The sequence below is a fragment of the Teleopsis dalmanni genome, chromosome 1 (genome assembly GCF_002237135.1).
Source record: "Teleopsis dalmanni isolate 2A chromosome 1, ASM223713v2, whole genome shotgun sequence".
Lineage (NCBI taxonomy): Eukaryota > Metazoa > Arthropoda > Insecta > Diptera > Diopsidae > Teleopsis > Teleopsis dalmanni.
In genome coordinates this window covers 75165417-75237505 of record NC_051846.1, presented here as the reverse complement: position 1 = coordinate 75237505, position 72089 = coordinate 75165417, and the positions used below count along the sequence as shown (strand labels likewise).

Genomic DNA, 72089 nt, shown 5'->3' with positions numbered 1-72089 from the left:
TTATAATACAAATTTCCAGAAGACTATAATATTCAAATCAAAAGATTAAAGTTTAAGGATTGTTGAAAGGTCGATATATGTATACTATTTATCATGAATTACTTAGAATACTTTAATAAAAAATATTAGAATATAGCACATTCTCCATAATATTCTAATAAACTATATAACAGTAAAATTGTTATTGAAAAAAATATGCGCGTATTATATCTTTAAATAAAATTATTTAATTAAACCCCCACTAAAAAAACTGGGGTTCGTTTTGATCTACCACAATTTTTACAGCAGAAATGAGTATCAAAAATTATATTAATTTTTAATTAAAATAAAAATTATATTAAATTATTTTAATTAATTAATTTTTATTTAATATAATTTTTAATTAAAATTTTTTTTTTTATATTAAATTAAATGATTACTTTGTTGTTAAAGGTTATACATAAAGTACACAATATTTAAATTAAATGTGAATTATAATTCTGTATGCTATGTAAGTGTACATATGTATGTTTTACGCACATTTATATTCTACATTCCATAAAAAATTATAATTCTCATGGAGTTTAGTAAGCCCACCCAATAGATATTACTTAATATAGCATAAACTAGTCAAATAGTTTAATGAAAGCTATTTAAATAATGAAAATTATACAGACTGCCTGAATGCGCTTTTTGTTTGGAATGAAATTTTAGTAATCGGGTTGAACTCCAGAAAACATGTGCGAACATAAAAGTCAAGTACGGCTTTTGGTCAGTTGGTTAAAGTATGTTGGCTCCAAGTTTTAAATTTGACAGGACACGAGTTCGATTTCTGATACTTACGGTCACGGTTGCTACTTGAAAATTGTCTCAAATAATTAAATACAAAGAATTATTACCAATACTACTGCTAGTGGGTATTTGGCAATACTCGAAACAGTTGTGTGGTCAGCCAAAAATTCAATTAAATAAAAATAATATTTGTTGTTGTAGTTCAGTACTGTTCAAAAAACCTCTTTGTAAATGGAACAATATAAACCTAAGTCAAAAATCGCCAAACAGCTTAAAAATAATCAAATTTAAATAACAAAGATAAAGAAACATATGAAGCGAAATATAATCGGGTCTAAGAGTAATATATTTTTTATACATACATATTTAGTATAGTATATTTTGCAGAAGACCATAAAATTTATACGATATAAATTGAAGGCAAAAAACAATTTTTTGCTAAATTTAATACTTTATTGATTTAGCATAGAAAAAATATACATCTTAAAAATTTGTCATGCGGTTATTTAATCCTTGAAGTGACACGGAAAGTACAGAATACACATCAATCTTCATGCTTTGTCAAATGCTTTTTATTCACTTCGTTATATCCTTTCTTGGCTTCCATTTTTTGCGGAGTAGCTCGTCGAATGACATTTGATCAATATTTAAACAGAAATTAATTGATTCTCTAGTGTTGTCCAAAACATTCGCCAAAATAACTAAATCCTTTGTGCTTCATTTAAGCTATTTCAAAAGCAGAAGACAAAAAGAAAATTTAATTTATTAACTTTATTATAATAAAATTACTACTATTTAGCGTTGTGTATACCTTGTCTATGGTCATTGCTTAGTAGCTATTATCTTCCGGAATTTTATTTTGTGAGCAGATACTATACAATAAATAGCAAAAGTAAACACATAAAGTTTTATGGTTCGCTGCAATTGTTACACTTAGTTCGTATTTATGTCAAAGGACATAAATAAAAACAATAAAAGGAAACTGCAAAAACCATAAAAACGTTAACAAAGCCATTTAAGGACTTAACAAGCTTATACGTAGCGCGAAAAAGTATCTAACTGACACTTTTGCTTAAATGATTTCATTAAAATGTAATAAAAGGTATTTAGAAATGTACCAAAAACCAAAGCATCAGATAAATTTTCGACCACTCTAAATTTTAACAGAATGTGCAATAAATAAATACTGAGTATAATTATTTAAAAAATTGTGTAAGTGTGATATGTTTTGTGGCCATAAAAACGTAATGCAGCTCACTTACGTTATATAAAATTTATAATGTTTTTTGGAAAGTGTTCATCTATAAATTTTTTGAATAGAGGCCAAAGTAATAAGTTACAATTTGTAAGTTGCGCCAAATTTACATCTTCAATAAATAATCCCAACTTATAGCTTAGTTTTTTTTGAAACAATTTATATATAAAGACATAATGTTTTTAATCTAAATATTTTAATGTTTCCGAAGAACATATATATAAAATAAGTTGAAATTTTTAATATGTAATATACAAAAGCTGTTAATAAGCTGTTTTCTTACACAAATAAATCATACAAAAAAAATCGATCTATAAGTCACTTTTAAAGTAGGTACCATCGAGTGCCATAAAGCTATGCCAGCGCTGGACCTAAGTCTCCATATGTTTCGTAAACAGATTTAGGTATGGTATTAAGGGAGTTACTTAGCGAATTTTGTTTTCTGGTGGTTTTAAGTTCCGAAACAGACCACAACCCTTCAGACAAGGTGCTAAAAACTATGGCAACCGTGATATTTTTTAAGCACGTTTTTTAAATAATAAATTCCATTTTCTGATCTTGCTCAATAATGTAACACATGGTAAGATGATTTTTGGTTTGATATGGTAAAATGTAAGACTTTCAGTATAAAATTATGATTGCTAAACTAATATCAGTTTCTTAGCGATCACTTTAAGCACTAAGATACACTAGCAAAATTAGGTACTCTACATGAAACCTTGTTGTTTTGTTTGGAACCACTTCTATAAAACTTCTTTTGATTGTAAAGGTCAGAAGAGTTATTTTACCACTCTCCGACATAGAGTGTTTGAATAGTTTTATCACAATAAGTTGAAGTTAACTTTAAACAATATGTTATTATGAGAAAGGCTGTATTTTAGATACGATCCAAGTACAAAACCATATTCTTAATTTCTAATAACGGGCGCCATATGACTACACCATAAAATAAAACTGGTTTGCCAATCAAGTTGTATACATAAACGAGTCTTTTAGATTTATACTACTATTTTGAGCCTAATGATTGTATACAGATATCTTTTTCACATATTTCAGCAAGATTATAATTACAACTGTGTTTCTCGCGGTTTATTTTACACCAAATAGGATTGTATATGTTCAGGTTAGATAATTATGTAAGACAGCTCCTGAATTTATATTGTCGAGAGTTTTTCAATATCTGTGAAAGCAGCAAGGTACTCGTCTTTACTTTTAAGGGATTTATGCGTGTGAGGTTTGGGTGAATTGTAGATCGTGCTTTATGTGAATTTCAAAAATTCGTTCACGCAATGCATGCACAATATATGCTTTTTTTTAAACTTTTGCATCTTATTTTTATTTTATTGATTCAGAAATGCATCATAAGAGTATTATTATTATTATTTTTTTTTTTGATATGTTTTTTTTATCATTGCATCTTTAAAACCAAACACGACAGTCGTACTAAGTAATAGAACTGTCACTACCTTCTTGAGCACGTTCATCAAGCAAAACTCACTGCTTCGACTGTAGCTTTGTTTTGAAATTTAATATTGTCCTTGCAATATGTTTTTTTAAATTATATTGAGAATTATAATACACGAACTTAGATTATTCCCATATTTTTCCATAGAAAGGTATTGCTTATCAAAGTCATTTCTACTATAGTTTCAAAAATTATTTTTTTTCGTTACCAACCTTCTTTTTTTATTAGAAAAAAAAAATTTTTATATGAAAACATAAAAAATTAAACATAAAGAAACAACATACACGAATGTTAAAAAATCGTTATTTGAAGGAAGTAACAAAAATGTTTCATTTTTTATGTACACGGACATCCTTTTTGGCAGCATTTAAAGACGCAGCGGCAATTAAAATTTATCTTTGAAATGCTGCATATCCCACTTTGTTGTAACTTAAATGCATAAATGGAAAATCTTTGATGCAGTTGCATTTTATTTTCAATTTATTTCAGCTGTGGTGCCAAGCAGTGATTTTAAACGATAAAAATTGGAATTTAACGCAGTTTCGTTCATTAATAAAAAAAATGAAATTTTAAACAATGTATAAAATATATATGTTATATATTTAAAAATTAGGTACCCCAACCAACTAAATTAGGTATTACGATCATTAAATTTTTTTTTCTGAAATACTTGAAACCGATAGAGCTCAGTAGAGAAAGCAGATACTTTATTCATAGAATTCCACAATCATAAAAAATTTAGTACTCTTTCTTCAAGCTCTTAAAGTCATAAGCTGAAATAATTGAAAGTGTATGATTTAGGATAAATCTTAAAAAAATTATGATAAATCTCACTTATGCGTTGATATCTACTTAGAAATATATTGTATCAGTAGGAATTCTCCTGATGAACGCAAAAGCGAATTTGCAGAAATACGTATAGCGATATACAAAATACAACGTACGAAATAAAAGTTAAAATCCTTTTTTTTTGTTTTTTATTATTTGTAACACAATATGTACAATAATATAAATACATGTTTCATTTGACTACGACTAGTTCATACAAAGAAATGTAACAAAGTTTTTTTACATTTCAGAATACTTATTAGAATTGTCAAGTTTTCAAAGACTTAGTGTTGATAGTAGTAATCTAAATTATTATTAAACTACTAATTCGGGAGTAGATCTGAAGGCTGCGTTCGTTTAAGTCTCCTCAGCAGGCCAGATGTATAAGTCAGATGGTTGACTGTCTCGTTTGGATACAGTTGTAATCGTTTTTGGTGCTTTACCGCGAATTTTGAATTACTGCAGCCACAGATTCGAACTTCAAGTCACGATGGAGGCCCGATGAACCACGGAACGTTGATTAAATTTCTTAAAACTTTGTTTTGGAAGTTTTAGATGATTTAAATAGAGAATTTTGGTGCACATCCCCATAACTGGATTCCATGTCTCGTTTGGATGCTGTTGTAATCGTTTTTGGTGCTTTACCGCGAACTTTTGAATTACTGTAGCCACAGATTCGAACTTCAAGTCACGATGGAGGCCCGATGAACCACGGATCGTTGATTCAAGTTCTTAAAACTTTGTTTTGGAAGTTTTCACAATATAAATCATTTGCCATGGACAGGTACAAATTTAGTGTTCTTGCTATTAGGTAGATGCATAAAAACTTTCCAACCAAGCTCCCAGAGCTTTTAGCGTTTCATTATAGATGTCTGTGGCCTGTCGTTATCCTGATGAAACACAATTCCTCTCTTATTGACCAAACCTTGCCATTTGTGAGTGATTGCTTCTTTAGACGGTCCGGTGCAAATGTTGTATTGTTAACAGTACAGTTCCGAGTTAAGAGCTTACCATATGGGAGCAGCTCATAGTAGATGATTCCCTACTAATCCCATCAAACACACAGCTAAAACTTTCTGGTCGTCAACCCTGGTTTGGCAATCGTTTTAGCCGGCTCTCCACAATTCGATTACGACTGTATTTGTTTGATGTTTTTTATTTACAAAACGAATGTTAAAAATTCGTTTCAAACACCATTTTTTTCTGGGAAATTTTAAAAGTTAATTATTATTACTACAAAAGATGGCATTCAGAAGTTTTATTAGCTTAAGTGGATTTCAGGTACGTGAGTTATTATTCTTCACCCCATTTTAAATTAATAATAATTACATTTCCTTCTTTATATTCAAAGTTAAAAATGTGCATTACCTACAGCTCAAAAAGTACCCGGATTTTGTAAATAAAACACACAAATTTAAATTTTATTCCAAATTTATATTATCTCCTTCAAAATATGCTCCTTCTGAAGCGATACACATATGCCAACGCTTAACCCAATCTTCCATACACTTTTCATAGGCCTGTTCAGTTATGGCTTTTAGTTCCTTCGGCGAATTTTTATTTACCGATTCAATTGACTCAAAACGCTTACCACGAAGGAGCAAATTTAAGTTTCGGGAACCGGAAAAAGTCGAACGGATCCAGATATGGCGAATATGGTGCCTGAGCGATGACAGTGGTGTCGTGTTTGGTCAAAAAATCGCGTAGAACAAGATTTTCCATAGTAAAATGCACAAAATGCACTTGAGGTAGTCTCACATTAACAGCTGCTGTAAACAAACTAATTGACAGATGGCGCTCAAATTTGTACCATATGTCAAGAAAGGGTGTACCAACATAACAAAAAAAGGTGTATTACTTTTAAAAAAGGTGTATTACTTAAGGAGTAGTTAACAAACAACAAAATTTTCCGGTTCTATTGAAGTTAACTGTCGTTGACATTTATTTGAAAAAAAAGTGCACTTTTTCATGATCTTAACTTTATCTCTTGCCTAAAATTTAACTTACGCAAAGTTGCATTTGAAATGTCCCTTAATTTCAGCCTTTGTTTTAACGAAATTAAGGCCATTTTCCTTAATTTCGTTCTGAATTGAAAATTAATTTTAAGATATTCTTTAAATTATTTTTATTTGTAAGCGGTTATTAAATTTTAATAAGTTCATTACTCTAGTAACGCTACAAATTCATGAATATCTTATTGTTAAACTTAATACATATACTTTACAAACTCATTAAACTAATTTCATTATAAATTTAATTTTATTTCACTTTAACAGTTAAAAAAATTTCTTTGTTTACAAAACATTAAATAGGAATAGTTTCATTATACAAAAAAAAAATCAAAATAACAATTTGTTTCAAGAAGCATATTACTTGCAACAAGATACGTCTTGAAATACAGCAAAATTACTTGAAAGCTGGCAAAACAACGGCGTAAGAGTAAAAATCGAGGATAAAGTGTCGACGCCCACTTGGAAATGCAGCTGTTGCACTTTGTTGTATTGCAAATGAAAGCATAGCAAATCGCTAACATTTATCAAATGTGAAAAAAATTGAAAATAAATCGTACGGTTTGTTGCATTACTCTGCCGAGAAGAGCTTAAGACCATACATTTTTTCAGAGTCTGGCAAATTTTAGAGATTTTAGCCTTAATGCTACGAGAATGAGAACTGTTTGCATTCCACTAAGTGAATGCACCGTGCAGTTGAATTATAAATGAAGAAAAAATTGCTCTAATTTTAAGTTTAATAGCAAAAAAGTTTAAAGTTATTGTAGTTTTGTATCTTATGCTGCAATGTGTTTTGATTTATTTAATGTAATGCAATTGTTTCTGTATCTTGTCAGTTTGTTTTCTAACAATTCACAACACATCAGATAACGCAACCAATATACAAACTGTCTCTGGTAACTGACAACGTTAGAATTGTTATACCCTCCCCTCTTAAAGCCGCCACAACAGTGTTGTGGGTTTTGGGTAGGTACATCGTACATAGAAACTTTAGAGAAATGTATCTGCAATAACATATGCGTATGTGTATGAATAGACTAAAGCTTATTTGATGGTAAAACTCTTGATTAAATTTCGGCATAAAGTCTTAAGCCTTGTAGTGATTGCCACCGCATGAACAAATCCGCACAAGGGCGGCATATCAAAATTGCGGTTATCGCCGTTGTCTGTGTTTATTGGAGTAAATACATATACTATATTTATTACATATTCACTTTCCATATATTCTCAAGAGTACTCGTGGTATGGTTTAGCTTTATATGTTAATTAGTTTATTTTGTAAGACAATGATTTATTTGACACATTGTAACCTCATGAACAATATTTGACTTAAGGCTTACTTGACTTCAAATGGTGCTCATTACAATCCAAATTCACTAAAAATATTTGCTTAAATAGACGATAGTACTTATGTACTCCTATTTATCTGTGATGCGTAAATAATTTAGTTATTATACATGTGTACACAAGAACTAATTTTAATGGATTTGTGGTATTTTCAGTGTTTTCCTATAATACATTATCACTTCTAAACAAAACATTTATGTTAAAATGATATATCAACTTAACTTTATTGCATACATTGTAGAGTAGTTAAAATCAAATTATATAGCAGTGTATACGAAATACTTGAATATGAAGTTTGGTCAATTTATATTACTGATTATTTAATCATAATTTTGCCTATTATTTTGAGGCACTTTTTTATAACGAAGATTTTATATACTTAAAAGTGAAATATAGCTAAGCACCATGTGTTAACTGTTCTTAAAGTGAAATATAGTTAAATACCATGTTGATTGTCCTTAAAGTGAAATATAGTTAAATACTGATGACTGTGACTGTCCTTATAGCGCATTGGTACACATTGTCTGGGTTTAAGTACCAGGGACCGTAACAGTTAAAAAAAAAAATAAAATCACCTTATAACTCTTATCTTATCATTCGCATTTTAAAATAAAAGTCAAAAAATAAAAAATAAAATTTTTTTTATATTATATTTATCAAAAATAATTATTATCATGTGCCTTCTATTTTTTTAAAGCAGAAATAACTCTTACACTCTGCTTTTTATTTTAAAACGCACAAATAACTGTTATTTCTACCTTATAAATATCAAAAATATTTCTTATTTTGTATGAAATTACAAAATAAAAGTCAAAAAAAAAAATTAAATATGCTTTATATTACATATATCAAAAATAATTATCATCATGAGCCTTTTGTTTTTTCACGCAGATATAACTATTACACTCTTCTTTTAAAACGCACAAATAACTGTTATTTTTACCTTACAAATATAAAAATCAAGAATAACTCTTATTTTTGAAAATAAAATATAACTAACTAATATGTCAAATATAACATTTATTTGTGCGAAACATTTGTTCTTTTCGGTCCCTGTTAAGTATCATTAAGGTATGATTTAAAAAATATTTAAAAGAAAGTTTGGTGGTTTTGTTTCAGGAATAGAGCTTTATACACTATCTGATACGATTTAAGTAAATCTAGTAATGTTAGCGAGCAACAAGTCTCTATGCGTGACATAAAATTAGCAAGATTAATTAAACTTAGAGAGAATGCCGGAAGATAGACCAGAAAAGGGAATACTCCATTTCACGCCGTACAACGACTGTAGCAGAGGTAGATCACGTATTAGATGGCTCAACAACGTGATCGACGGCATCAGAAACATGGGTATCCAAAATTGAAAGTTCAAAATAACAATAAAGGAAGGTGACTGATGCAGCTAAAGCTCACCCCGAGCTGTAACGCTGATGACGATGATGAATTAAACTTAACTTTTATACTAGGGGTATTCAGGCAACTGATTCGTTGCTTAGTTGATTCAAAAACTTCATTTAAAAAAAATTTAGCATTTTGATGTTAATCAGTTGCTTGAACGACCCAAAATGCGTAATCTGATTAGTTTGTTGTGTGAAAATGCCTTGGCAGCACTCGCATCAACAGCAAAAGTGAAACATACTTGTGTTTGCAAAATTTTTTACATACAATTCAAACAACTGAGAGAGATAGCAAACAAATTTCTATACAAAAGTTCATTTTAAGTTAGTATTACGACACTTGGAACTGGCAGCACTATTAATCAAATTTGTACTAATCTGAGAATCACCGAAATAGTTGATTCTCTGCTTAGTTTCATTTTCGTGTGCAAATTTTTGTTGTAATCAACTACTAAGCAACTAATCAGTTGCCTGAATACCCCTACTATGTATTGTAAATATAATTTTTTCATGTAAATGCAAGAATACTATATTTTTATATGAAACACAAATAATGAAAATAGTATGTAGTTGTTTAAATCCTAGTCCAATGAGTATCTCTAACGTAATTACTACTGGTCCACAAAGTAATCTCAAAATATATAAATTAATGATTACATTTTTATAGTTGTGTTATTAAACCACACGGTCCAAAAGTCCACTACTGCAGTATATGGAGCTAATTAATGAAGAAGTTTTTATATTTTTGACTAATGCCTAATGAACACAATCGCAGATAAAAATGTATTATTGTGATTGCTCGATTTTTGACATTTTTAATTTTTCTTTCATGTCTATTTAATTTTAGTCCTTATATAAAGTCATTTCCTTGCAAAATGCAGTATCATGTTATTTTTATAAATGTATGTATTTGGTAAAATGAAATCTTTTAAAGTGCAAAAATATTAACATTATTAAGTACGAGAATTACAAAAAGCAAACTACAGATCCAATAAATCCACTGATTCTGGTTAAAGCATATATAATTTGATGTTCAATTTAAAATTGGGAATTTTACGCTCGTTTGAAAACGTATTAGTTCAAGGATCCAAAGAGGAAAACTCTTTTATTAGCTGATGCCAGTGTACACAGAAAAGACATAGTAAGCACACTTGCAATATTTGAATGCGAATAAAATTTTTCAGTAACAACCATTTTCAACTATTTTCCACATTTTCGTTTGTAACTTGAGATGGAAGGGCTCGTACAGCATAGAAATAAATGTGCTAGTGCACAACAATTTTCGCTCGCAACCAAGAGGACTCAATCTTCTACTTCATTCGATTATCGTTAGAAAATCCATAAGCTGCGATGTATTTTGTAAGATGCAAATGTACAAATGTACAAATGCAAAGGCAAACAAACGTCAAACTCTAAACTTAAAAAATTTCAAAGCAATTTTTGCTAAATTTAACAAATCCTTTTGCAAATATTCGTATAAAATTTATTATTCGATTAATAGTTTTTAAGAAAAATTTGTCAATACTGCTAAGTTGTTTTTTAAGTGGGTGGCATTTTTTTTATTTAAATATTAAAAAAATAAGTAGATGGATTGTTATATTGTGTTATAAGGGTACACGTTTAATTTCTAAGTGGAAAATTTTTTATATTTGAAGTTATTTTCAATTGCTTTTATAAGTATATACATACAAGACTTTTATTGTATATATATATTGATATATTTATAAATAAACTTTTATTTATTAAAACACTTAACATGTTTACTTTCAATATACTTCAGATTCACCCTCAAGAAAACTAAAAATATGCAAGGGTTCGAAAACGGCCTTTTCAAAAATCTTACAATGGGCGGCAGTTTTTATTGTGGACCCTTACATTTGGTGTTAAATTTATTATTCCAGACATGAAATTCAACAAATTTCAGTAGTGTGGTAATCACTGGAATGAGTATTTCGCTCTCTAGCACCTCTGACTTTAATAAGGATGCTTTAACCAAGTGCGCTGAATTGAATATACCATTCTGTTAAAACTAATTGAATATTAAATATGAAGAAAGCATCAAATACCATATAAAGTATATATGATCAGTTGGAGAAAACAAATTGATTCAGCAATGTCCACCTGTCTTTCTGCGTTTCAGCAATAATTTACAACTGTTTAAGGTTAACTAGTTTCCAATTGGAAAACTAATGTGTTGTGCTACTTCAATTCGTTTTTCAGACTAAAGTCACATTCATCACCACTACTGAAGGCTTGCTTCCTTTTGATGTAATTTAATTGATTATAAAGTTGAAAATTGTAAATCTGTAGATTCGAATTTACGGAAAAAATATTTGCTTACAACAAAAAATTGGTGATAATTACAAGGATTTTTTGGCATCTCACATAAGTCACACAAGGTATTAAATAAAACTATCAAATTAATAGGAAATATAAGCACAGTAGTATTTGACTAAAAAGTATTGAATACTGTTAATATTACTTAAAAATTGCTAACTTTGCATTGAAAAAATGTATACAATACAAAAAAAATATTCAATTTAAGCACAAAGTTACCATTATTTAGATACATTACCAATGAAATTGATTTAACACTCACAAGAGTAAAAAAGGGAGGATGACCGCTGATTATCAATATAACTTTTAAAATCGAGTTTAATAATTTTTTAGTATTATTTAAATACGTTTTTGTAGCATAAAACAACTATACTGAAAAATTGTTGAATCAAGCTTTTAAATACATTTAAATTGTTATTCATTATTATTTAATAATATAAAAACTTTTATGATGTCTTTTCTTTTAAACCAACTTCAATCTCAGTAATTTAGGGTGAAGAAATGGTTGTTAAAATTGCAAATTAAAATTAACGAACTAAAATGAAGACAAGTTATTTTTACCTTAAATCGGAGTACATCTCCAACAATTTTACTAAATGACATTCCCATGCCACAGGCAGATAACGTACTTAAGTATTCGTGCTAACTTGGCGCAAGCATATTGAAGTCAAAAAAAATTCAGATGATGCTCTAAGCCTCTAAGTTGCATAGGCTCATTAATAACAGATCTTCCTTGTGCCTAGAGTATAAAGTGCTCTTGTGTAACAGCATCATAAACTCAATATGGGCTTATGGTATCCAGCTATTTGGTAATGCTAGTGCTTCAAATATTCAAATTGTCCAAAGAGCTCAGTTAAAAATGTTGAGAATAATCTCTGGGTCGACATGGTGTATTAGTAATGAAAGTATACACTGAGTTCTATAAGTTTCTTTAGTTAAAGCTGAATTTGACAATAAACGAAAAAAATACAATAAAAGACTGATAGAACATGTTAATCCCTTAGCAAGGAATCTTGCACTTCTATCCATTATTTACCGCCTAAAAAGAGTTGACCATCCAGCTTTTAATAAATATTCATTAGCTTGAAGTAATAACCGCACCTTTCTATTAAGTAATCTGATAAAGCTGAAGTGGTTTCTTAATAAACCAGCAAATATACACTTCAATGAAATTTAATCCATTGATTTAAGTGAGGTTATATCAGGTTTATTTATTTCATTTTATTTTTTTTTTATTTTATTTTATTTTCTTTTATTTTATTTTATTTTATTTTATTTTTTTTTATTTTATTTTATTTTATTTTATTTTATTTTATTTTAATCAATGTATAGTCAAAATAAAAATTGTAATTTTTAATTGTTAATTTTTTCTTGCCGAGCGTAACGCGTCTTTATGATGAAAAGAAACTATTTAAAACTTAGACGGATTTGAATAGTAAAGAAAAGACATGCACAAAAATTTGTTTAATTTATTGAAATCTGGCTGACCATACAACGCTGTTTCAAGTATTGCCAAGTACTCTAAGTTGTGTTCTAAGTTGTGCCGATAATGTAATGATGTGTCGATACGTGTTGATAAATGGCTAAATGTGTGCAGTGCAAAAAATCCCAAAAAATCTTCCATTTGGTTTAGTATCAACTTAACCTAACTCGCACACGTCCTAACTATACTAATTTTTGTTCCTGTCTTTTATTTGTTATTCGAATCCGTCTAAAAACTGTAATATTATGTAATTAGTGATAAGATTTTAAAACTTATTGTTAGTCTCATTGTAACAGAAGAATAAATAAATAAATAAATGTATAAGTATTTTAAACAAAAAAAGATTTCTTTAAAGTGTATATGTTTAAAGTGTATAATTATATGTATAATTAAATTTAAATAAAGTTCATTTCAGTTGACTGTATTTCTATTAAGAAAACTGTACATTCCGAATATATTCATAAGTTTATTAATTTGTTGGAAAAAGCACTATTATGCAATTAGCAACCGATGAAATCATTAGTAATCAAACTCATAAGAAATATACATAAAAGCAAAGACTTTCCGGGTAAGTAAGCAAAACAAGTCAGTAATTAACTTGATCATAATAATTAAGTTACAGACTCCCGAAACGATATTTGTGGTTATTTGTATTGGCATACCTAATTGTATAAAGCAATTAATTTACATAAACAAGAACCAAATCATACCAAGTAGTATTAACGTATTTATGAAAGTATATAATACTCGTACTCGTACTCGTATTACACTTAACTATCATAACCATAACCATAACCGTAACCGGAAATGTAGTAACACAGAATCTAATTGGTAAATATTTGCATAAAATATCTGTCATACGAATTACATTGATTCAACAATAGAAGCATAATGTTAATGACTGAAATATTCTAATCTGTTGCCATAAATACAAATTTGAACCCATGCAGTTAAAGAATTTCAAGTCATATAAATAAGTATTTTATTTTTTTAAAAATTTTTCATAAAATTGTGTTATTTGTTTCAAGGCGCAAGTCAAAAACATAAAATCTGAATAAAAAATCCTTAATAAATTTCAACAAAAAATCACAATTTAATCCATAAGGAATTTAAGCTTGAAATCCATTTACTGGGTATTGTACGCATCTTTTGCCAACATAGTCGATAGCAATTTATTCAATTTAGGGTTTTTTATATTCAATTTTTCTGTATTATGTTTTTTACCTTTTGTATCTTATAAATCCAATCCTTCTTCCCATGTAGATGCATGCACACATGACTCTATATGAAAAAATAGGAAACTTTGACCATTATTGGCGTTTGAGTAAAAATAAATCATATTGATTCTCGTTATTAACATTTGAACCTCTTTAGCAAGGCACAAGCCAAAGTACAATTTATTAGTTTCCATTACTTCATGTGGTCCACAGTATTAAAGTCTCTGGAACTGTGCTTGGTTTCGGAAGCCTCAGGCAGAATTGAAACTTTGTGCGTATCAAGTTGTTTTTGTGAAATAAATTGTATGGATATATATTTTACCCCCAACTAAACCGCAAACAAACTGCTGCTGTGCTTTTGTCATTGCGCCAAAAGTATACACATATTCCTTGCTTTTTATTTTTAACTTTACAGTGTGTATCGTCCTTAAAGTGTGCAACATTATATGTGCAGTAAACAAATGAGCATTTATCATGTTTACCTTGGTGTGCAAATTTTAGGGATATTTATTTATGTGAGTGGGAAAACGATAAATTGAAAATTTAATTAGGTTTCGTTTGTCATTGGAAAGTTGCTCGTGTAAATGATCTGTGAGAGTTGCAATATTAACTCTGCGAATACTTTTAATTATGAAAATTTAAAACTTTGACATTGCAAAAATTAAGTTGTAAAAGAGTTATAAAAAAATATTTTTGTTATATATCATATATATGTATATGTGTGCGTCAAAGCGGTATAGCTATATGAATCGGAAACTTTGCTTGTTAACTCCGAAATCGAAAGAAGATTGCAATAATTTATCAATCGATGCCTGCGCATATAAGCCATATAGTGGTCTAGAACAACTTATAATGAAGAGTTATGGAGAATAACGCACTAAACAAACGTAAACGGCAAGATAGGAAGAAAGAAGTATGGTTGGATTCGAAATACACTGTGTAAGCCTTATGAAGATATCGCGCATGCTGCACTTGCTCTTGGAACCCACAGGGGACTAACCGCAGAGTAGACCAGCAATGACCTGAAGAAGGAGAGTTCAGCAGGAGATGTACAAATCGTTTAACGAGTTAAGAGCAATAGCACAAAATAGAAACCATGGAGAAAACATTTGTAGACTATCCACCGAAATATACTATTATAATAATAATGATATATACCTATATTTACATACATATATTTATATATATTTATATATATTTATATATATTTATATATATTTATATATATATGTATTATGCTACACCGATGATGGGGTTGGAACGTTTTTGTGAACTACGACATAGTACGCTCCTTTCACTTATAAAAATAAAGGAGAACCAAAATAAAAAGAATTACTGGGATAATATACAAGGACTAACACAATCCAAATCACTTATTGGTACCTATAACAATAAGAGATACCAAGATTGTGTGAACCTATCAAAAGAAAAACTTAGAATCCCCACAGGAATCCTAACAGAGCATTTTTAACTGAAATATCACCTTATAAAACTGGTTATGCATACGAATGCAAACTTTAGATTCTGTAAATAGAATGAGGAGTCGGCCACACATGTTTTGTTAAAATACCCTGTGCTAATGCACATACGGAATGAGCTCCTGGGAATGTATATTCTTAAGGAAGAGGCAATAAAACTCTGTAAAGTAGGTTCTATACTACTTTTTATTGACGTAACAGGGCTAAGAGAAGTACTCTAAACCCAGAAGGGGGCACAATTGACCCGACGGTCACAGTGCCACATCCGATAACAATAATACTATAATACTATAAATGTATTATATATAGTTCGAACATGATATTTTTATTATATATCAAAGCATTGATCAAAAAGGAATTAAAATTACATTCAATACACAAGTCGTAAAGAAAAGTATCACATAATTGGATCACATAATTAGAATGACGTTAAAACGACACCTTTAAATTTTGAGTACATGTATATATGAGGTTTTATAGATTTAATAGTTAAATATTATTTTATATTATTATAAATATATGTATATATATAATAATAAATTATAATAATATTATGTTAAAAGCAGTTAATAACGTAATATTTTGAATCCTGAAAGCGAAAACCATTTTCGAGGATTTATTAATGGTTATTAATGGTAGTGGTTTATACAACAAGAAATAATTATATACTAAGTTAAAAGGAATCATACTTAATTATTTGAGAAAATTAAGATAGTTATACCTTTATTTGTTTTACTTTCTCTGACATTCTACATTAGTTCAGCGAAAGCAGAAGCTTTATTATATTCTTTATGTCTTTTTTGTATGGTTTACAATATCGCAACTCTGGCTTTTGGTTATTATAATTTCTTCCTTTATATTATTCTATTTAATTCTATAATTAAAATTTTATTGAGTATAACTATATTTTCTATTATATATAATACTTAATAAAATATTTGACTATTCTTAAATTTATCAAATTGAAACACTCAAGGTAACTGACACTCTAATTCAGTTTGTTGATAATAACTTTGAAGAACTAATGCAATATGATAGGAATTAGAGATTATTGCAAATAAGTCAATCAAATCTGTCAAATGGATTCCATAGAATATAGTTTCAATTTCAGAAATTGTAAATAAGAAGTTAGAGTTAAACCATTTAAATAAAAAATGCGGAATGACAATTTTTGTAAAATTATTTTTGGCAATTTTTTTTATTATAGCTCTGAATTTTGTATGCATTTTTTATCCAATACGAGAATTTATTAGAAATTTCATTGTTATAAAAAACAACTTCATTTTACTATTCAATTTTGGCTCAAAGAATGCTGCGTTTTTGTGGATGTTGTTTTATGGAAAACAAAAAAAAACGATGACAAAGAACTAAAATTTCAATAAAATTCTTTCCTTGGCAAGCCAAATCAAAACCAGGTCAGGGCTTGTGTTAAAGTTATGAGAAAGTTTTGGATATAATGACATCTCGCTAATAAACAATAGAAAACTATTTGAAAGTTTGCTCAATTTTCTTAAAGTTCCGCGGAATTATTGGGAGCGAAAAATATTAATTTTCATCCCAACTGTCCTCAACAACGTTTGATAAAAGATAACGAAAAATTATATTAAGGAAAATTGGAAAAATAAATATAAAAAAAAATACTTTTTAATAAAATTCAGATTGAAAAAAATGAATTCGAAATATTATTCATAAGCTTTTATTTTATTCGAAAGTAGTCATAGGGATGACTTATTGTATTACGATAAATATATCAAGGTTCAATGACTTACATATAAACAATAAGTTGATGTATCTTAATAAGATATGAAAGAAAATTTAATATAAATTTTATAATTTATAAAATGAACAATATTAAATATATTAATTTTAAAAGTCAATTACGGCTTTGTATCAGTCGGTTAAGGTGCGCTGACTCTGAGCTTCACATTTGGCAGAACCCGAGTACGAATCCTGGTACTTGCAGTCTCAAAAAAAATTTATTTACAAATAATTAAATACAAGAATTATTTCCAAGACCACTGATGATGGGTATTTGGCAATACTTGACACAGCTGTATGGTCAGCCAAAAATTCAATTAATTAAAATAATATAAAAAATAAATTTTTGTTGTTGTATTTCACTACTATTCGAAAAACTTATATAATTTAAAAAGCTTTAATCCAGCTTTTATCAAAATGTTTTTATGTATGTTACTATAATTAAACAATAAGGTGAAATTTTTAATAAAAAACTATGCGAAGGCTTTGTTATTCTGGCTATTCGTAGGTTGGTAGTACTGTAACTGTTATCTGTGTCAAATTTCTTGTCAATATTTGCATTTATCCAATAGTTCTGCACGTGTTTTGAGAACACCATAAAGTTAATTTAGTATTGACATCAACTTAATGCAAAATACGTCAAGAAAATTAAAAATTTAGTGTTAAAATTGTGTGCTAAAGTCTGTCAAAAAATGCTTCCTACCAATCAGAAACACATAAAATACTTGCTAACTAGAGATGAGACTTGGAATGGTTTATTCCATTCAACCCGAAAACAATTGGTCAATTAACCGAATACCGTACAAAGGTGAGCAGAAGCCAAAGAGATAGCAACAAAGTCGTTTTAAAATCAAGCTCATATCTACAGTTTTCTTCGATTGTAATGGTTTGTTGCATTATAAATTACTTTCGTTGGTTCAAACTGTTAACAAGGAAAATTTTTTGAGCGTTATGCAAGGTATACGCAAAAGTGTTCGCAAAAGAAGCCAAAATAATGGACGAACAATTTTCACATTGTATTAGAATTTTAAAATCATTTCACCAAAAATTCAACTGATATTTCACAATAATCATGTGATTTCCGTCTATTCATTAAGCTCAAGATATCGCTCCGAGAACACTGTTTCGATATAATTAAAAAAAGAATCCGAAAGTCGAATTTAACAATTCTTTTACGATTGGAAGCTAAAGTAGGCATAAGTATGTTGTATCAGGAGAAAAGTACTTTAAAGACAATGAAAAAGAAGAATAAATTAAGATTTTAGAAACTATAATTGTATATACTTTATATATATATATAATATTGTGTTACTATAATATTGTAATTAAATATAATAATATATAATTTCACTATATTTTCCATCGCTGTGTTATAAACATTAAGGCCAAGTCAACATATATTTTCAAAATAAAGAACGATTCACCCATTTATCGTTTAATGATGCAGTACTTGTTTATTGTTAACTTTAGTTATCGATTCGAAGTATTTTTAGCAAATAGCTTAAGCATCATAAACAATTATATCTGGACATCATGAAATGCTTTATGTACTGGCAAAATCTGATACTAATAATATCAGTATTTCTGATTACTCAGATTTTCAATAAATGGTAATATTTGTTGCCAAAAAAAATTAGTAAAATGCTACAATCAGCTACAGTATTTTTTTTTTCAAATCTTCAATTTACATTCACCAAAGTGGAGACTATTTAGGTCATCTAATACGAAAATTATGGTAGGTCGGCATATATCCCTTTTATTAACCTAAACTATAGAGAAAATACTGTTAATTTTAATTTCAAAATAATGTAAATAGTATATTATATTATATTGCATTGTACTATATATTCTTATTGCTATAACTAAAAAAAAATATGCAAATACCTAATTATTTAAAAAGTTAGCTAATACAAAAGCGAATAATATTAAGCATATTTAATTTATTTTTCAAATTTTAAATTTTAAGACCTCATACTTAATCTTTATATTCTTTCAACATATTTACATTATGAAATGTAAATAAAATTTGCAAAGCCAAACATGAGAAAATTAAATTATTGTACGTAAACCGAAACGTTTTCTGCAAATGATACTTAAAAAGGCCCACAAAGAGGATTTTGGTATGAAGGTTTGAATAATAAGAGCTTATAAAAATGTAATTGAGCAAATATAAAAATAAAAAATGTGTCTTGAATTTATAGCATTTCCGAGGATTTGAGTTTTTTTTTCTATTGAATTGTGTTACTGTACTTTACTTGTTTCTTGGTTGCAGATTTATCAAAAAAATTGGGTATTCTTTGTGATGCTTTAAAAATATTTTAAAGAATATTCATAAATTTCTATAAAACTTGATTTTGTGGTCTGAATAATGAATATGAATATATACAGCATAAACTTATTTTATTTAAACTTATTCAAATGAGACTATGAATTTGAAATATATTAGTAAAAATAAATGACACTATGACACTATATAAATTAATGATATATTTTTCTAATTAGTACCGAAATATGCATGTGCATGTGGTGATTGAGTCTACAGTGTCCTGTTAGAAGGTCAGTGTAGATTTTAATATCGATTCTGTTAAGATTAAGAATTGCTTCAACTTTGATGTGTTCAGGATAAATGAATATTCTCATCTGCCGCATATCTGTTTGGGTTCTCCAGCTATTTCATTGCCCTTTATGTCCCGCTACCCACATAATAGTAACATAGTTCTTCGATGGCAAGCCATTGAGAAGTTGAAAGCATTCCCAGACCAAAATTGAATGGAATGAAGAGTTTGCTAAAGATTTTAGAGGTACTTGGCTGTCCGAGAGAATACAAAGCTTTAAATACAAAGCTCATGCCTAAGCATTCTGTCGCACAAAGCTTTAAGGCATGGAATTCTGCCTGAAAAATGGAAGCGATTTTTCCCATTCTAATGCTTTGCGGAATTTCGGTCCCATTATTCTTACTCCTGCATTCCCTTCTTCGTTTTTGCACACATCAATATACAGAAAATCAACAGTTAAAAAATACTCAATATATCTGTTAAATATTCAACTAATCGCTGAATATTTTGACGAAATTGCAAGACTTTTAATTAAATATAAATTACTTTTCATTATACCCTTTGATAAATTTATTAATATTTTATATATATAAAATAAATATTTAAGATTAATGAATAATTGTAAAAATAATTGACTAAAAATGATTCAAAAATAATTTAGAATATTAAATTATTCGTTAATTGAGCATTAATTTTATCCGATATATATTTTTTATTTTGATGTTGCAAATTAGCTAACAATATCCTGCAATTTGTTACCACAAAATTTTTTTCATGACAATATGCCAAGAATTGTCTTAAAATAATCCTTAATTAGGATAATCCTTAAACTCTCGATAATTTAAAAATGAGTATCCGGCAACTTATAGCTGATCTTATGCTAGCTAAGTGCTAATAAGGCACGTAAAATGACCTCAAGAGAAACACTATTGTTACATTTCCCGCAAAGAACATTACAATGATGTTCTATTTGGCATATAATTTGCAATTTTCAAATATTATATTAAAATAAACACTTAATCGAAATTTCAATCACATTTCTTTAATTTTGTATCCTGTAAAATTTCACTAAAAAATAATTGAATTTAATAATTTAAGCAATTGGGATCGAACAATATAGTTTTCATGTGTCATTAAAAACCTCTGAGTTTGGTATGTAGTCTTATGTATTCGTTATCGTTAAATATTTTTTGTTTTATTTTAGAACAAAAAAAAATTTGCGAATAACTTTAAAATACTCATACATTAGCCGCTTACATTAATACTGTCATTATGAGGTCTTGATTAATTTTTTATGTGAACAGAGATTAACATAAGTTCATTTAGTTGACAAGACAGAATAAATTTTTTACAAACCAAAAAATACTAACTGTTTTGGCAAACTTTTGCGACATTTCATTTAAAGTTTTACAGAAAGCAGTCAAAATGGACAGAAGACAATGCAAACTTTAATTAAAAAGTTTGTGCAAACTGCATTGCCATCGCTGCAAGGCATTTGGTTCGCTATTATTATAGATTTCGTCGTTATCTTAAGCTAGAAAAAATATTCAATGAGATCCAAATTGCATATGTGGCGATTACACCATCACTTGCCGTTTCGAAGTGCGTTTGAAGAGAATGACACTCAAAAATGATAGTCTGCACCCACAGTTACCACTTGAAAAATTTTTTCCGTACCAAAATTGATTAAAAAAGGTACCATTTCTGTAAAAAAAAGTGCAATTTTATTCTGTTGTATTTTAATAAGAAAATACAATATATATAAACTGTACAGACGATATAGAACAGTACAATTCTTCTTATTCATAGCAATTTCATTATTTAAATAATCGGATTATCTTTTGCTGAGTTCGCGCTTCAAAATAGTACCATTTTCTAAAAACGAGTACCAGAGTACCATACAAAAAAAAGTACCAATTTCGATACTAAAATACCATATGTGTCAACCATGTCTGCACCTTTAAATGATTTAATCAAAGACTATTCAATACTCATTGATTTAACCAAAATGTTGGCATGCTCACCAAAATTTTTCAGCTTCTCGCCAACATGTAGTGAATGATAGTCTGTCACAGCGTGCAAAACACACTTATAGCGTGCGTAAACACCCTTATTCTTCAAAAATTTTGCTTGAATGAGAACACTTGAATGTGACCATGTTCAAGTTCGGTAGCTAGAATAAATTTGAGCAAGAGAGTGCGCTACTTGAATGACATTCAGAAATGAAAGTCTGCACCGCGCTTAAAACGCTTCATAATTTAGATACAATATTTAGATACAATATAGTAGAGAGATTCTTTTAATTTCTTATAGACTGTAAACTGTTAAATAAGCAAAGTCCCAATATAAATCAAGGTTTTCTTCAAATAATAAACATAGCTTTTAAAATTTAAAATTTAATAATTCCTTTATATAACAATTTTTTTTTATATATTTTTTATCATTATTTATAAACATGTACTTGTAATTAACATATTGTACATAGTATAAGAAATCCATTATTATTTTTTCACTCATTAAATTTTTTGTTAAAAAATTAATTAACGCACTGAGCTCAGAATGACAGCTATTCCTTTGTGTTATATTGATGTAATTAAATAAAATGAAATAAAACAATTAATGTTTAATGGTTTCTGTAAGAACAAAGTATTCGCATATACATATACCAATTCTTTTGAAAAATACTTTAAATATTTTTGAATGCACTTAAACTCGAAACATTTAAGCAGCGAAAAATATTTTCTCTTTATTTTTTATATATCTTGCTTTCTCATTATTTTAGCAAAAATTTCAGAAAATATTCTTTTGTTAATTTAAGTACATAAAAACATTTTAATACATTTTTATTTAATTTTGACATTCATGTAATTTTTCGTAAACAAAAACTTTCTGAATCCAACAGAAATCTTTGCCGTTGCAGTAAATTTGCTTTCAACAAAATTTCACTCTTAATAAAAATGTTGCGAAATAAAGCGGCGTAAGTAAAAGTTTTGGTGTTACTTAAAATTTATCTCACATTAAATAAAATTCCAAAGCTTAGAAGCTAACAGAAACGTACTTTGTGCAATTTATTTTCAACAAAATTTAGTAGCTCCAGAGTCAGCAAAGCAACTACAAGGAAACCGCCTACTTATGGAGGAAACAGCTTAATGCTTCAGTGCAAGGTAAAAGCCAACATTCTTGCGTTGAGAATCTAATCCCAAAGCGAATATTAGCACATCACTGTAAATTTAATGAACGTCCTTGAGTAAAACAGCCACCTAAAGTCATTATGGGTTCCCAGATTTTATTTTGCTCAATTAAAGGAAAAAGGAAAAATGAAGCTCACATTTTAAGTATGATGAAGAGATTTGTAGAAACTTTGCCTGGACTAATAAATTCTGCTCATGACATTTAAATTAAAATATGAAAAAAAATAAACATATACATTCTGAGTGACAGTTTTGTGTAGATTCTATAAGAAATTCTATAACTCAAGTTTTATAAAATTAATTTTGGTGAAATAACCTACCTTATTCTAATCAAGAAATTGATTAGTAATTTGCTATTGCTTAAGCAATTAACTTTAATCTGTTATTTTATCATCAACACTGTTCCTAATTACTAAAAATAATCATAAGTAACAACGAATTAACTATATATTTAGTCTTCTCTTCACAAAGTTTATACACTTTGTTATATGGAAGCAATGAAAAATGTGCATAGAGATACATTCCAGAAATCAATAAGTTATAATTAACTGCAGATAGATATAAATACCGTAGCGCGCATCGCTGTTTCCGTACGTACACTTGTTAATGCCCAGAACACTGATACATAAATGTGTATCTGACATTTACAACAGAAGAGTGTATTGGAACTGCTCCTGTCTGGGGAATATTCGCTATTTTGGTTCGCCATAATGTACGTACTTAATTAGTTTATTTATGACAACTTTGCACAGTGCAGATACATTTAATGAAGTTGGTTTAATTGTGTGAAACAAAAACACTGTTTAATATGCACTGATACACACTACAGTGAAAATATCTTTACAGTGAAAAAGATTGATTGCAAATGTTGACAACGAGTATTAAGAGCAGATTTAATTTTATTAATTGCAGACTTAATATGTCATCTTTGAGTGTGCATTTGAACACCGTAACTATGTTGCTAGTTTTTAAATATGCTGTTTTATTTGTTAATGTTCTGGTATTCCCGTGATATAAGCACCACGGAATGTTTGATTTTAACTTAATTATTTTAAAATAATATTGATAAAAAGCATTGAAAATTAAGATGTATATGTAGCATTCAAAAAAAAAAATAAAAACACAAAATTAAAAACACATTTGTTCGAAACAACAAATTCTTTATTTATTAAAAACCGATTGATAAAATATTTGATGATAAATTTGAATATCTGATACAATTTGATAAAGTATTTTAATACCGAACCAAAGGCTTGTTATTAATATTTTATATAAATTAAGTAAAAATTAAATTTAGTTGTTGATGATTTGACTTAATTGTTTTTATAGTGTGTTATCTTATAGTGTAATCATAAGATCAGGAAACACCGTTCTGAAGCGCTCCTGCGCTGCCCTATCCGACTGGGTGGAAATACGACAAGGCTTATCATAAAAAGGGAAACTAAATTATATATTCTCCACTTCCAACTAATATAATTTGCCCACTTTAAAGTCGGCTTTTATGTTACTAAGACTTCTTATCGTTCTTGATCAAAAACTGATTGAAATCATTACATCTATATTTGAAGTAAGTGTTCTAAAAATCTATCTAAAAATCTTAGACAGGCCGAAACAAGTAATAAGTGAACAGTTCTGAAATAAATGATAAGTGAAATTAATAGTAATACTTAACATCCATACTTAACATTACATTTTTTAATGATAATAAAATAGTTACAGTACGGAACAGAAAAAACAAGTTACTTCGAATACAATGTTAATTATTTTTCGTCAAATTTGTTCATTTAATGTATATATAATCGTTAACTGTGAGTAAAGAAATTTTAAATGACTTAAAGTCTTTCTAAATATTTACATCTACAAGTTTACAATAATATTACTTTATTAACATGCAACATTAAAAAGATTTTGTAATTTTATACATTTGATTTTCTATTTTTACTTTATAAAGGAAGTTCAAATAATTAAGACCCGATTTGTATTCCAACATCCTTGTCATTAAAAAATATAAGCTACGTACTATTAATATTTATTAAGTACTTATTTTAATATATTAAAAATTTTATTATTATAAAAGAAAAACTATATCATTTGATTATACCAACCTTATTATGTGTTAAAATAAATACCCAAAGGTTAATGCATTTTAATATGCAGCATACTGTAGTTTGCGTTACTCATACGCACTGTTGTCCGCGTTTACAACAAAATCTTTAGAATCAAACGAAACATAAAATATAAGAAGTTGATATTTGCTATTAACACACTGTGTTAATTTTGATATAATATTATTATTTTTCAAAATTATTGATATAAATTATTGAAATTCATGCATATAACTGCATTTATTTTTATTATCATTTATATATATTACATTTCCAATAAAAACTTTGTTTTTATATTATCATGAGTTGACTGATCGTGCCTGATATACGTTTAATTTATAGATTGTTACGTATTGTAATTAACTTAAATATAATAAATATGATAATATATTCGGTAACTAAATAGTGGTTCAAAGTTTGTGTACTGGTTCACAATAGAAACTAATTAGCTTTTATAAAACAAACAATATTTTTATAAAAAATGAGGATAAACATAAATAATCTTTCATTTACTTCTACAATTTTTTTGGCCGCAATGGGTTCAAGTCAGGAAGAGAAATTGGTCTCATTGGGTTATATTAATTAATTATTATATTAATTAATGATTAATTGATTATATTTCTTAAGATTCTGGAATTTTGTTAAAATTTCACTAGAACAGTACTATATATTGACACATTGCTAAAAATATTGAGAAATATAATACATGATTAAAAAATATGTTTTTTATCTAACATAAATGGTAAAATGTTTATGGTAAGTAATAAAAATATGAAACATAATTTCTATAATATGGCATAACGCACTAAATATTTACTGTATTGAAACAGTTATTAGAGTGTAAATAAGAAAAATAATATAAATAATATTTTTGAGTAGCCAAAAAAAAAATACAAAAATGCTTAAAATGAATAAAACAAGTTATATACATATAAATAACTGAAGTCATGCAGCAGTCACAATGTATAAGCAGATAAATTTAATCAATTTAAATTCTGGTAATGTTTGCGTATTCCAATGAACTGTTTGTGATTTCAATCAATTCAATTAGATGTAAATTAATCTTTTTGACATGTAACCAATTAAATTGTTTTGGAAATTCAATTAAGTTAAATGCGTGGGTGAATACATTATAATGAAATCGGTCAAAAGGTACAGTGTCCTTTCATTTCACTGAATGAATTTCATATCACAAAAATATAAATGAAAACTAATTCACAAAATTTAAAGTCGAAACTTATTTCTAACATTCAAAAATAGAATAATAGTAAAAATATTTTCAAACATATAAATTTATAAATTTATTTATATGTACTTATTTTTAAAGTCGACATACTGTAGCTATTAAATGTTTTTATTTCCTTTTAATATCCTCAAATTATAAATTTTGATAACAGAACGGTATCATAAACCAGCTATGAAATAAATGAATTATTAATAATAAATTTTAATTTATTATCATTTTTTAATATAAAATATTAATATGTTTAAATAAAAAATTTATGTTAATAAAAACATAATTAATTTAATTTTTTTGAGTAATTTTATTTGTAAGGCATAGAAACTTCAAATATATCACGACCCAAATGACTTATGTTAAATTTCTGGAAACTTGATGTAATTGCAACAAAATAATATATATTTATTCGGTTTTTTTTGTTTCTGTAATAATTAATAAGCTTTTAATTGAAAATGGTCAAACAGATACGTAGATACATGTATTCGATTACAAAATAACGTATATGGATATATACGCTGTATATTAATTTATTAACGAAGTATTAATTTTATAGATGTGCATTGCATTTATTTATTAAAAATGCAAAAATATAAAATAAATACTTCATATTTTTAAAACTGAAATTAATATAGATAATTTATTAATATTAATTAATAAATATTTAAAGTTCATGTCGATAAAACCATCAACATACTTTAAAGATTATGTTTTTCTGTTTACGATTAAAATAAGTATTAAAAGAGTTTTGCCTTTTTTATAGTTCAAAAACAGCACAATATACAATATTATCTTAGAATACAAATTAGTAATTCGATTCCATTATACATCAGTACAGATTAGTAGCTTCTAAGATTGTAAAAATATTTTTTAAAAATAAAAGTAATTTGATTATATTTCTATTTAAAAAGTTTTGACAAGCTAGAAGAGGTGAGTCAATAAACAAATTGAACAAATTAATACAAATATTGTTAGTGCCAGATGGGGAACGATATACTAGAACATTATTATATTATTATTATACTAGATAATACTAAAACATATTTTCTATTAAATTCTTGTTTTTTGCAGTTCCATAAATTATTTACAATAACCATTAGATAATTGTATTTGTACTATAAAATAACTCTTGTTTTATACGAGATGTGCTTCGAAGTTTACTGAATTAATTAAGCAGCTATTTATTTTATATTTTAGTATAAATATGTATATAAATATAAATATGTATAAATATGTATAAATATGTATGTGTATATGTAGAACATGTTAGTGCTATTTTAATTAAAAACTAAATCTATAACTCTTCTTCTATTTATGTTTTCATTATATTTTTATGTTTCTCTAATGTTTCTAACGTTTTATTATCGAATTTATAATTAGTAGTACTCAAGTATAGAAACGAAAATAAATCAGAATTGTTCAGTTTTTATTATCTTGAAAGTATATTATCAAGATCCGCCAATCCATTTCCTTGATGTCCTTGAATATTCCATTAATACAGTTTTTATATTTTGTGGTAAAGTTTTAATAATTTTATATATAGCTTAGGTAAACAATTGAATATTAAATGTTATTAGTATTAACAGTAACATTAGTTTCATATTAACTCTAAAAATAATTTTGTGATAGAAACTAATATTATTGTTAATGTAAAAGTATAAACAAAATCTTTTGGTTAAATTTTGAAAAGTATAATTGGGACGGATAATTAACCAAGAAGTTTTAATAATTTATTTTATAAAATTAGAATTAAATAGAAAATTTTTAATAAATATTTTTTATATTAATAAAAATAAATAATTTAGTAAGAATTAAAAACTAATATTACAGAGTTAATGAAATTTTCAGAAATATTATGTTTTTATTTAAGTTATATTTATTAATTTTTATATAAAGAATATATTTTCGAAATACATTTCGTGTAATATACAAAAAACTAAGAAAAAAAATAGACTACATCACAAATAATTATAATAAAACCTTTTATTTATTTAAACTTTTACAGAATTTATTTTTTATTAAATATAATCAATATATAGTTTCTAATATATAAATTTCATTGATTTTTTTATAAATTTAAATAATTACTACTTTTGGATAAAATCAATGAACTAAGTCTGTTATTTAACATTTAATAATTTTCTCATAAATGTAAATAATTTTAATTTTTTTTTTTTGCAGATTAATCTTAAAGTAAATTTGATGTACAATTACTACAAGAATAACGGAATATACATTCAAGTAGAAAAAAAAACATTTAAAGATTAACAACTAGAAAGAAGCGTATAAACAATATAATATAAAGGTTCTTTAAAATTAAAACAAAACCTATTCAATTTTTGAATGGTAAGTTTGCAACTGAAAAACTTAAATTTACTATTTTTTTATCACAACAATTTAACTTTTTGGTATTATTATTGTTAGGGAATGTGGCACTGCGACCGTTAGGTCTATTGTGCCCCCTTCGGGTCTTAGAGTAGGTCTTTAAGCCCTGTTGCGTCAATAAAAAGTAGTATAGAAAATACTTTACAGAGTTTTATTGCGTCTTCCGTAAGAATATACATTCCTAGGAGTCTATTTCGTGTGTGCATTAGCGCTTCTTAGTAATTAATATAATAAACAAATTAATAGACAATAATTTGTTTGTATAATAAATGTTATTTTGTTACTTCAATATTTTTTCCTATATTATTAAACATTTATGTTTATATGGGTGAGTATTTGAGATTGAGAACTATAGGTAGTTGGCACCAACAATAGTGAGCAATAGTTTTTTTCCAAACCATCGATTACTATCGACAGTTAATTTCAATACAAATATCTGTTCAATTTGAAAAATCATGTTTTTATTTTAAATTTTAACTAAAATTTAATTAATATGACAAATGTTGTTTAATTTTTGGAGTTAATATTTTAAATAAATAAAATTAATTAAAAATCATAAATTTCATTTCCTTTTTTCGACAATATTGCTATTTCAGTACAAAGATTTTTGTTAAAAAAAAACATCATATTGATGTTTTTTACTTTCAGTCAAGTCCGGCGTTCTGAAACTACTTGTCTAGCTTTACTGAACATGCGCTCGGACTTGACTGAAGTAGCGGTTACACAGAAATATTTCATTATTACTATTTAATAGTAATTTTATGTGGAAATATTTATCTCCGTGATGTTTTTAGTATTAGAATTTAAAATTCACTTTACTTAGTGGCAAACTAGAGATGCCCAAAGTGCGCTTTTCTTGTGAAGTGCTGCAATGACAAACTATCATAGACTATCGATAGTATAGTACTGCCATCGATGGCGAATCGAAAGTGGTAAACCATCGATAATGTCGATAGTGTCATCGATAGTTCTCCACCGCTAATGGTTGTTAGTGTAATAATGATTTAATTACAATATAGTATTGAAGTAAAACGCTACTATATTAAAAAAAAAAGATGGTAACTTTTGGCAGCAATGTGTAGTATTCAAAACTTTTACCAAAAGCATTCCATCAACAGAATCATACCAAAAAATTTCAAATAAATGATTTTAAATTTTGAAATTTAATTTAAATTATAATTTGGCGAAAAAGTAATTAAAATAAATGAATAAAAAATATTTTATAATTGACTTGGGTTAAGTGCTTAAAAGTTTTTATCTCTAAATACAATACATGGAAAATATGAGGAATGTTTTAACAAATAAATGAACATTAGCTCACAGGAGTGATTCAAAAGGATTTCGAATTTACTTAGTCAGGATAGCAATTATTCAATATAAAGAAAAAAGCAAATTTCATTTTAACTTTTGCTAAGTAGAATTGACAACGACTTTTCTTATATCCTTCACATATTTCAGCATTCAATTAAACGTCATTTGAATGCCGTTTTCAGTTATAAGTGGATTTTTTTTCATCACTTTCATTTGTTTCTGAGAACTTTGCTGATAAATTGTCACATACGAATTAATGTCATTCACAATAACGGAACGGAAATGTAAAATTTAAATGAGATTTACATTTTGTTAGAACGAAACAACAGCGACATCAGCATTGTTCAGCTGTGTTGTTTTGGTTTTACATGAGAAACCCCCTTTCCTCTTGTACTAAAACATAAATTTGCATGCAAAATACACATTAACAGAAACACATGTTTGTTTGTCCACCAATAGGTACTCATTCGTACACACATATACTTGCGAATGCTAGCAGCTAATACGGAATTTATGCGAATGTGTGTGTTAATATGTGTCAGCTTTTGGTTGTGAAACCTCATTGTTTATTCAAATAAATTCTGTGCATTATATGAAAATGTGAAAATGATTTGTAAAAAATTTCCATCACATAGGGTTCTCGTTTTATGAAAAACAAATTCCTTGAATTGTGTGAAAAATTGTCCAAATGTACAGACAATTTATTACATATGATACCGAGTAATGTAGATTCGATTGTTTTGTATTTCCCAATTGCATGTTGAAGTGGTTTTACTGTATGTTAATAAGATAAAACTGTAATACATTTTTTATTTGCTTTAGCAAACAAATTTTTCACTGTTAATTTAACATTCATGTTTAAAATAAATAAAATCGGTCAGAATCGAGAAATGGTAGTATAGTTTTTACACTTATGATAATTTTGTTACCAATTCTTCACATTTTTAGTTATTTTACTCCATATTTACACTTCGATTGAATTTTTAGATAATATATATAATTTAGAAAAAAAAGTATCTAGTTTATATATTTAAAGAAGTCAAATATATGTACATAAAACTAAATAAAGGTTTTTTGTCAAAAGTTATGTATATAGCCTTTTTTATATCAAAACAAAATTAGATATTACAGATTTTATAAATAACGCTAATAGGACGTTGAACCTAGATGAAAATATCATAATTTTTCAAAATGGGTGTCTAAATTATTTCGAAAATAATATATTACAGCTCTTATCTTGTTGTTCAGTCAGCAAAATTTCCTTAATTGCGTTAAAATGAAATTAAGTTAATTTCGTTATAATGAATTAAGTTAATTTCGTTAACATAAAATCAAGTTAATTTAGTTAAAATGAAATTAAGTTAATTTCGTTAAAATGAAACTAAGTTAATTTCGTTAAACTGAAATTAAATTAATCTCGTTAAAATGAAATTAAGTTAATTTCGTTAAAATGAAATTAAGTTGAGTTATGTATAGTTAGAGTTAGAAAAAATATATAATTAAAAGTTATTATGTTTAAGTAAAAGTTAAAGGAATTAAAAGAGGAATATACAAATATTCATGAATTTAAGACTGGCTAGACCTCATGCTTATATGACAAATTTCTCTAGACTGAAAGCCATTCTGCTTTCCTAAAGATCACCCTGATTAATTTAAATTATACGCTGTAATATCTGGTAAAAAAGCTCTGGCTACTTATTAAGAGACCCGTTAAAATAATTTACAAATCATTATATATTTCATTATAGTATGTTTATTTAAAATAATTTGTAATGTAATGTTATTAATCTTTAAGATTCTAAAACTTATGGTTAGGCTTTAATTTAAAACGATTCAATAAAGACATATTGTTAAATAAAACAAAAATTCATTATGTATTGTGGAATTAATACAGTAATTATTAGAATTTTTTGTAGTTATGTGATTTTGTTCTATGAGATTTTATGAACGAGTTTACTTTGAAAACTAATAGTTTGATATGGAAACAAATTAATTTTATTTTTATTCTAATTCAGATTAAAAATTTTGTCATTAAATTTAATTAATATAAGTAAAAATACTTGCAAACATAATTGCAATTACAAAGTGACAATTTTTTAGGACGTGTAATTGTTGAAACAATACGTGCTTTAATTATCCTTACTTTATCCAAAATGAATTATAATTAAAGTTCACAGTTCAAAGTCGTTTAAAAATATTGTAGCACTGGACGAATTCGGTGACATTTAAGTGTTCACTCTAACAAAATTCGGATAACGAACTTACTTTATTTGTTCTTTATAATGAGTGTATTGTGCTTCCATAAATTGTTTTACGTTGTAGAGATAAAATATTGCTAAAAATAAATAATCAAGTAAAAATTGTTAAACCCCGTGAATAATACAGATTTGATATGTAAAATATATCATTTTTAAATAATTTAAAATTGCAACTAAAATTAATTTTTACTGATTACTAAGGAGAAGATCACTATCAAGACCATCACGCTAGGCATTGAATAAAATAAAGTATTCTTAAATTGCTGACAATGGTGTCAACATTGAGTTTGAGTTCAACTTAAGACAGAACTAAGCTTAAGTTTCTGGGAGCCCCCTTCTTCAACACAGCAAAATCTCTAGCAATAGCATTGGCCAGATTCAGGCTTTTATAAATGCCTCTGGCTAGTTCTAGCTTCACCTTCTCTCTACTATCCACTATTACGAGGATTTGTGGATTTAAAACGACTTTCTTAGCTCATTGAGAAAGATTCGTTCCTCCCTTTACCACAACTAACTAACTTGAGTCCAACACTTATTGATTTAATTTTTTCTTATAAATAATATTATAATTAAAATATAAGATATCATTTCTAGTACAACTTTCTGAAACATAACACATATATTAATAATTTTAATAATAAATTTTGCTTTTATTAAAATTACTAAAATTATATTTTTATCAAATATGTTAGTATAATAGTACATAATAATTATTGTTTAATATATAGTTATAAATTATATTGGCTACTTGTGGAAAACACGATTAGCCATCACTTCTAATTTGACAGCTACGAGTTCTAAGCCTGGCACTTGCAGTCCAAACAAATTATATACGGACTATAAACTAATTAAGAAATTTTCCAAAGACGACTGATGATGAGTAACTGGCAATATTCGAACAAGCATCATATGGTCAGCTAAGTTTCAAGAAATTAAAATAAAATTTTTGCTCTTGTCTTTTCTTTGCTATTCGAATCCATCTAACTTTTGTTTCGTTATAAAGACACGTCACTCTCGGCAAGAAAAAATTAAAATTATAAGTTTTTATATTTACCCATATTTACTTCAATTATACCTATAATACTATGTTATTTCTACATTTCCAAATCATAAAGTAAATTTAGTTCGAGATAACTTTTGTCACATTCTGTCAACACAACATTTTTGTGATGATATGTCGGTTGATTTAAAATCATACAAAATTTCACAATATTGCATAAGGCAGTTGTAACGTCTAGTCTTCATATAACTTTGACGCTTTCAATGTTCACATTTATGTCAAATTTACAGTCAACCAAGCACTTTGCCGCCATAATAGATACAGGATGGCATTTATTTGATTGTGACACTGCAAGTTTATGGCACTGAGAAAAAATTGCCAACAAGTTGAAATATTTAAAAACATAAAACTTTTGCAGTTTTATAGAAGTTCTTAAAAAAATTTTTTGGAAATATTTTGCAAAAATAAGAACTACGTTAGTAATATTTATAAAAGCTATTGCAAAAGTTTTTATATTTCAAAACATAAGATACAACATATATATTTTACGTTAACAGTTGAGATACAATCTCATTTAAGAATTAAAGTTATTTTATTCAATTTCAAATACAATTTTTAAAAAAATTTTATTTCCCAATTAAGTTAAATAATTTGCTGTTAATTATATTAAACGCATTTAAAACCTGTAATAACACTAATAAAAATTGCTTATGACCATATATTTTATCATATTAAAATAACAGAAACATAATAGAAAATAACAGAAAATAGGAACAGGACTTATTTATAGAAATTAATTTTTGCCCAAGTGAATTTTTTGAGCTGACCATCTGAGCTGTTCTTGTTTTTGCCTACTGTTCATAATCAGTGGTCTTTGGAAGTATTTTTTGATTATGATTTGTATAGAGTAGTGCTTCAAAGTTTTTATGTACCGAATTGCTCGAGCAGTTTAAATACAAACGAATCCGGTCATTTGGACCGAAAACTTCAAATGTTTCCAGATACCCGAGCTACTCGTAGATATTCAAGTGATTTTTTATACATATACGTATAAGAGCAAATACTCGCTATGTTTAACTGGATTTTGTTTTTTCTTCTTTGGCTTTCTTCACGATCTGCCTCGATCTGTCCCGATCTTCTGCTACTCTCTTCCAGTTCAGTACTCCTATCTTCTTGCATCACCATACACGTTCCCATCCTATTTTATTCTTGGCCTACCTCTGTGCCTAGTTGTCATCGGTTTTGCGAATACTGGAGTTTGAAATTTACAATAGTTTAAATAATATTTTCACTCTGTATCTTTCTTCTATTTACATTAAGTAAAGTACACAATGTCAATTATCTCTACAACTCACAGTAAACTTTGTGAACTTAAGTCACTTCCACAGACCAACTAAATTTTTAATATCAACCTTTCACTAGTTACTTTCATGCCATTTTAATCATGATCACATTCTTTTTTTGTTTTATGAATAAAACATATTTTCATATAGCATTTTTGCTTTTTATTATCACTGAAATTTATTGATACATATCTGTTTTTTTAGTTGGTACAGCTGCTTTACGAATTTAGTTTTTTTGTCGTACATGTCTTACGTCGTTCAAAGCACTATTTTTATTTCTAGGTTAGTTTCTCACTATTAGATTAGTAAGATCAGTAAAACAAAAAAAAAATATATATATACATATTTCTCAACTAAAGAGAAAATTTTATTTTATTGATATATTATAAACAAGTATTTCACAGACTTATATTTTATAATAAAATATATTTAACAATTGTTTTATAAATAAAATGAATAAAACAAAATGAAATAAAGCTATACAAATGGAAACAAATTCAACACAAGAAAGTGCTCCGTTTTTAACTTTGTTTAGTATTTTGCCTGTCTTGTTCTTGACGCTTGCCCAGTAATTTGCTCTTTGTATCATCTAACGTATTATATTTCTTTTTAGACTTACTTTTGAAAAATTTTCGCATAAACCCCAATTTCCGAAATGGTACACAGAACAAATTAAAAGTCCTTATAGCACATATTTGAAGGAATCTAAATATTTCGTAACGATAATTTATACTTGCGCGACATATCGTAAGAAATGACATTAAGATAATGGCAAAAAATAGAATATCGTCAATTAAGTGAATGCTTCCTATAAAACTTTGCAAATATGTATACATAACATTTGCTTTGATCAACAAAGGGTTGTCATTGACACATAGAACGCCACTCAACTTTTTAACTAAAAAAATAAATAAATAAAATAAAATGTTATTTAATAATGTATTTAATATTAACATACAGTCTACATTAAATAACTCAATTGTAGAGTTCGGTTCAATGCCTAAACACATGAATACATCCTGCCAGTGATAACTTTTGGCGTTCTCTGTTAACTTTGCAAAGCAACTGTTACGAAAATAATTTTCCATGTTTCCAAATGTTCTAGAAAAACAAATTTTTAATTATAATTATGATTATTATAAATAATTTTATTTTATTACTGAAAAGAAGTTATCATACATATTTTATACACAAAAGCTTTAAAAATTTGGAGAATATCGGTAATTCAGTCTTTGGTAAAATAATAAACGTCGAAATACACTTTTTAATTGTATTATCACAATTTCAGTATCTACAAAATAGAATAATAGCTTATAGAAAAAATTATATTATTCCAATATGTCTTATATGTGTAAATTGAATAGTCAAGGATCAACTGATAGGTAATATATAATTAAAAAATAAAAAATACTACAGATTGTGATTTGAAACCAATGCTCGTTTTGTGTTAGTAGACTCTATGTTGTATTATTAACCTGAACTCAATCGATAATAAATTGAAATAAACTTAAATGCTCTTAAGTAAGAATCTTTCTTAATATATAGACCAGGGGCTGTCTAAACCAGATAAGATCGCGAACCAAAACAAATCATTAAATAGGTTGGAGAGCCGCAGAAATAAATACAAACGTATATAATTTTTGCGGAGAAAAATAAAAACACGGCAATAATGTTAAATTTAGTTTTATTAACTCCTCATTTATTTATCTATAACAATTTTATCTATATCACCATACAAAAAATGTAATGAGCGCACTAGATACAAGTTTTTTGAACCAGAGTTTTAGAAAGAAATATATACTAAAGTATTTGTTAATTAAGTAAAGAAACATAAATTCTAAAAAATTATTTAATAAATAATTACTTAATATATTTCAATTCATTTAGTTGGGGTAGCATAAAAATAAAATAATGTTGTGACGCACAAATGTTAGCCACGGGCCGTATAGGTTCATAGGCCGTGCTTTGGACAGCCCTGATATAGACAATTAAGATAACTGAATATATTTTAACTGACCATAAGAAATATTTATTTATTTATATATAAAATATATATCCATATATATGAAATATATAAAACATACAACAAAATCATAATTTTTATTCAATTAAGCTGAACTATAAATATGTTACAAATAAGAAATGCAGGTCTATCAATAAATCATTTATATGTGTCCATCGAAAATTCAATTTCAATCCCATAAACCCTTTATATACAAACAATTTATCTTTAACATAACAGAAAGCCTTTGCAGTAGATTACCGAAAATGGTGAAATGTTTTTCAAAGATTCGTAAATCACCATAACCTTCCCCCCTGTCATCTAGCAAAATCAACAAAATGTACCAAACCTGTCGGTGGCTATAAAAAGAGCATATGTCAGCAACATTTTTCGAGTGTCTGTTGATGAGTTCACACACCTGCTACCACAACATACGAGCTCCAGATATCTAAATTTTAGAAACAAACAGAAAAGTTTAGAAAGAAAACACGTCCCTTACACGTTTGGCTCATTTATTTTTTAATCCGATTATGGTGCTATATTGAAAAGTTGAAAAATTGTTGTTACTGCTAAAGACTTTTCACTTATGTGTTGGAAGCTAAGCTTCTTAAAATTTAAATACGCTTAAATTAAGTGATAAGCTATAAAGTTAAATTAATAATAAGTAATAAAGCAAATGAATTTTAAGATAAATACTTATGTACAGAAATTAGTTTCAATATTAGAGAACACAGATTTCTTAAATTAATAATAAGAAATAAAGCGAATGAATCTGGAGAAAAATGCATGTAGACTCGGATAAATGTTTTCTAAATATAACCAACACAAAGCATAAAAACCTTATACTGGAGTATTTCCAGAAACAGAAAATAAAAATCAATAATAAAAAAAATTAAGGCTCTGTTTATTACGCGTAAGTGGAGACAGAACCCGTCGAGAGTGAGAGTAGGAGATATGGTAATAAACTGGGTGGACAAACGATTCAAATGGCTTGAACATATTCAACTGAAAAGAATAAGCTGTGCCAAAATTCTTTATTAGCTCCAACCGCCATTCAAAAATAAAAATCTCATTGCTAAGAACAGGAAGCTCTTCTATATGGATGTGTAGCGTTCAGCAAGACCTCAAATCCTACTATTCACCAGCTAAAAATTGCACAAAGCCAGGCTCTAAGAGGACTTTTCAAGGTACCATGGTACATTGGGATGAACGACATTCTCAAGGACCTCAAGATTGATTCGATCAAAAAATACATAAAGGATTGAGCCCTGAAATTATTTACGAAAATTAATTGATAGGCATACCAACACCGCGTTATCGAATTTCAGAATGGTTACAGGCTCCTGGGGAGCCTGATGAAGTGATAAACAATAATCTAGTCATGGCGTAGAGAGGGGTTATGAAGAAACCACGTAGGTAATAGAGAGTAAAAGTGCTTAAGTGCACTGACTCAACTAGCCTCAACATAATAATAATAATAATGTTTTTAATTATTAAAAAACAAATTTTTTTAAATTAATTTAAATAATTATGTTAAAATATTGCAAATTTGTTGGAAAGTTAAAAATATTTTTAATCATTTTCACATAACTTTAAAAAGAACTTTAGATAAATTTGTTTGTGAGAATCGATACAATAAGAAACTTACCACAATTGAGCTTAGCACAGATGATGTTATTTATAAAATTTGCAGGAACGAAGAGGAATATTATCACAAAATCACTAATAAGAAATTTAACGATGATTTTTACAAATCAAAAGTTAAATTTTTTTACCTCTGAGACGTAGTATTTGCTTTTAAATCAAAGTTAACTTCAGATTTGAAACAGTACGACCTGAAATAAAAAATTTTATTTTAATGTATTTATTTTTTATTAAATTAAAATTTTGTGTATATTTTTTTATAACATTTAATACTGTGATATATTTTTTATTTTAAATAGTGTAAGATTTCTATGTCATTTACTACATATCAGTAAAAAAAAAATACTAAAGTACTATATAACTGTAATCAAACATTTAATACAGAGTGAAAAGATAAACGAATAATAAACTTTAATAATTAATGTATTCAGTGTAGGTGTAGGTTAAATTATATCAGTGGTTTCCAACCAATTTTTGACTAAGGACCACTATGATATTTTTATATTTAGTAGGGATCACAAAATTTAAGAATTATGAACTGTATTATTATTTTAAGATGCTTTATGCATCTCTGGTATAATGTATAATAAATTTTATAAGTACATAGGTACATTGTAGAGGCTATAAAACAGACATAAAATTACTTGGAAATTTTTGTATTTATTTTCTAATAAGTGAGGTATCAGTGGCCAAACTACAAGCTATGTATCCGTATCTTTTAAACCTAATTCACAGACCATTTTTAACTATCTTGTGGACCACCTGAGGTTGGAAACTTCAGAGCTAAATAAACAATATTTTCAATAACTTTGTTCTATATTTTTAGGTATTTCATTATTTTTATACGTCATCTTAATTTCTTATTTAACAATAAGTTCACTATTATTAAAAGTCTAAATTTTAATGTGATTGTCAAAAAAAAGTCACCACTGAAGTTTTGTTTTGTTTTTTTTTATCAACTTACGCCTACTGGTGCATTGTGCTACCGTATTATTAAAAACCTACACCACTGAAGTTAATCGTAAAAAACTTTACAGGAAACCAACTAGGAATATAAGTCCTTGTTAACTATTAAGTGATATGTAGTCATTGTGTACTCTCCTTCATTTATTCTACATAATGTCACAAATTAGTATATTAGTATGCACATCCCTCTATAGGAATGTTACATTCCAGATTTTTATGATGATTCTCTTTTTCTTTCCAAGTAGCGCTACGCACAGTTTTGTTAATACAGAATCGGTAATGAGAACCTTCATTGTCAAAATCGTTGAAAATTATATATGAAGATTTACTAAACAGTTAAGTTAGTTTATAGATTTTTATATTGGAATGTTTCAATGTTGCTAGGTGTGGACAACCAACTGCTCAATTGGTTTTTTTTTTTTTACTTTTTACAAGAAACTTTTACATATCTGGTTGAATGGGATACTTGACTTTTTAATATAGCTCTTCGGTGAGCAGTGGTTTATCAACATCGCCACAAATTTTGTCTTTCTTAGATCTTGACTTTGCTAAGTAAGATTTCTGTTCCCAACAAATTGTAGCTTGACAATGTTAATTCCAATTTTTTTCAGTTTGTTATAGTTTTCTATTTATGTTCTGGTTATCTTAAAAAATAATTATGAGAACCTTTTAATCAGATTTAGTATTTGTTCCTCTGCTAATGATGCTACTAGATAGGAATGATTGATTGGACAGCGCAAGAATAGCAACTCTACTGTTGGAAAAAATTACAATTTGTGTAAGGATGCTTCTGATATCAGTCGACCTACTTCTATGATAGTAAAGATCGCGGTTTTGAAGATACTAAATGAACTCATAATGTGTAAAGATCTTCTTATATCTTTCTGTATTTAATATATTTGTGATAGTACAAAATAAGTACATATGTTTGCAACGCCATCAACTAATTTTTTACCCAAAACTTATTTACCAAAGAAGCTCTGTTAATATGGGTATAAGTGAAATTTTTAAATAAATTGTCATATAAATAAAATGAAAAATTTGGTAGGATAATAGTTCGATTCCTGGTACTTGTAGTCTCAAAAAATTATTCACAAATATTAAATACAAGAATTATTTTCAAGACAACGTTTAAATAAATTTTTGTTGTTGTAGTTCACTACTGTTCGAAGCAGCTCTTTTAAAATGTAAAATGAAAAATAAATAAATATAAAATAAAAGGAGAAAATAAATTAAAGTTAAATAATTATAATATGATATATGATGAAATCCGAATAATATATACATTATATTATATAATAATTTTCGGTATTTTAGCGCAACGTATACAATATATTATATTAATTTCAATAAATAAATGAACAGAGTTATATACACAAGTTAAAATACATTAAACACACAATACTAAAATAATTATGGTAGAATACACAAGTGTGATTTGTATCTAACTAACATTTTGAAAGTAAATTACTGTGTATCTCTTGTATACCAGTTTCGGATCAATATATTGTCTAGGGCATAATAAACTTTAACAAAAATCTACCTTTTATTTAGTAACAGTACCAATAATATATGGAGAAATTATTTCAATCCAAACTTATTCTTTACCTTGGTTCTTATAAATGGTTGATACCTGAGTTATAAGTCACTGCAATGAATAAGAAGTTGAAATAATAGTTTATATTTATTTAAGTTGTAATTTTAAAAATAATGAGTATTGTTTTACTTACCGTTTCAGGTGTATTGGAATGTTGAAAATCAGATCAAATAAAAAGTTAAGAAGAGGAAACTAAAATTAGAAATAAGAATAATTAAATTCCTTATAGCAATAAACGTAATGTTAAATACCAAATATAAATTTAAATTACAACATTAAAATCTTAAATATTGTATAAAACTTAAAAACTCCTGAATGTTTGATTTAACTGATATAAATATTTTTAAGTATAAAATATTTTTAATTTCATTAACCATAAAAAAAATATAACATTTAAACTAATTTGTACTTGGTCTTCATTAAGTTGATTGCTTAAATATATACGAATTTAAAATTACCTTTAAGCGTTAACTAATCAGCAAAATATGTGTGGAATTCTAAACAAACATTCCTTTAACGTTTCAATTTAATTCATCTACACATCTAATTTTGAAATCCTCAATAGCCAAAACCCGAACTAATCAAATATTGTATTTTTATAGAAACATTGAAAAAGCATAGCAACTATTGACACAAATCCAGGACGAATGAGGTGTTTTAATGAATACCAAAACTATTTCGTTTTTACTTTGAAGTTTATAATTTAGCTGAAAACAATACGTGGTGTAAGATTTTAAATCCAAAAAGTATAGAAACAACAAAACTAGTATTTAGCAATTTAGTATCGAATTTTCCAAATTAAATTAAAATTTCATTTATTTAAAATTGTTCAGTTTTTGAACTTTTTAGAAACATTAATAGTCAAGTTGCAGAAATAATTAAAACTACCTGTGAGCGAAAGTAATTTTACAAAAAAAGATTCATATAATATTTTTCAACTAGATTGCGGGTGGTTGTATGTCATTTAAAAGGTCATTTAAAGTGATTTAAGAATTATAGCTAAGATAGATATCGTGAGTATATCACATCTAATCATTAAAGTGTAAGGATGTTTAGTTCTCTCTAGTTATATCTGTCTAACTATAATGACTTGAGAACCGTATCTGAAATTGTGAGGATGTCTGACTCTTGCGATAGGCTACCAGTAAATCAGTCATTTGTGTGCTTCTTCAACGCAATGAATGTATTTATTTTAAAAAACCCAAGCGAAAAAAATTTCACCAAGATTGAATCACTTGGTAACAAGACCATGTGTTACAGCTCGAATTATAGATGCAAAACGTTACTCAGATGTAATATCTGGGTTTACAGCTCTTTAACAAGCTAAACTAGAAACATCATATCGAGCATATAACTAAATGTCATGAAATAAATTACTTAAATGGGCACTATTTTCAACTTAACTTTCATTACATCCAATCTGTAGGTAGATGAGTTTGTTTATTACATGTTGTCAAATATAAGAAACGTCTATTTAACGACATCAATGTGAAAAATATTGAAGTTCTGGATCTTACATAGCAATTGAGAAATGATTTCAGAATAGATATTCATCAACCATTGACTTATCATATCTGCCCGAAATTCTACCACCTACTTAGTATAGCTACTTCTAGCTATACTTCCAAAATGCACGAATCTCCGTTATTATATCGCTGCAGTGGTTGAAGAACCACAAAGTTTCTTGCAATTACTTGCAATCTTGCTATACCTAAATCCATGTATATATGCTTGCAACTTAACAAAAAAAGGAAAAAAACAACTCTTTTGATATGTGGATATGTATGCTACAAAAAGTGCTGTTTTATTTTGATGTTGCAATTCTGCAACAGAGGCGTTCTGGTACTCATGCAATTTGGGTATACCCTTTTGTGCACCTTGCAAAGACTTTACAAGACAGAGTGAATATCCGTTATATGTTAGAAATTTTCTCGCAAACTAAATACTATGAAAATCTTAATTCTAAAAACAGGAAGCTGTTATATAACCAAATAATTCGACTGTCACTTCTATATGGATGTGTAGTGTTCAGCAAGGTCTCAAACAGTAATATTCGCCAGCTAGAAATTACACAAAAGAAGGCTCTGAGAAGACTTTTCAAAGTACCATGGTGAATGAATGACATCCTCAGGGACATCAAGATTAATCCATACAAAAAATACATAAAGGATAGAGCCTTGAGATTATTTACGAAAACTGACAGGCGTTATCGAATCTCAGAATGGTTACAGGCTCCTCGCGGAAGTATGCAGATCTGAAGTCAATTATTACTTAGTTTGATGAAGTGATAAACAATAATCCAGTCAAGGCGTGGAGAGCAATTATGAAGAAACCTTGCAGTTAATAGAGAGTAAAGTGCACTGACTCAACTAGCCTTAACATTATAACAGATTTGTAGTTTACCTATTATTATGTATAGATATACAAAAGATATATATAAAAGATATTTTTATATTTATAAACACAATATAACTGTTACAACTTCCATTTAGTTTTTTTTACGTTTCTAATAACATCAATCATATTTGTAGTGTTTTTAGTTTTTTACATTTTAGCAATAATATAGAAAACAAAAAAAAAAAAAAATAGTTTGAGCTTCGACTTTGTTTAATTGAAAAAAAACTTTTGCCATGTAATTTGTTCTTTTGATGAAAATATTCATTTTGCAAAGTTTGTTTGCAGAAATCGACAAAATATATATTCAAAACTTGTTAAATTTAGTTTTCAAACTTACAATTCCACTTGATACTAAAATATGTATATCTTTGAGTGAATGAGGAATATTTTTAGTAAAAATAACAATTTGAATGTGGTATTTGTGGGGCAAATATTTTAAAATTTTCTATATAACGAATGACCTACATGAATATGCTCAGTATTATATGTTTTGTGCATTTTAAATAAGAAATGAAATGATTAAAGCATATATTATTACTTACGCGACATGTAAAACATGTAAAAATGTAAAAATAAAACAACAACAAACACATCTTAAATCCTACCTTTAAGGATTTAGGATTTACCTCGAATTCACTTCATCATGCACATCAAATATTAAAATTTTAAGCACAGAGTGGCAGTCGTAGACGTTAAGTCCTACAGAATAAATCCGCAACCAGATGACAACGAAAAGTTAGAGCAAAAACAATATGTTGGATGTTGTGTTTTGCTGAAGGTCAACAACGAATGGAAAGCAGGATATGCTCGTATATAAAATGAAATTTTTATAAAAGTAGCAACATGCCATTTGCATAAAAACACAAAAAATTGAAACAGGATATTCTAGGTTGTGTTTGAAAAAGGATTCATACGACATGCGCACCGTCAAAAAAATATGCAGATGCAAAATAAACTAAGAAAAACCAACAATTCAAGCGCAACAAATATTAAATGTCCTTTTATGACTTTGCAATATTTTGGTTGATTTTTTGGAACACAGTTTTCGGTGGTGCAGCATTTTAAATCGTCATGTGTCATGTACCAGTAGTAGTATCCAACCAGAACTATGTTAACCTGTTAGAGCTCATAAAGCTATCAAAACTAATTGTTTTATTTCGGTCACTTATGGTGCATAACGCCGCATGTCCTTGTTATTGTTATTATTATATATCTTTTTTTGCTTAAGCTTTGTGTGTTTTTATGTTATCGACCATGCAAAAAAATATTAGCCAATAAATCAAGCACAATTAAATAAAAATGAAATTTAAATAAAGTGAAATAAATTCAATTTATTGTTATGGTAGCAAAACATAACTTAATTGTGTCATTAAATTGCAAAGAATTTATTATTTAATATTCCATTTATTCAATACTATGTGGTACTTATCCGAGTAATTGTTTAAAATTGTTGTTAAACTTGTTAATTATCAATCATTAAATTAGATTCACAACAAACATAGCCAAATTTTTTTTTAACTATAAACATATATATAAACCGTGTGCGAGTTCAAGTAAATTGAGGTAAAATAAATTGAGATTTCCTAGGGATATTCTGCACTGCCTTTATGTAAATATTTATTTCTTTCTAGATTTTAAATTTATTTATTTAACATGTTATTAAATTTTCACAATGGTAACACCTAATTTACCTAATTTTAATCTAATTTACCCTACTCGAAATTCTGGAAAATAGCAACATTTGCTGCTATACCGACATAATTTACTATTTCCCTTAATTTACCATCAATTTACTCGAACTTACACACGGCCATAAAACATATAAAAGTAAAGTGTACCAATTAACATTAGTTTCCAGTCGTACGCTTGAAAACCGTAGTTTTGCATTAATTTTAAGAGTGTAGTGGATTGCAATTACTTTGTGATAAATGGCGATAAAAAATATCAGTTACATGAATACATAAAAAATTACAGTAAAAGTGAGAAACTTAGTTTTATAACCGGGCCTGTGATAACAAAACTGCGCCTATATATGCTAGATCAAGGTTGTCCAAAGCACTGCCCACGAACTGTATGCGTCCCGCGGATATTATTGTTCGGCCCACGGATAATATATATGCGACCCACGGATAATATATTGCGGCCCGCTGATAATGAATGTGCGGCACGCATTAATGGAAACTGTTCTCAATTTAAAACATAGAGTATCATTCATTAATAACTAGAATAAAACTGTAAATTCAAAAATTCAAAAAATAATTAGTATAAAATCTGTTTAAAAATAACTAATTCATGGCATAAAAAAATTGGAGTATATAATTTAATGGTTAAAATATTTTTTAAATGACTATTTCTATAGAAAAACTATAAATTTCAATATAAAAGGACTCCTTCGAACTAGAGTTTAGCAGAAAAGACTTAAGGAATGTGAAAGATATTCTTTACTAATGTTATTAGAGAAAATCAATATATGTATGAAACATATAATATTTTTGCTTGAAGTCACGAAACCTATGCTGCAAGGTCTGTCATACGGAACTCAGATTTTTTAAAAGCGGAATTTTTGCCTTTTTATACTTTTATCGTTTTATTTTTAAATTAATTTTTAGTCGTTCTGTCTTTATGAGATTTTTCGATATAAGGCTGCCATATTAAAGCATATCAAATTATTTGACTGAGTTATTTCGAAGAATTGCTAAATCCTCTGTCAATAATGTAGTATTAGTTTTCCTTTAATTTTTTATCTTTTATTTTATAGCAGTCATACCAAGTTTTAATCAAGCAGAGCTTCGGCTGTAGATGCAAAGCTTTTAAACTTGTTAAAAACCATGTCAGTAGCATATTTAGCCACAGTAATGACGTTTGAGACAGACTTCTGCACTATATATTATGTCCAACATTGGTTTTGAAATCATTAAAGTTAACATAGACTTGAAAGTGGAATAACTATAACCCCCAATATTAAAAATTACTACTTGATAATGATCATTAATACCATGTTTAAAATTAATGAAACTTTCCGGATTTGATATAGATAAGACTTAAAACAAAAAACAAATAATATTTTATATATACAAAAATACAAGACATTGATCAAGAAATTGATATGGTGGGTGATATAATAGTGATAACAGTGATATATACGTATTAATATATAAAGTCGGCACACTTTAAGTTAAGAAATATTAGAAAATCAGTATCAGTTATAATAACAATAATTCAATTAATTGTTTGTCCTCTTGTTAGTAGTAATACTTCAATTGTATGATGTTTAAATATCAACAATTATTTGTAATAGGTTAAGTAAGGTTACTGGGGCCGTTCGAAGACGCACTTAGATCATGAGGTTCATTGTGATAGCCGTAAGAATTTCACATCTGTTACTATCACCAATCAGTACTAGCCACAAAGCCACGAGCTAGGGAAATAGAATTAAGCTCTCTAAGTGAATTGAAAAAATGCGAGCCTAAGTAGGAGATTCTATGTCTTAGGAAAGCAGGACAGTATAACTGAAGGTGTATGAGTAATTCCTCTTCGTCATTCTCCATGCAACGTCTACAGTGCAAGGAGGTCGTGGTACTGAGTCTCACGGCATATCCTCCCAACGGGCATTGTCCCGCAATAACTTCCACTATCTTAGACAAATTCTAGGAATAGGTTGTCACTGTTGACCATCTTTTCCTAAATGTCCGGTGTACCCATAATTGTATTCGATACCGACAGGAAGCAAGTGGTATACCCGCCCTTTCTTTTTCCAGAAGAATTTGTGCGGTCGTATTTGTAATAGACTATCAACAGATATATAAAAAAAATTTCATATAATTTATTCATAACTTAGAATTAAATTTGATGTAAATTTACTATATAATATAGATTTTATTGCCTTAAAAAAAATGTATATTCCAAAGTAATTCAAATAAAAAAAAAAATTGAAAAATAAAAACTCTATTTGACTCCTATTATAAATTATCTTTCCATCAGAAAATTTAAATCATTAGACTTAAACCGACCAGCAACACCAAATGAAACTTAAAATTCATCAAATAATTAATTTTTCATCAGAGTCATCGGATTAAATTGCTCAACAAAAGAAATTTTCATCAAAATCTAATTTGTCACATGTGTGTCATTTTCAAACAATGGAAAGATGAGTAATTTAAAATCTGATACCATTGAATTACAAGCTCCTGAATGAAAATCGCTCCTCCATGCTCCATCGATTTCTGCCATACACACAGCATCAATGGCAGTTACTATGCTTACACAAACAACAAAAGATTTCAATTATTTGGAAAACAGATTTAACACTTTGAGCTCAGCATAAAAGAAATAGAAGAAAGGAATATTTTCACAGCAACTGAAAGGAAAATTATTCATAAAGAAAAATGTATGACACTTATAATTCCAACATGTAAATTTAAGATTTATGTTGTTATGAAAATCATTTGACTTAGTGTTTGAATGGAATATTAAATAAATTTAATTTTATTAAAATAATTCTTTTACACAGTATATGTATGAAGTTCGTTCAGTTACAAATGGTACTTAAATATTTAAATATTCTAAATTTTGATGATAAACAAGTATTCTTCAGAAGATATGAAAGGCTATTGATTCTAATTAAATTTTCAATAACTTTTGTATATAAAATTTTTCGGTTATATTAAAAAGATTTCATTGTTTAGTTTGTTCATTGTTTAGTAATTAATTATTATAATGAACATATCCTAATAATTCCTTCGAAAACGAGATATTTACACTTGAAAGTTTTAATATTACAAAATAAGAAAATTTTGTTATACAGACAAACTTCCATAACTCGAACTTCTATAACTCGAATTTTCTATAACTCTAACAAAATAGAGTCCAACAGGGTTTAGAGAGCAAAATGCATACAATTACAAAAGAATTTTTTAACTCGAAGTCTTCATAAGTGGAACAGTTTTTTGCAAAATGGCACTACGAGTTATGGAATTTGGACTGTATTTGGAGCAATATTAGTGGATTTTAAAAAATATTTTTTTTTAAATAAATATAAGCTTTAGTCTAAAATGTTTTTAATATATTAAGTAAATATTAATATATTAAGAAAATAATCTCGAGTGGTTCGGGATTCTATTCTATATAAAGAAAGTATTTTTAAATGATTAAGATATAGCTTTTTAAACAGTTCTATATAAACAGCTCATGAAAAAATAATATCAAAAAATGAATTAAAAATTTTAAATATTAAAATATTTGAAATATAACTGCTTTATTCAAAATTTGTCTGCATACTTTACCATTTGCAATATATGAAAAATATGTCAGTATGGATGTGCTGAAGAAAGTCATTGTTTAGGAATGGGCCAAAATACCGAAAGATCACATTCGTGAAACAAGCAACTATTTTTTTAACCGTTTGAAGGCCATAGTCAAGACAAAACGTGACTACATCGAGCTAAAGTGAATGGATTCTGAAATTTTGATTATTCCCACAAAATTTTGTAATTTGAATCAATAAAAAAATGATTTCATCCAATAAGATATGATCACTTGAATAGATAACAGTTCAATCGTCTAACCCCGTATTTGCAGAAAACGAATGCTTCATTTGACATCTTTTGTATCAGTAAATAATATGCCATTCATTGGCGTGGTTAGTTTGATTGTAAAATAACATTCAAATTAGTTATTGTAATGATCGATCATGTGAACTGGTCACCACGATCTCTGCTCTTACCCAAATATTATATGACAATATGTGAACTTACTGGTTTACTCAGAGAAACTAGAGACATCCATAAAGTAATTGTCCATGTACCGCCTTAGGGCAATGTTAAGCAGACAATCATATGACGAATGGTCACGATAATGGTACACTCTTTTTGATCATGATCAAAAGGCATGTTATATGGAAAGTCATATCATAATTGTCAATTTCCTACTTTTACTACTATTTTTTACGTTTTTTTGTGCTTGAAGTTAAAAAGTATTTCATTTTGTGGTGATATGCTTAAGTTGGATTATAGTACACTATTATCTTTTGAATACAGCCCTTTTAATGGGCTATTACCAAAAACATAGAAATATAAAGACATGTAATTTGCCTCTGTTAAAAAAATCATGAATTCTGAAAAGGTACACGCAATGGGAAAAACATGTCTGTTCAAACATATAAACAATCGAACTTATTATTTTATGTATGATCAATATTTTGTTAGGGAAGTCAGCAATCAAACCAATAGCGAACATGTTGTATTTTGCTTGGACAAAATCATATAGAAAAAACTCTAATATCAGAGCAAATGCACACATAGCTTCTAGCTCATGCGTATGTAAGTTTCTTGGTAAATTTTTTCTACTCTTCTTTTTATTGCACACTTACTAAATATATATGTGCATGGGTAGGTGAGACAATATTTTTGAATGTGATGCTTGGATTTTGTTTGTGTGCTTTTTTTTTTCTTAAAATATATGACTGGCTTCGTGTGCATGAAATGCACAAGTCTTCCAAATTATTTAAAATTTGATTTTTGCTGAAATTTTATACTAGCTTCATACTAAAATATGATGTTTGCCTATGACATGATGGAAAACACCGGAGTAGCGCAACCACAGTTGTTATTAGTGTAAATGCTCTTAATATGTTTGGCTATCAAGACTCGGCTATGCCATACAGTAATATTCATAAACACCATATTATACACATAATTGATTATTTTTTATATATTAAGTTTTTATTATTATATTCTTATATGAAATTGAATAGAATTATTAACTAAATTTAATTACTTAAATTATATAGAATATAATTATAAACCTTAGATAACTAATTATACAAAATTAACTAGAACTATTAACTATTAATTACATATTACTTATAACTATTTAAAATAAAATTATTTATATAAGGTTGAATAATATTATTTATTGTTAATTTTTCTAATCATTCATAAATATTATTAGACTAATATTTTTACATAAATATAAATTTTTACAATTTTTTAATTTATTTTTAAATTTTGCATTATCTTGGCTAATTTTTAGTACCCACTTTGAGTTCTTATATAATAAAACTTTTATTAAGAAGTCCAACAAAATTTCGCGATGGCTCCCGCACATCGGCTCCTCAAACCAATTTTCGCTTTGTACATTTTTTTTCATTTCTTCTTTTATGCTATTTATTATAATTTTTTTAATGCCATTTACATGATATTCCTTATATTCCATATATGTAACAAATTTTCACGTATATTTTGCATATCACATTTCAATCAAAATTTAATTGCGTGCAAGTCAATACCTATATACATATATTTCTTTGCGTTTACTAATTATTAAAAAATTATGGCTATTGTTTATAAAAAGTGTATTTTGAATTGTCGTTTTAATGACATAAGTGTTATCAAATTTTTTAAATTTCCAAATGACAAAACCTTATTATCAAAATGGATTCAAAATTTAAACTTTTCAAATAGTTTTGTTCCTTCTAAAAAGGATTTGCTTTGCAGCAGACATTTCAGTGATAATTGTATTGGAAATCGGCGATTAAAACATGGATGTGTGCCAACATTAAATTTAGGTAGTACACAAAAGCATTATTGTTTGTTTCCTTTTAATGATAATATTATAAATTAGGTCATAACTTTAAAGTAGCAAATGAATCCAACTTAATTGTGAAAAAGAGGGGAAAAAAATGTTGCATTCAGTTTTGTTCCAGCACCTCTGAAAAACACAGACTTTTTCACTTTCCAAAAGAAGCTACCTGTAGAGATACTTGGCTGAAAGCTTGCAAGGTGGAGGATAAATCTACATTGCTTATATGCAGTCGGCATTTTGAAAGCATATATTTAAAATCTTATAGATTACCGTCTAATGCTGTTCCGTCATTGTTTTTAGAGACAAATTCTAATGTCCCTTTGAAAAGATGTCGTATTCAATTACAGAATGAAGATCTAACTTTAGAAGAGTTCGAACTGTATTCCGACAGAGCAACTATAGAACATATTGTTGCCAATAAATGTTTAATTTTTATGTTGAAAGCAACTTTTGCTAGTTGGAAGTTCACTCTTAGCTATTATCCAGTTCAGCAACTAGATAGTGAGTATTTTTTATATTCTAGTCCATGCATGTGGATCAAAACTTTTTATTTTTCCAGAAACTGCACTAAAGAAAATTGTATATGAAAATTTAGATTGTGCATTTACGATTGGATTGAGCGTGCACAGCATTATTTGTGACCAAGCTTCAACTAACGTAGCCTTTTTCCAAATGTATTTTAATAAAACCAACAACTGTGCTGTACTACATTATAAAGGTAATGCAGTATATATTCTGTATGATTACTGTCATTTATTTAAATCTATTAGAAATACTTTTCTTAGTACAGATTTAAGAATTAATTCTAGTTTTGCTTCCTCTGAAATTGTTAGGGTTTTATTTAAAAAAGATTCTGAAAACATGCATTTTAGAGCATGTCCTAAATTAAAATATGAACATATTTATCCTAATAATTTTCAGAAAATGTCCGTTAGAAAGGCCACACAATTATTAAGTAAATCTGTGGCACAGGCTATAAAATATTATGATGGTCTTAAATTATTTAAAATAAATGACAACTTAAATAACGCTGTTTCCCCAACAGTCGAATTTATAGAGACCATGAACGATATATTTGACGATTTGAATTCCAAATATATCTTGGATAAAAATTTTTTAAAACGCCCATTTTTTAGAAAAGATGATGGAAAGCGTGATCGATATCAAAGTTATATAAATTTTCTGAAAACTGTTACCCCTGTTAAGAATAACCACTATAAATGTTTTGATGGTTTAATATATACACTTCATTCCATACTACAATTGTCCGAAAATCTTTTTAAAAAACATTCTAAAATTTCATACTTTTTACCTGGCAAACTGAACCAGGACGCTTTGGAAAATACATTTTTTAAAATAAGGTCCATGTCAGGTCTTAACACGCACCCATCTGTTAACGAAATAAAATATATTTTAGCCAGACTAATATCCATGAAGGTAATCATGCATTCAAACTTCCGCAACAACAGCAATTGCGAATCAGATGATTCAACGTTTCTGGATATTAAAAATGTGTGTCATGAAGAATTTCTTTTTAGACAGTTTGATGATGATAATACATCAAATGATATTCCTTCTATAGATGCAACAAACAATAATAATTTACCAGTACAGAGATACTTTGTAGGCTACGGCATTAAGAAAATCTTTTTAAAAAAAATTAACTGCCCAAAATGTTTAGAATTCACGTCAAAAGTAGACACAATGCTTGATCTGTACTCGGAACAGTTTATAAAAATCAAAAACTTTGATGTAGATCAGCTTTTACTAAAAAATCCTTCGGACGATCTCTATAAAATGTGCGTTTTACATTTTGAAATTTTTAAAAAAATATTTGAAAAGTATTATTATATAAATGGCATTAAAAAAATTATAATAAATAGCATAAAAGAAGAAATGAAAAAAAATGTACAAAGCGAAAATTGGTTTGAGGAGCCGATGTGCGGGAGCCATCGCGAAATTTTGTTGGACTTCTTAATAAAAGTTCTATTATATAAGAACTCAAAGTGGCTACTAAAAAGTAGCCAAGATAATGCAAAATTTAAAAATAAATTAAAAAAATTGTAAAAATGTATATTTATGTAAAAATATTAGTCTAATAATATTTATGAATGATTAGAAAAATTAACAATAAATAATATTATTCACCCTTATATAAATAATTTTATTTTAAATAGTTATAAGTAATATGTAATCAAATTTAGTTAATAGTTCTAGTTAATTTTGTATAATTAGTTATCTAAGGTTTATAATTGTATAATCTATATAATTTAAGTAATTAAATTTAGTTAATAATTCTATTCTATTTGATATAAGAATATAATAATAAAAACTTAATATATAAAAAATAATCAATTATTGTATAATATGGTTTTTATGAATATTACTGTATGGCATAGCCGAGTCTTGATAGCCAAACATATTAAGAGCATTTACACTAATAACAACTGTGGTTGCGCTACTCCGGTGTTTTCCATCATGTCATAGGCAAACATCATATTTTAGTATGAAGCTAGTATAAAATTTCAGCAAAAATCAAATTTTAAATAATTTGGAAGACTTGTGCATTTCATGCACACGAAGCCAGTCATATATTTTAAGAAAAAAAAAGCACACAAACAAAATCCAAGCATCACATTCAAAAATATTGTCTCACCTACCCATGCACATATATATTTAGTAAGTGTGCAATAAAAAGAAGAGTAGAAAAAATTTACCAAGAAACTTACATACGCATGAGCTAGAAGCTATGTGTGCATTTGCTCTGATATTAGAGTTTTTTCTATATGATTTTGTCCAAGCAAAATACAACATGTTCGCTATTGGTTTGATTGCTGACTTCCCTAACAAAATAGCATTGATCATACATAAAATAATAAGTTCGATTGTTTATACGTTTGAACAGACATGTTTTTCCCATTGCGTGTACCTTTTCAGAATTCATGATTTTTTTAACAGAGGCAAATTACATGTCTTTATATTTCTATGTTTTTGCTATTACTATAATGGGTTATTATTTTTATCATAGTAATGATAAAAACCATTTTTAATCTGTTTAATTTCGTTTTAATAATCATTAAAATAGCATCTACAGAACATGGTATAAATTTAGTAAAATGTATAAATATTTGCTTAACGTTTAAACTGACTTATATTTTACAAATTCATTAACATTTTTCTTTTTACATATGCTAATAACCATCTACCTGTAATAACATCTAATAACCATCATTCCCAATAGCGGTCTAAAAGACCAAATTAGTGTGTTTCTAGATTTTTTAACTAAATTTTACGAATCTTAATATACACTGTTTTAAGATTTACTCTGTCAGAGTACAAAAACTGCTTACTTATTGATTTTAATGGATATTTTATGTGATTTGAAAGATATAAATTATGTATTTGCAAAATATTTATAATACATAAATCACGAAATTTAATAAATATGTATGTGTTTTATCAAGTATAACATGATGAACTTCTGTAAATAATAGTTTTACGGATGTTCCAAATTGCCCATAAAAATCAAAATTAATGATGTGGGCATGATTTGATACGCAACTCAATATCAGAGCAAAAAGAAAATTAATGATGTTTTAACAGAGCTTATGATTCACACAATGACAACAGAAAAATATGTAAATAAAAATAAATTTCCAAATATCTAATCATTTAATATAGGGAGTATTATAATATTTTTAGTAAATTATATTTTATAGTTAATTTATTTAACATAATATAATATATTTATTTGCTATTAGTTTTCATTTTTAATTCATGAATGCGGGGAACAATTTTATTTTTTTAATCAATGTATATAAATAATATAAAAGTTTATATCTAACGACATAACCAGTAAACGAAAATAAACGGTAAAGTAACAAACATAGTGTAGTGTTTTGTATTTTTGCTAAAAAACACTAAATGAACAAAACACTAAATAAAGTACGAAACACATCAAAAAATGTTCAAAGTTGGTGTTCATGAACACATGCTCTAAAATTATAGTGTACTGTTTACCACATCTCATGTGAAATGTTTTATGTTCTGGTTAGTGTTCTTTTCCCGAAGGTAGTGAACTTTTTAACTGTCTTTTCACGAAGGGTAGTGAACTATTGTAGTGCTCATTTCCCGAAGGTAATGCATATTAATATCTATCCAGCAAAACGTTTTGGAAAAAATTTTTGATATGCATTGCTGCTGTCTTGTTTGCATAAGAAGAAGAATATATGTTGTTTACATTTGTATTGCAGGTATTTTGTTCATGTTTTCTGTTTTTGGTTTTTAAATAAAAATATTGTATAAGCATTTTTTGATGCATATTAAATTGGTAATGTAGTACACAGATGTATTATTTTATTGCGGATAGGTATTTATAATACCAATAAAAAGTAAAAAAATAAATTTTTGATATTTTTTATATATAACACAGTATAAAACAGTAACAAATTTTTAAAAAGTTCTGTATATCGTAAATAACATTTAAATCATTGCGTAGGAATAAATAGTTTTTATTGTAACAATACATATTAGTTAATATGCTAATTTTTTCTAAGTTAATATAAAAATCAGATAGAACTAAATAAATAGTCTTTGACAAACTAATAATTTATAAAAAAACAAGATTTTCAAATTTACAATGTAAACAATTATATTGAGGAAACGCGGATCTTAGTATAAACATGGATACACCAAGGTGCTAAAATGGTTTGAACATCATTTTGTGTCCGAGCACTTACTGTTGCATGTTTTTGAAACAACCAAACCAAAAATAAAATGAAACATAAAGCAGATTTGCTGTTCAAGCATTTTAAGCAGTTCGATCCAAATGTTCGGTATTCGAAAATATCTAACCTACTCGAACGTCGTTGTTTTGGGACATTTATAAGAACACTTTCCAAAAATCAATTTAATAGTTTTAGTATTTTTTGCTTTCACACATTTTTCAGTATTTGACTTTCCGTTTCAAAAATATAAGAAAAATTTATTTAATAATAAATGTGATTTTAAAACAATTATTATATTGAATGATGATAGCCGTGACTTTTTATTTAAAGACTTATCATAAAAATATATATTAATGTAAGTTTATGAATACAGAGCATACGTTGCTTTTTGAAGAAATACTAGTAATGGAAGCTATCAAGAAATTTCATTACATTGGTCCAATTTTTTAACCTACTATTTTATTAATTTTTTCTGTTGACATCTTAAAATAAAGAAATAATTACAAAAAAAAAGAATCCCAACCAAGCTTGAATAAAAACTAGAGACTATAACAATATCTATTGACTAAGGAAATAAAATGATCCCCATCCTTTTTGTACTCTGATCCATTACAGCATTTATAAAATGCTTATGCCGTCTGTGAAACATATATATGTATATATAAACGTTAAACAAACGTCGACAGGCCACTGTAGGTTCAAGGGACATTAAAGCAGACAAAAATAATGGAATTCTATACATATATTATAACAAACAGTGGAAAGAAAAACTCATTATTAACGCTTAACCATGTAGAGTTACGATTAAAAAGTAACCAAAATGCATGTCATGTGGCACGATATTTGTATATTATGAACATATTATGAATATGTTAATATGTATATAATGAATATGAATATTATGAATATGTATATTATGAATAAAGAAACAATTTAACTAAGACATCTTTAATATAATAGCGCTATCTAATTCTTGGCATTACACAGAATTTCACACAATCAGATTAAAAGAAGAAAGGGAGTTTATAATAGTAATTAAGGGTTTACATTGAACGTAAAAGACAATAAAACTACCTCTTTCTATGTTTTATATGAAGATTCAGTCCACCGCAAATAATGTAGAAATATCTAAATTAATAGATTAATTTTATATACTGTAGTCAGAATGCTTAAAGCAAAAGACGTCAAAGATATGATTATATCTATAAACACAACAATAGTAATCCTACACCGATAATTTTTCATTTGACACATTTTCAGTTAGGAACTAATACTGTATACAATTAAATAGTATTATAATACGTTATAAGTTGCTATATACGCTTTTTTATAAAAATGAATATGTAGTTGATTAAAATATGAAATTCTATTATTCAATTTTTGTTAGTCTTTTTTTTTCTTCATAACCTAAAATAATGATACAGTGAAAGCTGTGTTAAACGAACATCTCTTTGGTTACTACTTTTCAGTTTCCATTTTTCATACAAAATATTTTTAACCAATTAGAGTAGCTGGTACCGACAGTGTTTATTTAATAGAGCTTTTATCGCATAAATTATATAGTTATATATTATATAGTTATATAATAAATGACTCTGAACTTTAAATTTGGCAGTTCGATTCTAGGTACTTGCAGTCTCAAAAAACTATTTACAAATAATTAAATACAAGAATTATTTCCAAGACCACTGATGATGTGTATTTGGCAATATTCGAAACAGCTGTTTGGTCAGCCAAAAATTCATTTAAATAAAATAATATAGAAAAAAAAATTTTGTTGTTGTAGTTTACTAGTTTTCGAAAAGCTCTTTATAAATAAATGCGTACATAAATTACAAAATACATTATGTAAGGTATATCAGATAGAAGTTTCAGTTTGGCTGAAACACAATGTTTCTTCCGTTAATTTTATAAATATATTTACTGATAGCCAGGCAGCTATAAAATCTTTAAACTCATCGACCATTAAAACGAGGTTAGTGCTGAATTGTCTTGCATTACTCATGGTGATGGCTGAATATTTTCGAATACGGATATTTAAGGCAATTGTATAACAGATGAACTAGCAAGACATGGCACCACCGCACCAATTCTTCTGGGAAAAGAAAGTGTGGGTAAATCGCTTGCTTTCTGTCTACATCGAATAAAATTATGTGTGCACCGGACGTTTAGGAGAAGATGGACTGTATTAAAATTAAGGAATTTTGGTCAGAAATTAGTAAGAAAAGATCATGGGAAATCTAACCTGAGCAAATTTAGGTAAGAAGTGGAAATTATTACGGGACACTGCCTGTTGGAAAGACATGCCGTGCGGGGCTCAATATCAGAACCTCCTTGCACTGTGGACATTGCATGGAGGATGAGGAAGAGGAATCACCAATACACCTACTTAGGGTCGCACTTTTTCAATTCACTAAGAGAGCTAAATTCTATTTCCTTAGCTTGTGCCAACGGCTATATGGCCAGTACTAAATAGTTATAGTGACAGGTGTCAAATTTTTAAGGATATCACAATGGACCTCATGGTCTAAGTGCGTCTTCGGTCGGCCCCAGTAATCTAACCTAACTAAACATTATGCAAGTAATTGTTTCTAATAATAAAACAAAAAAATAAAGATTCTGAAGTAGTTACTTATTTATTGGAAATTTAATATTTTAAATTATAAGTTATAAGTCATAACGTCAGTTATGACGGAAGTGACTATTATATTTAATAGAAATTAGCATATTTAGTAGAGAGGCTTCGAAAAGAAGTGAACTTAATTATATAAATTTAAATTGTTGACTTTAAATAAATTGCAAAACTTTCAAGTATATATTTTTATCAAATTTAATCAAAGAATTTTAAATGAAGCCGAAATTTATTCAAATAAAATTACTTGAGGCATGCATTATTTTAATTAAATCTTGAACTAAGGAGCCTTAAAACTCCACACAAATACATACATACATATGTACGAGTGTGGAAAAAAATGCAAAATTTGTTGAAATTTTTTTTAAAAATATTTTCATTTTTTTATTTTGCTATTTAAATGAAAATTTATGAAGCCACACGTACCAAATGCTTAAGCACGCATTTATTTACAACGAAATTTTAGTGCATATTTCATATTTTTTCTGACTTATATTTTATACAGTACGAGTTCTCATAATGTTCGCGCTTTACTTAACGTATAAACTCATGAATGTAAACGGACATTGTTTTTGTATAAAACTGCATGCTTTTTTCTTACGTGGGATTCGGCATAGAATTCACAGTTCCCCCGGATTATGCATGTTTATTTTCCTACTCTTTTATTTGTGTTTGTCTTTTGTTTGTTTCTGTTTCATGTTAATAACTGTTGTTTGTTTTGCTATTTTTTTATTTATTTAACTCTGCTGCTAGCAATTTTTGTTCCTTTCCCCGTATATTGTGCCGTATATCGTGTAAGCTGTAAAGGAGAATTTGGAAAGGTCCTTTATGGGACCGTATGGTCTAATATATGCAATGATGACATCGCTGCCTTATATGACATTAACATTTATACCATAGCTTCAGTGTCAAGTTTAGGGAGTTTGTTCCATAGGTTTTTATGATTTTCGTATTTGCAAATATGTTAATTTAATAACTCACATGCTGACTTCTTATTTTTTGCTACGTTCATTTCAGTGTGAACATTTTTTCAATCAAATAAATTATACAATAACACATGAAGTTTATTATTTAAGAAAAATATTTTTTAAACTTTTTCAACAAATCCAATATTTAATGTATTCAAGTTGTCTTTTGCATGTACATACATACATATATTGTTACAAAAGGACAAAATGCAATCGAGAAAAGTTTGTAATATGAGTATAACTCAGGGAAAAGCAATTTTCACATCTATGTTTTCTTATTTCATATTATTCTCTTTTTTACTCTTACTGCTGCAAAAGTGCTGCAAATTAAAAGCATTTAAAAAAAAAACTTACAAAATACATAAACATTATTAAAGATGCACTACTTCGGTTCATACAAACAAACGCATAACACAAGATACTGCAAACTGTGGTCAGAGCAGATCTCAAAAAAGAAAAAAAAATTGTTGGTACGAATATAGTTTCTCGATACAAGAAAAAAAGCTACAATGACGTATTGGCAGTCTCCAGCTATGCAATGTCATTAAGTTTTGAAATCAGTACGCAACCTGAGATGTTTTTTCTGTAAACAGAACATAGCCATTTATTTCAATTTATATAGTATAGCTGCACATATCATATGTAAGCATTCTATGGTATAATAAATTCTATATCTATATTGTTGTACTGTAAATATAACAATATATGTTTGCGGTTGAAAAATAAAATTGCGAGCTACTAAATTGAAAAAGAATTAAAATTGCAGCAAAGTTGAGAACGTTAAGTACATGAAAGTTGTAGAAATTAGGTTCCACGAGCTACTTATAGTAAAACTCAAGTAAAACACAAGTAAAATACAAACTGAGAGCATAACACAAATAAAGTGTAAAAATACGCTCTTTATGCAGATTTTTATAGAACAGCTTTGTGTAAAGTCTGGTGAGAACACCAGTGCCGCGCAAATAAACAATACAAAAATTAAAATTCGAACCAAAACAGCTGATTTACAGATCAACACAAATTTTACTTGAAATAAAATGTACGAGAAAGTCTGTGAAGCATTTTCAAATTTCATAAGAGATTTACACTCTCGCAGATGCTCTCATTTACTTGAAAATTTGCTGGTAGAACGGACTAGTGTATACACAGTATTACTCAAAATTACTACGAGTAACTCGTGGAACAGACCTAATATCATTCTGAAATAATTTACATTTTAACGTTATGAGACAAGATGATAACAAAATATTTTATGCAAATTTTCCTTGCATAGACCTTCTATGCGGTCCTAGTCTTCATATCAACAACACTAATCTATGAACTTATATTTGAGCTCAACTAAGTTTTGGTGTGCCAGGCCACCACTTTGATCTAATACCCTAACCGTCCTTTTTGTTTTAAGTCAAGAATGAGTACAAATAACGGTTTCTTAAAAGAAAAATTGTGCTAATTGAATTTACATATGTATGTAGATACACCTTTCATCATTTATGTTCAATTATATTAACGAAAAAGCTCAGATAAATCAAATTTGCAAATATAGTTTGCCATTCTTCCGAACACTTAAAAGCATTGTGGAAGTTATTAAATTATTTAAATAAACTTAAAAAAAATGCAAAAATTTCATAAAACAATTTAAGCACGTAAGAAATCTGAAAAAATTTATATTAATAGCCAAACACCTTCAAATCTTAACGTTAGTAAATTCTATAAAATATATAAAATCATGACATTAACAATGTCATTATCACATTAACATACCTTTATATCTTGAAAATTAATTTATCACATTTGTCTTTTGGTAATCAGCAATTCTCCAACAATGAGCACAACATTCAACTATAAAAAAAATTCTGTGATAAACTGTCATTTATATTCTATAAGAAAAATTTTTGACATTTCAGAGTTATTTTTTAATGCTTCAACTTAACATCTCTGAATTCTCATGTGTGTTATGACACATATTAGGGAATTCAAAAATATTAATCAAAAATTAATTAAATTAAGTTGCTTATTTATTCAAAAATCTTAATAAGCAATTTAAGACTATCGAGATAATATTTACATTTATTAAATACACAAAAGAATTACCAATATAGCAGAAATTAAAGCTTATTAGAAGTATGTAGAAAGTTTAGGATATTTAAAAAATAAAAATTATTTTACAATTCGAATAAAAATTTTAAATTAAAATTTATTTTTGAATAAAAATCAAAATTGAATGAAATTGTATACTATGCATTTTATATATATCAATTTTAAAATAACTGTTTAGTTTAGTTAAACTAAAATCTTAGGACGACGAGAAATCTTATGCTTAAAATATTTTAATTGGAACACGACTGTTTTCTATCTTAAAAATCTTTACAGTTAGAATTTAAAAATCTTTAAATAGTTTTTAAAATTTATACAATAGCTTTTAGATTTTTCCATTGATGATTAAAAAAGTTATGTGCGCTACAGCAATATACTAAAATCAAATTTTAGCAGGTTAATTTAACTTTTAGTAAACTTTGGTTACATCTTTTCGAAGAGTAAAAGGATCGTTAAAAATTAAACTCCTGAGAACTCATCAAATTTAATACGAAATTATCTTGCTTTAAGACAATACCTATAATAAATACCTATAAATACCTATACCTATAAAATAAATATAAAATAAATATAATACCTATAAATAAATAATACCTATAATTTATATAATAATATAATATAATAATATAATAATTTCGCTGAATCCTAATTATTGTTTTGTCGGAATAAATATATTTGCTGGTTGCCGCTGGCTACTGCTCTGGCTGCCCCTGGCTGCTGCTGGCCAATATCCAATATTATTCCATTTTATGTTAATCGGCACCCTGATCAACACGAGCACACTCGACGACGGCAATGAATTAATCGTCTTAACTGCGAGGATTAACCTTTCATTTATTTACATATATTTCTTTATTTATTGTTAATTTATTTCAAAGTTATCAGTGTCGTGTTGTTGTGGATATGTAAGCATATCCACACAAAAATAAGTATCGTTTAAATTTAGACACAATTTAAAGTTACATATAATAACTTATTTCATTGTTTATTACATACACAATACCTAGTAACTAGTAACTAATAATAGCTAGTAAGGAAACTATAATTACCATATAAGCATTCGAAAATATTAAATTATGTTAGTGGTACTCTTGTGATCCTGTTACTCTCTTACTACTATGCGACAATAAAACCGCTGGTGTAAACACGTTTCAATTTAATTTGCAATTAAATTTGAAATTCTGTTAATTTCAAGAGCTCGTATAAACACCATACAACAGCTGTTTGTTTATATAAAACGGAAAAACTGATATAGCCTTATATAAACACATTAAAACATTGAACAATTTCTTTCACATATCATTAATTCTGTGTCGATATGTGTTGATAAATGGCTAAATGTGAGCAGTGCAAAAAACCTCAAAAAATCTCCCATTTGGTTTAGCATCAACTTTGCCTAAGACTAAATTTAATAATAATACTAAATAAATAATACTAATAAATAATACTAAATTAAATACAATTAATAACTAGTAACTATGAGTTTTGCACAATCCTTTCTCATTGAACTTACTCCATGTGATAATCAAAAATGTCTGCATTTTTAAGTGAATGAATTCGTTTTTAGGTGAGTATACGTTAAGGAAAACGAAGAGTAATTACATGTCTTGATTTCCTTACAAAATTATTGTCTTATCATTTTTTTTAATTATATTTTTCATTTCTTCAATCGATACACAATATTATCTAAGATCTTATAGTACATTCACATTAGCTCATTTGGGCAATTGCTTATTTATATTAATGAATAAGCGTTCACATTATAATGAGCTTATTTATGCAGCTGATAGCACTTTTATAAACTTCACTTAAAAATTAAAGTTATTGATATATTAAATAATTTATATACATTTTATATATCAATTATATATTCAATTTAAAAAACAAAGATTTTATTATATAATTACTTTCTCAATGCCTTTGTTTACAACTCATCTGTTGTTTGTTTACATTTTACACTTAAACATTTGACACATATTTCAAATTTTGGTAATTTATCTTGTTACTGAGTTCTTTCTGTGCTGAAATTTTTAATAAAAGATGGGAAGACTGAACGATATGCAGGCATCTGTATGCAATCTGGCTACTTTCCACTAAAATGAAATCCAACATTCTCACTTAGATGCCCCATAGAGTTGTCAGTCGTTTGGTAAGTTTACTTACAGGACACTGCAAACTAGGGAACCATGCTAGTAGATTAACTTTTTCATTTCGTTTTCTCGAACGATTTTTCTTACTTTTGACAAACACTTCGAGTAACTAATTGTCAAAAGTGACAAAATTACAAAAACGAACCGCTGATCTTAAACAACATTATATGCTTCGCTAAACGTTCTAGGTGGTTTTAAACTCTGAATTTATCTTATATATATGATAATGTGGCAGCACCAAAAAATATAAATAAAAGAACTGTCAATAAGGCACAAAGGAGACAACAATACCCACAGTTCCCGCCAGTAGTAGTTTGGAAAAAGACAAAGCAGCACGTGAATAAAACGTAAAAACACAATTCTTAACTTTAAGAATATTTTATAATAACTAAGTATAAGAAATAAATAAACTTATCCATTACCAATACGGAGTGTTCAATTCGAAATAAAACCCAACATAACAAACCACTACATTGGTGACCAAGCCGACGTCGAATATATAAAAAAAAAATGGCTACTCAAGAGCAAAAGACAACCGAAGACACTAACCCAATCAATGAAAACGCAACAATCACTGCAATAAAGCTGCCGATGCCAACATTAATAAAAAACAACATTGACCTTTGGTTTATTCAGTTGGACTACTGGTTCCAAGTCAACAACATAAAGGGCGATACTCAAAAGTTTGGCACAGTTATCGCAGCATTGGATGCATCGCTGTTAGAACAGATTTATAACACAATACAGAATCCACCAGCAACTCAGAAGTACGAGGCTATCAAGCAAGCAATAATAAAAAACTTTGCGGATAGTGAACAAAAACGCATACAAAAATTAGTTAGTGGTTTACAGCTTGGGGATAAAAAGCCATCCCATCTTTTAAGCGAATTGCAACGTATTAGTGGAAGCAAACAAGACGAACAATTACTGAAAGGGTTATGGTTACAACGTCTTCCTGTAGAAGTACAGACATGTCTAGCCACAATTCAAGTGGAACTACCTAAGATGGCGGAATTGGCAGACAACATAACCGAAACAATCCGTATAAACTCAACAATGCAAGGAACTTACGTCAATGCAGCTAACGTCCCTGCAGCAGCTCATATTCAACGTGATGCACAAATCGAACAACTTCAACGAGAAGTGACCAGACTGACGAAAATGGTCTCGAAATTATCAACCGAACACCGCTCAAGAACAAATCAACGTTCACGTTCAACATCCAGAAACCGGCAATGTCATGATGATAGTGAAGAAAAGACCAGTACAAATTGTTGGTATCATAGAACATATGGGTCAAATGCAAAAAATTGCAAGCAGCCATGCACATATGGCACAAAAAACTAAAACCGACTTCGTCTACGGCGGCAGAGGAAGTTGTAAACGAAACATCTACAAGACTGTTCGTCTATGACAATAAGACAAAAAAATCATTCCTAATAGACACGGGTGCAGATGTTTCACTTATTGCCGCCAAACAAAAAAATTCAAATACAAACAATAAGAACGAAAGAATACTCTACGCAGCAAATGGTTCTATGATCAAAACATTTGGAGAAATAGAGATAACTCTAGCTCTTGGCTTACGAAGAAATTTCACATGGCCATTTATTATCGCAGATGTAAACACTTCAATCATCGGTGCAGATTTTTTAAATCATTTCGGATTAATAGTAGACATAAAAATGAAACGATTGATCGACACATCAACAAAGATTTTCTCAGCCGCAAGCGAACGTAAGGTAAATGCGCAAAAAATATCAACTGTGAACACATCTTGCAAAATTGCAGATCTACTAAAAGAATACATCGACATCACTAAACCAACACCGACAAATCGCCAGGTGACAAAAGTCACTCACCACATATTAACAAAAGGTCCACCAATATGTGAGAGACCACGTAGGTTACCTCCAGACAAGCTAGCAGCAGCAAAAAGAAGAATTCCAAAACTTAGTCACAGCCGGAATATGCCGTCCATCAAGCAGCAATTGGGCTAGCCCCTTACATATGGTAAAAATACCAGACGGTAGTTGGAGACCTTGCGGAGATTACCGTCGCTTAAATGCAATCACCATCCCAGATCGTTACCCAGTTCCTCACATACATGATTTTGCACACATGTTATATAACCAAAAAGTTTTTTCAACCATCGACCTGATTAAGGCATATCACCAGATACCAGTTGAACCGGGAGATATTCCAAAAACGGCGATCATAACTCCATTTGGATTATTTGAATTTACTAACATGACATTCGGACTTTGCAATGCAGGTCAAACATTTCAACGCTTCATTCACGAAGTATTACGAGATCTCGAATTCGCCTTTGCCTATATTGACGACGTCATTATTGCATCAGCAAACGAGGAAGAGCACAGGCAACACTTGCAACAAGTATTCGAACGATTCAGAAAACATGGTTTAATAATAAACGTATCAAAATGCGTTTTTGCTCAAAACACAGTAAAATTTCTTGGTTATCTCATCAGTGAAAAGGGCATTCAACCTCTACCAGATCGAGTGAAGAGCATCAGCGAGTACCCGCTTCCAACAAAAACAAAAGAATTAAGAAGATTTCTAGCATTACTTAACTTTTATCGCAGGTTCGTACCAAACGCTGTAGATTCTCAAACTGCACTTCAACAAATGATAAAAGGAAACAAGAAGAACGACAACACACCGTTATGCTGGACTGAAGTGAACAAAACAATCTTCCAAAAATGTAAAGATGAACTAACAAACTCGACACTACTTGTTCATCCGTCAAAAACTGCTACGCTTGCATTACAAGTAGACGCCTCGGATAAAGCTCTCGGCGCAGTTCTTCATCAAGTGACAGACAGCACGTTTCAACCACTCGGTTTTTTCTCTAAACGATTAACAGATACACAAAAACGATACAGCACATACGATCGTGAGTTGTTAGCCGCATATCAGGGCATAAAACATTTTCGACATATGTTAGAAGGTCGTGAATTCGTATTAATAACTGACCACAAGCCACTCACGTTCGCATTCCAGCAAAAGTCCGACAAGGCTTCACCACGTCAAGTCCGACAGCTTGATTATATAGGTCAATTTACAACGAATATCGTTCATGTCAGCGGAAAAGACAACATCCCAGCAGATTTTCTCTCGCGGATAGATAGTATTAGCATCCCAAAAATCGACTACGATTGTATAATTGGATTACAACGATGTTGTCCACAACTACAAGATATCAAAAACAACAATTCCATCGAAATCAAACTTTTATCTTTACCAACAATATCAGATAAAATTTATTGCGAAGTTTCAACTGGGCGAATTCGTCCTTACATTCCGGAGAAATACCGGCTACATATCTTTAAAGCTACGCATGGGTTGTCTCATCCCAGCATTCGGGGCACAACAAAAATGATAGCTGAAAAATTTTTCTGGCCTTCTATAAATGCTGATATCAGAAACTGGACCCGACAATGTATCCCATGCCAACGTTCTAAAGTGCAACGTCACAACCGTTCACCTATTTGTCAATATGAACTCGCTGAACACAGATTCGAACATATAAACATAGATATCGTCGGCCCGCTACCACCATCAAACAACTGCACATATATATTAACCATCATCGACCGTTTCAGCCGATGGCCAGAAGCAATTCCGATCCCAGATCAAACAGCGGAAACCATCGCAAACGCACTGATTACTCAATGGATCGCACGTTTTGGCGTACCCTTACGTATCACAACAGACCAAGGAAGACAATTTGAATCTTCATTGTTCAACCAACTAGCTGAAGTTATCGGTTGCAAACACTTACGAACTACGAGTTACCATCCTCAAAGTAACGGAATGGTGGAACGATTTCACCGCACATTAAAAGCAGCCTTAATGTGCCACCAAACAACTTCTTGGACAGAAGTTTTACCAATAGTATTGTTAGGTCTACGCACGACTTTTAAACCAGACATTGGAGCTTCTGCTGCTGAAATGCTATATGGCCAAACTCTACGTTTACCGGGCGAAATAGTAAGCAACCCTAGCCACAGAAATATAAATCAACACGATTTCATAACCAAGCTAAGAGAACAAATGCAGAGCGTCAAGGCAACGTTGGTATCGCATCATATAGACCGAGGCTACCACATCCAACCGGCTCTAAGCTCAGCCACGCATGTATTTATACGAAATGACAAGGTAAAACCACCATTGACGCAACCTTACGATGGCCCTTACCAAATACTAGAGCGAAATGACAAGACGTTTAGAATACTGATCGAAAACAAAGAACAAACAGTTAGCATAGATCGTCTTAAAGCTGCTTTCATATGTCCCGATACAGACATTGACATCCACAACAAATCAATGGTATACCACACTCCAAACAACGTTAATGGCGACCAGTCTGTGCGACCAAATACAACAGCTAACCTGACAAAATCAGGACGCAACGTTCGCTTTCCAACCAAATTCAGTGACTCCATCACTTAGGGGGGAGTACTGTGGCAGCACCAAAAAATATAAATAAAAGAACTGTCAACAAGGCACAAAGGAGACAACAATACCCACAGTTCCCGCCAGTAGTAGTTTGGAAAAAGACAAAGCAGCACGTGAATAAAACGTAAAAACACAATTCTTAACTTTAAGAATATTTTATAATAACTAAGTATAAGAAATAAATAAACTTATCCATTACCAATACGGAGTGTTCAATTCGAAATAAAACCCAACATAACAAACCACTACAATAACATAATGGGCCAATAGACTCTATGGATCACCGGTATAACCTAACATATCTTTTAATCACTCTGTTGTACATTATCTTACTATTAATTAATATATTAATTTGTAGTAATTATAATACTATCAAGCAACTTTTTCAATTATTTAATAAATTAAACCAGCATAAAATTTTTAGAAAAACAATTTACTATATAATATCGGTTCACGTTAAAAGTGTAAGCACAAAAACAGTACAGTTTTTTCACAAAATTTGATTAAAGAGTATCTAAAATACCTTCCCTTAAGCTATTTCGAAAACGAAATTTCAAAATCAAATAAAAGGTAAACAAAAAATATCTACATAATTTGATTTCGAATACACAAAGGAATACGGAATAAAATATCTGCGTTGTACGAATAAAACGTTTATAACCATTTCCATTTGACTATCGATATGGCGGAAGGCGTTGATGTTTGACATGGAATTCACACTGGAGTTTCCGCCACTTAATGTGCTGAATTCAAAATAGAAAGACAAGTAATCCCAAAGGCAAACGAATGCATAAATAAGCAATCAAACTAGCAAAGCCTTCATATTCTGTTGAGTAAATTTGAGTTAATATTAAATAAATAAACAAACTGATTTTACCTTGAACTGAGTTTAATTTTCTTAAGCTAATAAAAACTTCTAACTACATTTATTTACTTACACGTAGAGCGGTAAATATTATACTTTAAAATTATTTTTTAAATGAAAACAAAAACAAATCGAAATAAGTTACGAATTGTGAGTTCATTTAATTAAAAAATTCTTTTACTAAAACTCAAGTAGTTTTATCTTAAAACTATTTTTATGCGGAGTTTCGTAAGTTCCTGAAAGCTTCAAATTCTGAAAGAAATTAAAACTTATATGAATTTTATATATGTGCTATGCGGGTATACAATCAGTTTGTAAAGTATCTGGTATATTAAGATTTATATCGACAACTATACATAGAGAAAAATACACATAAAGAAAGTACCATATAATCAAAAACTCATAACAAAATTCTTTTAAATTACGACTGCGGCAACGATTTCAACACATCTTCCTCTTTGATTTGCAGTACTTGTAAATCAAAATTTGGCAATAACAAAACTGAATAGGAGCGTCATTTTGTGATTCTGTTCACACGAGCTATCGAGATCCACAGTTATCGCCATTGGTGGTGCAGTGAACTGAAAGTAAAAGTTAGTTTTCATCTAAGGCAAGTGTTGCCATTGAAGGGAAAGGAATCTTATTTATTGTATATTGAGATGAAGTGATGATTCGACCGAAACTGAAATGCAGTTTTGTGTGTTCAATAAGTAACTGAAAATTTCTATCTGAAAGATAGAATGTGAATATGCGCAATTTAGAATGCAAAGGAAATTGAACCAAATACCTCATTTTATTAAACTTTCAATAAAAAGTTAAATTTGTTATTAAACTTTTTCTTCTAAAGTTTGCTTCACCAAAAAATTAAGTTAGTTCGTACTCCTTGCATTTATAGAGTAGTTAACATTTTTTTCATGTATATATATTATATCTATTAGCTCTATTAAAAGTTTATTATTCTAATATTGATTTTGATTATATTGGTTATTAATAGGCCTTTTCTTTTGTAAGCATATCACAAAAGAACAACTGCTTCTTTTAAAAATAAGATATGAAACAACAAGAATGCTGTTTTATATAGTCCAACCTTTTTGAAACTGCTTAACTAATAAGCAGTTCAAATCACATGGTTGCCATCACTAATAATACGTCTATTGTGAACGATTTTTGGAAGTACATACGAAACAAAGAATACTTATACTTTTACAAGTATTCTTTGATACGAAATTTCCAGTTATCTGTCAACGGAATGATTTCATTAGTTATTCGTATTTCGTGTCGTCATTGTTCGTAACAAATATGCACGGTTGCCACTTGAAAATTTTTTCCTGTACCAAAATTGGTTTTAAAAGGTACCATATCTGTAAAAAAGGTGCAAAATTTTTTTGGACCGTCTTATTTTTTCGTTCTGTGTTTTTCATAGTGTTATAAATGAACAAAATATAAAATAGTGCAAAGTTGCATATATAAAAAGAATTAATTGGAAATATCCACAATAAAGTTGGGTCGTCAAAAATGTACCATTTTTTGAACATGAGTACCAAACGAAAAAAAAAGTACCAATTTTGGTACTAAAGTACCATAAGTGGCAACCGTGCAAATATGTTATATTTTGTTTTGCACATATAAGCCGAACAAAATCTCCATTTTGTCCAGAGTTGCCATCCGAATTAGTGCTTATTTTATTTGTTCTTTTGCGACGTGGTTAGAAAAGAAAAGGCCTTTTATTGGCTCTATACATTTTAAGATTTGTTTGATTTATTTTTTTCAATCTTATTTTATATTTTACTCGTATAAAATTTTACTTCTTAAATTTTAATGCAGCTAAATTTAAAAATCAATCTATTGTGAATCAGTTAATCAGCATTCCATTTACTAATAAATTCAAATACATGAATAAATAAATTAATTTGAATATATAAAATATTACTTTTAATGGTAATGAATATTAATTTCTGTATGTATATATTTTTTTTGTATTGTTTATTATTCCAGTAATATTACAAATATCATAGATATCTAGTAATACTTTTAACAAATGACGTTTGGAAGTTTGATTCATCTTAAATCATCGTTTAAGATAACATGTTAATGATAATTTCAATATATTTCATACAATTTCAATACATAAATTATTTTTTTCCTTTTTTTTTTGTGAATAAGTTGTAATTTAACGTCAAATTTTCCAGACGGAAGTGACTATTATATTTTTTTTATAATAGAAACTTGTTATATTTACATAAAGAGGTTTTCGAACAGAAGTGAAACAACAACAATAATTTTTTTTTTAAATTATTTTAATTAATTGAATTTTTTGCTGACCATACAGCTGTTTCGAGTATTGCCAAATACCCTTCATCAGTGGTCTTGGAAATAATTCTTATATTTAATTATTCGTAAATAATTATTTTTGAGACTGCAAGTACCAGGAATCGAACTCGGGTCCTGCCAAATGTGAAGCTCAGAATCAGCGCACCTTAACCAACTGATCCAAAGCCGTACTTGACTTTTTATGTTCGCATATTTTTCTGGAGTTTTGTTACTTTTGCTATGAAAGTTTTTATTAACAATTTTACTTGCTGTGTTTATATATTAGAACGAAATCATAAACCAGCTGTAGAATAATTGAATTAATTAATTAATTATATTTTTTTATTTTTAATTGTTAAATTTCAAAACTATTCTATCTATTCTTTTTTTTTTTTGTAAAGAAAATAATTCAACAAAATTTAATACTTTAGTAGGTTCAATGTGTGCGTTTTAGACGTTTTTTATACCCTAGTTCCAAAGCAGGGAGTCTTCTCATTTCCAAATTTGTGTGCTGCAACAATTTAGATATATGATTAGCATTGCTTTTTTGAATTGTTTCATGTATAGTAGGGATTTTCAGGTCTTTGTAAATATCGTCGTTTATGATGTACCATCTAGCATCTACTATTGTTCGCATGATTTTTTTGATTGTAACCTCTGGATAGTATTCATATTTGTTTTACAAGTGGTTCCCCATATCTCAATTTTCAAATCGGTTTTGTAAATTAATAGTTTGTTATCAGCTGTTACATTGAAATTTTTACCAAGAACCCAACATAGATCTGCAAAGCTTCGATGCGCTTTCTTTTTCTTTTGCATTATGTCCTCCTTTCAAGCACCTTTAAAACTAAAATACTTGAATTTGAGAATGATTCTAAAATTAAACTTTATACTTCTTCCTGCTATTGTATTGTTTAAATGCAGCTTTATTAATTTTTCCTTTT

The 72089-nt window shown here is 28.1% G+C and overlaps 3 protein-coding genes across 6 annotated transcripts; 2 read left to right on the top strand and 1 right to left on the bottom strand.

The window, feature by feature from the left end:
* Positions 1–35215: 35215 nt before the first annotated feature.
* LOC119669474 lies at positions 35216–61392 on the bottom strand. Of its 4 annotated transcripts, none has more exons than XR_005251611.1 (8): positions 61310–61392; positions 61006–61083; positions 41073–41131; positions 40886–40990; positions 38508–38567; positions 38381–38454; positions 35689–35831; positions 35216–35628 (listed from the first exon to the last, which is right to left on the bottom strand). XR_005251611.1 is itself a non-coding variant. In XM_038079372.1 (3 exons), exons 2-3 carry the CDS (start codon positions 35816–35818, stop codon positions 35252–35254), a joined length of 507 nt encoding a protein of 168 aa, XP_037935300.1. In that variant the 5' UTR covers positions 35819–35831; positions 38381–38499; the 3' UTR covers positions 35216–35251. The 4 variants fall into 4 exon arrangements, 1 of the variants encoding a protein (XP_037935300.1); XR_005251613.1 differs by having other exon boundaries at positions 40951–40990; XR_005251612.1 differs by having other exon boundaries at positions 61336–61383.
* A 2606-nt stretch (positions 61393–63998) lies between these two features.
* LOC119685303 lies at positions 63999–64835 on the top strand. Its single transcript, XM_038099550.1, has one exon. The coding sequence runs from the start codon at positions 63999–64001 to the stop codon at positions 64833–64835; it is 837 nt and encodes a 278-aa protein (XP_037955478.1).
* A 663-nt stretch (positions 64836–65498) lies between these two features.
* LOC119685293 lies at positions 65499–67964 on the top strand. Its single transcript, XM_038099538.1, has 3 exons — positions 65499–66028; positions 66095–66669; positions 66784–67964. Exons 1-3 carry the CDS (start codon positions 65499–65501, stop codon positions 67962–67964), a joined length of 2286 nt encoding a protein of 761 aa, XP_037955466.1.
* The last annotated feature ends 4125 nt before the right edge of the window (positions 67965–72089 follow it).

Bases quoted from the DNA above. Each gene is read 5' to 3' on its own strand.
- LOC119685293 (XM_038099538.1), top strand. From the start codon at position 65,499: ATGGTAAAAATACCAGACGGTAGTTGGAGACCTTGCGGAGATTACCGT. The intron at 66,029-66,094 runs GTACCCGCTTCC...CTTTTATCGCAG, and splicing joins CGAGTGAAGAGCATCAGCGA to GTTCGTACCAAACGCTGTAG. The intron at 66,670-66,783 runs GTATAATTGGAT...TTTATTGCGAAG, and splicing joins CCCAAAAATCGACTACGATT to TTTCAACTGGGCGAATTCGT.
- LOC119685303 (XM_038099550.1), top strand. From the start codon at position 63,999: ATGGCTACTCAAGAGCAAAAGACAACCGAAGACACTAACCCAATCAAT.
- LOC119669474 (XM_038079372.1), bottom strand. From the start codon at position 35,818: ATGGAAAATTATTTTCGTAACAGTTGCTTTGCAAAGTTAACAGAGAAC. The intron at 35,629-35,688 runs GTATGTTAATAT...TTATTTTTTTAG, and splicing joins TGAGTTATTTAATGTAGACT to TTAAAAAGTTGAGTGGCGTT.